General features: G+C 35.7%; 3 protein-coding genes across 5 annotated transcripts in view; 2 read left to right on the top strand and 1 right to left on the bottom strand.

The window, feature by feature from the left end:
* Positions 1-39,502: 39,502 nt before the first annotated feature.
* LOC107084711 (ribonuclease ZC3H12A-like) lies at positions 39,503-48,362 on the top strand. Of its 2 annotated transcripts, none has more exons than XM_015374661.1 (6): positions 39,503-39,592; positions 41,165-41,605; positions 42,748-42,887; positions 44,864-45,098; positions 45,239-45,345; positions 47,061-48,362. In XM_015374661.1, the coding sequence occupies exons 2-6, from the start codon at positions 41,229-41,231 to the stop codon at positions 48,059-48,061; spliced, it is 1,860 nt and encodes a 619-aa protein (XP_015230147.1). In that variant the 5' UTR covers positions 39,503-39,592; positions 41,165-41,228; the 3' UTR covers positions 48,062-48,362. The 2 variants fall into 2 exon arrangements, with proteins under 2 accessions (XP_015230147.1, XP_015230158.1); XM_015374672.1 differs by having other exon boundaries at positions 39,527-39,592; positions 41,169-41,605.
* Positions 48,363-52,823: 4,461 nt separating this feature from the next.
* Positions 52,824-59,931, bottom strand: LOC107084903 (CAP-Gly domain-containing linker protein 4-like). Its single transcript, XM_015374966.1, has 8 exons — positions 59,800-59,931; positions 59,572-59,678; positions 59,400-59,484; positions 58,983-59,167; positions 58,825-58,909; positions 57,120-57,255; positions 53,674-53,913; positions 52,824-53,173 (listed from the first exon to the last, which is right to left on the bottom strand). The coding sequence occupies exons 2-8, from the start codon at positions 59,644-59,646 to the stop codon at positions 53,116-53,118; spliced, it is 864 nt and encodes a 287-aa protein (XP_015230452.1). The 5' UTR covers positions 59,647-59,678; positions 59,800-59,931; the 3' UTR covers positions 52,824-53,115.
* An 8,018-nt stretch (positions 59,932-67,949) lies between these two features.
* The window catches only part of LOC107084636 (mucin-5AC-like), an 8,438-nt gene continuing 4,905 nt past the window's right edge, over positions 67,950-71,482 (top strand). The window contains exons 1-3 of one of the 2 annotated variants that reach the window (XM_015374562.1): positions 67,950-68,425; positions 69,839-69,908; positions 70,774-71,325. In XM_015374562.1, the coding sequence (XP_015230048.1) occupies positions 68,408-68,425; positions 69,839-69,908; positions 70,774-71,325 (640 nt within the window). In that variant the 5' untranslated portion in view covers positions 67,950-68,407. The remainder of the gene's footprint in view (positions 68,426-69,838; positions 69,909-70,773; positions 71,326-71,482) is intronic. The other variant, XM_015374569.1, reaches the window with a different exon arrangement.

The following is a 71,482-nucleotide window of genomic DNA, read 5'->3' on the forward strand; positions in this document are numbered from 1 at the left end:
TCATGTCACAGTCTGTGCATCAAACTTACCATATCAATGCGTCTTTTTTGCACCGTGTTTTTTTTCTCCCAATGTTTACATTTGATCACTGCTGCACTTTAAGAAATAAAAAAAGTCATGAGAGCTATACAAAACGAAATTTTGTTTTGTATACACTCTGTGTAAACAAAATGACAATAAAGTTTGTCCATGTCTAAGTCATTATTAGCACCTTGGCTTTTATAAACACGAGCATATGATAGAAGCTAGTTTCTCTCATTCCCGTTTAAGGATAGCTCACTTCTACCAACACATAAAAAGTAACCTCAGTTTAAGTGCAGCAAACACTAGGACTAAAAATTATATAAATGTGTCAGTATAAAGTATTAGTTAAGCATTGTGCAACATATCCTGGTTAAGGCCAGACAGTCACACGACTATCACGGGTCAACCACTCATAACACAGCACAGAGTTCTTGCAGAGAGCCATAAGCCACTTGACTCCCCACCACAGCATGTAAACGGAGTGGAGCGCCGCTCAATTCCCGCTCCCCGCTCAGGAGGATTTTCACTCATTCATTCCGCTCAAAGTTGAGCCGACGAAATCGCTCCACGCTCAGTCAAATTTTCAGAAGGCACTTTCTGACATTTTTCCTTTATGTAATTGTGCCAGGGCCCTGGGACACACAGCGTTTGATTTAACGATGTGACCAATACATGTGTATTGTCTTATTTAACTGGCTATTAAATTATCGCACTGTTTCCCAGCTGTGAATGTAACACATTGCTCCACTCATGTTGCTCCGCGTTTCCTTTTGAATTATTATTTATTTATTAATTATTTATAATCATTAATTTATTTTACTAAACTACATAAAAAAGGTCACTTTGCATCCCACTGCAAATGAGATAATAGAGTATAATGCATGTATGCAATCCATTTTCAAAAAAAGGCTTTTACCAAAACCATCACACATTTAAACCCACTCTATATTGTTTAGTATAGTCAATTCAAAAACATGTCGAACAAAATCACACTTAAATCATATAAGTGTTATTTTACAAATTTTATAATCCAACATTTTTATTTGATGTTATGAGCGCATCGGAGCCCTTTGAATTGAAAACTGCTCTGCGCGCCGCCATATTTTTTCAGCTCCACCCCACCGCTCGCTCCACGCTCCACACCGCTCTGCACACATGCTCTGCTCCCCGCCCGAGTCGGGGAACATGGGATGATGGATCAAAACATTTCAGAGTAATTTTTTAAGTGTCTTTTTTTTTCTTGTTTTTTTTTTTTTTCTTTAAAAAACACACATACAGTAGATAAAAAAAAACAACTCAGACTTTAGGAGTGCCTTGATTCAATTATAAAAACGGGCTAAAAATAGCTAAAAACTTGTATGGTGGTAACGTTCAGCCAATCTCTGTGGACAATCTGTCCATCCGAGCAGATCTGGTACCTACAACGTAACTGTGATGGAGACTGAAAAAGGGTCTATTATTTCCTATGCAATTAAAGGGAGAGAAGACAAGACAGCTTTGACTGGAAAAATGTTACAGACTTAAGTGTGGTAGAGAAAGATGCACAAGTAGCATAAAAAAACAATAATACTACTAAAGTAGAATTCATTAGAAGATTTTGAGGAAATTCCCAAGACATGTCCTGCATTTACAATTAGTCCATTAAGAACCACTGTATTAAGACTTATCCAAGCAAATGCAACATCACTATGATATGCCAGAAGCATCTGGGCTCAGGGAAACAGACAGGACAGTTTTCCGTTATCAAATGTCATCTTTGTATACATATTCCATAAAAACCAAACTCAGTGTAGAACTTTTATGGAGATGCAGGTTTTTGTATTCGTATTTTAAGCAGAATTTGCTTCCTTCCCAATCTGCTAAAGATGCTATGACCTGGATTAATGATGATGTCACTGAGCTTGAGGGGCCAGAAGGCTTCCCTGAACTAAACCTAAAACAGAATTTTTTGAGTGATATCAAGAGACATATAAGGCAGATACACAGAAGGTCACTTAAAGCAGCAAACGAATCATTAACAACAGCAGAGCAGCTGGCTGATTGTCTTCATTTAAAAGATCCCCCCGAACAAGTAATGAGTAGTCTAACATTTCTGTTTGTTTCCATTTGTCTGCATAATATTCTTATTCAAAAAAATATATATCTTTTTTCATAGCTATGAGCAATATCCATCCAAATTAACAAAATGTAGCATTCTCTGTATACCGGTAATAGATTTATAGCATAAAAAGGGTTTATGTTTTTGAATTACCAAAAGTAATTAACATTTACTTTTTTCCTATAATTTTGAAAATATTTATTAGATAAGTAATTAAGTAAGATACACCAGCTACTCATGACCCCTTTTTCCAATGAGAGAGTATTTGTTTCCCACAGGACAGCTTTATGCCCAGCTTAATGTCCAGGTACATATTGTTCATGTTGTAGGTCACCCTAACCCTTGTTTATTCTGACTTGGACTTCTCCCTTTCCATGGGTTTGATTTAATGCAATGATCTTATCTTCTTCACAAGAGTGCAAATGTCATTCAGAGGTTATTCTTATACAAAGTGAGAAAGGGGGTGGGAAGAAGTTATTTGTCGGTCTACTGAAGTGGGAGGAAGTTACATTTAATTGGATTTTGATGGGGCCCTGTTGTCATGGCACCCAGATCCCAACCTTACACATGAACTTATGTCTGTGTGTATAAAAGTGTGTAAGACAGAGCAACAGCAAGAGCGAGACAAGGAAACCAAGAAATAAAGACATAAATATGAGCAGATGTGGAGCAAGGCGGGGGGTGGGTGAATATCCTGACACTTCAAGGGATCCTCTGAAAGGAGCATTTACTCGTGATGATGTGCTAGCAATTTAAGAAATACTAGTTCTCGGCTATTTGTCACAACGAGCTCCAGCTACAGCTGGTTAAGTGGCCACGGATGCCTTCACCAGCAGCAAGAAAAATTCCAGCCAAGAGGTTTAGTGCAAGTGTAATGAAGGAACACAATGTCCATCTGCATCTCAGTCTGCCTCGATGTGGCATGTGCTCTGTCTTCATTGCTCTCATTGAGTAAATGTATCAAACCTCAGATTAGCAAGATGCACAGTATTTATCTGTTTGATGGACTCAATAACAGCAGAAGTCACAATATTTCATAAAAAGAAACAGGCTGTGGGGAAAAGCAAAAAAAAAATGTTAAAATATTTTTATTCTTGGATGAACAGATAACTTTAGAAATTGGAATTTAAATGTTTGATTATAAGCAATTTCCTAATACTCTGTTCAGATTTAAAATAATCCATGATCGACAATGCAGATCAGGAGCTTAATATTGTAATATGTCTTGTGTGCTTTTATTTTTTCCCCCTGTTTTGTGAGGAATGAAAACACAGTTAACACATTTTAGAAATCCTTAAAAAAATAAATAAAGATTAGTTGTGCTTTTCTGTGGGCTGTACTGTGGCAGAGCTTCTACCACAGTGGTCTTGCTTCAAGAAGGTCCTGGGTTTGACTTCCCAGCCTACAGTTTTTAGACACGGAGTTTGCCTGTTTTCCCCATAAATACTTGAGTTCTCTCCAGGTACTCTAACTTCTTTCCAGAGTCCAATTTCAAAATTACCCTTTGGGTTTGAGAGTGTTTGCAAAGTTGTGTACTTCTATGTTGCTCAACAATGGACGTATGACCTATTGAAGGTCTACAATGCCAGCTACAGCTCACACGGTACGACGAAAGCCTGCAGTTTCGTCATACAGTGTGAGTTCACAGCTCACGATGTCTGTGCAGCACAACGTTCTGATGTGATGTACCTGCTCACACTATACCTCTAAAAATCAAGTTGGACTCCACACTGAGATGGTGCTACTCTGACTCTTCCATCCAGAAGCCAAATGAGTAGAAGGGGGATATGAAGCTCACTAGAGTGAATGTGCTGACTTGGCAATTTGTGCAATTTTTTGCTGACAGCCCTAAAAAGAAAAGGTGGCAACGTATTTGGACAAATACATGGCTGAGCAAACATGGCTACTATGTCTGTCAATATTACAGAAAGAACTCCATTTCACCTGCACCCCCGCCATGCTTCTGTGTTTTCATCTGAGAGGAAGAAGAAGAATCCTTGTTTGCGCATGCCCACTGAGCCCAGGACAGTCCACTGAAAATCAAACATGTTTGATTTTCTCCCGACCTCACGATTCCTGATCGGGAGGAGGTCGTTAGAAGCTGATCACCCCTCGTTACCCCCTGTACAGTCGGCCCGACCGGAAAATTTTCACACGACTGGAAAGTCACACCGAAAAGGTCAAAAAAATCGCACAGTGTAAGCCCGGCTTAAGGAACAACCCAAAAAGGTTCAAACACCAGCTTAAATGTAAATGGTGGAGGACATTTTACATTAACAGGGACTGAACATGTGGAGGCCATGATATATCCTGTGCTTATATGGGAGACAAATGTCTGTTAGGGAAAAAGGCAGAAGGTGTTGAGCTTTTTACAGAGATTTTTTTAATCCTTGCCAGAAGAAGAAAAAATGTCTGTTTTGCCTCCAAGCATTCACACTTCATGCAAAGCTCAGTTGCTAAAACTCATAGAAACTCCCAGCCACTGTTTCTTACATGTCAAATCCAAAAGCAAAAACTTGAGAGAAACACAGTGGCAGAAAGGGCCTTTTTTGGGATGATGACGGGGAGGAAAAATTTACATTACTTGGAAAACATATGATTCAAATGTTCCTATTTTCCTCTCAAAACTACACATTATGTAGCAGATCCCTCTAAAGATTTCCCCACCTGAAAAAAAGGGAGAATTTATAACCTGAAAAAAAGAAGAAATGGGATAATTATCTCTGCTTTTCCTATTTAACAACGATCATCAAAATCATGATTGATCACACTACTGTTTGAAGACTTAGTGCAAGAAAAAAAACGTTTGGATGTGTTGAGAACAAGCAGCTAGAACCCCCAAGGCAAGGCTGGAAGAATAAAACAATGTTGTTGGTTTTTTGTCACAAATTGTTTTGTTCAAACAAAAAGAAGGATTTGTTCTTATAGAAATTGTAGGGGTATTTATGGTCAGATGGGACAAAGATTTTGTTTTTAGCCACAATTACATTAAATGACATGAGGATGTTTGGGGCAATAAAGGCTCTAAAATCTAAGAACACTGTAACCACTTTTGAGCAAGGCAGTGGTAGTATTATGCTGTGTTTTCTCTTCCAGTGGTCCCTGTTTATAACAAAGGAGGAAAGAAGCTCCTGTTAAAACTAGAATTTATTTCAAAATGCTTCTGAAAAATAGAAAGAGGATTAGAGTTACGCACCATCCTTAAAGCAAAAGTCCGGTCAGCAAGGAATAATCAATGGATCATTATCTACTCCTAAAACTATTACTTTTGCTGTGATTTAATGAATTAAGCATTAATCAGTAAAAAAAATTTAAATAATAAATTTTGTTGCATCAATGACTCTGGGAGCAGCCATTTTTACCCAAATATAGTACCACCACCCTCCAGACATCTTCCGCAGGCCAAACGCCATTCTCCCCGCTTTATAAGCAAAATCAATGGGAACTATTATATACGCCTGCAATCAAATACAATTATTTTAGATTTCGAGAGGACTTCACCTATAGCTATAGTTTAAGTGACAATGCCCATGTGCATGGCAGTTAGATGTTGCAATACATTGGGTAAAAGTGAAAAAATAAATAGGTATTTCACCTTTCCGATTCATGATTTCATTCATTCGTTGTTGGATTGCCAACTTGAAGAGGGAGGATTTGCCATCGCCAACTTCTGGCCAGAGAAAAAACGCAATATTTAGCCAACATTTCGAAGAAGAATGTTTTCAAGATGACTTGGATAATAGCACATTGTGACAAACACCAGCTCAGTATTGGGACTTTCTCTACAGCCGATACTGCGCCGTGATGTCACAAACCAGTAGGTAGCAGTAGTGTTCTTTAACAAACATGGATGTCTCCAGTAAAGCACATTCAAATGAAAATTACTCTTAATTAAAACACTTATCATCTATTGAACAGTATGTAATAATTTTATATTTAAAGTACTTTAGAAGTTTGAATTCTGAATATGACTGGTCTTTTTCTTTAAAGGCCAAGTCATTGCCAACACATTGAACAATAAAGATCAAGTCAGACAACCTTTATTACGATTCAGAGGGAGCGTTTCCTGCGCTTCAACCCGAGTTGAATGCGTTGCTGGTTTGGTTTTTAACTTTTTAAACTTTGTTGGAATAAGTTATAAAAATTAAACCCTGCAAAGCTGCCTCTTGTTATTTCATTGGCTTAATCCAAGTCTCTTTGAGAGCTGTTGTTGGGCAAATGGACAAGACAGAAAACAGGGCCAAATAGAACAGATCCAAGGTGAAAGGCCCTTCCATTCCACCGAGCCAAAGCAGTAACATCCATCCTTCCCCCTTTTCACCTGATGCTTAATAAGTGCTCTGCTTGGGTAAGCTAGGTAGAAAAGTTAGTTTTGTTTGTGTTTTTTTTTAAACAAGCTTTGTGATTCAACTGCTTATGGTTTTAAGAGTTTTAACTGGATGCTGGCTACCAGCTCCCAGCTTCCTTTTGCTAAACACGTGGTAGAGGCCACGTTATGAGCTTTAACCTTTCCATTGTTTAAGCTGGACCTGCCCTGACCAGACCCCCGGGGGGCCAGAAAAGCTAACCCATTCTCTTCTAGCCTCATCGCAAATTGTATGCATTCCTGAGTCATTGTTATTTTTTCCAGTTATATTTAATGAAACTGCACTGTTTAGGCTGCATTTAATATCTTTGAATCAGAGTTTATTCAGATTAATCTGCAACTCTTTTAAAACACACTTTCAATGCATAAAGCTTTAAAACTTTAACCTTCCTCATACATTCTTGAACAGACTTTTAAATCCCCTTTTCCCCCTTTTTTTTTGTTTATGTACTTGTGCTTATTTTCAGTAGTGTTTAGTGCCTGCGTAGTTATTAGATATAATAATACTGTGTGATTATTAGTTAATAAAGGTACTATTGTATTTTAACCTCTGGTCTTTTGTGTTTATTTTATCACTCAGGCTGGATTCACTCTTTTTTCAGTGAAATCCGAATGAACAAAGACAGATTTATTTGGTTGGTAATTAATAATTCAGATAGTCATAGTCTAAATGATTAAATTGGTGAAAGACAACTGGAGTCCTTCCTTTTGGGTATGAGACTCAGAACCCTGGTCAGTAAGAAAATTACAGTTATAATCAATCAACTAATAATTAATTAGATTTACCCTTGACTTCAATAACCTATTAATAAACGTTAACTTGTAGTTCTAGTTATTTAATATATCAATAATCTTCTGTTAAACTTGCACATTATCAAAGGTTCAAACACACAAATAACAGCTTTTTAGTCAATGCTAAACAAGGTTGGCAGATCATATCACGTGTTATCTTTAAATGGAAAAGTAATCTTAGTAATGAAACAACTGATTTTATGTAGGCCTTGCCACTATTCATTAAGTCTTATTTTCTTTCCAAGCTTATGCTTTAGATTTTGGGTGACTCCCACATAAGGTAAGTTTATGTATCCAGTCATCCTAAATTGGACCAAAGCAAGCCGACACTGACCATGTATGTAAACACCACTGTTGACATGGAACACTCTAGCTGCAGTTCAACTTTGCACAAGGGAGCTGTAGCCAATCCACTGAACCACATAAGCACACATAGGGAGACACTTGCTTGAGTACTCCATATGGCTTATGTCCCTTTTACGAGTCTGACGTTTGGCATTTTTCTAAAGATTTCACATCATTTTATGTATGTTGCACCACTTCCTAAAAATGTGTCATTTCAAGGTATTATATAAATCAAGCTGATCCAATTTATATCCAAATATAAAACACTTGATTCCATATTTAATTTTAGTAAATCAGTTAACGTGGTTTACATCCAATACAGGGAAATTATATTAATTTAAATATTCCTATTTATTTGCAGTAAAGTCAGATTAAAGAGATTCTTAAAAACATTTAGCAAAAACACTGTCTAATGAAATGAGCAATTTCAAATAATAATATGTGCTGAGAACCATTAAGTGAAAATATTTAATATTTCATTTCATTTTATGTATTGTGTGGAGGAAGACAATAACTGTTTTCTGTCTTCAGCTCAGTGCATTCAACAAGCTACATAAACTGTATTTAGAGGTCAGCACACACAGGAGTTGAACAGGTGGCTCAGTTACGTTAAAGAGATGCAGTTTATACTGTACCTTTATAGGTTCTTTTTTTGTAAAGACTTTTTGCTTCATCTCTACCCCGATTTTATTTTAGCAGATAAATAAGCAATGACATTTCCAAAGTCTTTTTAGCCATATAGATAGCTGCAAAAACAATACCGAACATCTAAAAAAAATCTATGTTATTTTGCCAAAACTTTTTGTCACCTGCCTTGACTCACATATGAGCTCATAACTTACAGACAACCCATTCCTAATCAATATGATGTCTATCCACCCTTTCCACCTTGGGAATATTCTTTTGTAGAAATGTTTGGCCATTCACCGAGAAGCACAGTTTCAAGTTCACACACTGGTGTTGGCCAAGAAGGCTTGGCTCTCAGTCCATACTTATTTATCCCAAGGGTGTTGAATTGGGTTGAGTTCAGGACTCTGTGCAGGCCATTCAAGTTCATCCCCTTGAGACTCTGCCACCCATGTCTTTTTGGACTATCCTTTGTGCTCTGGTGCACAGTCATGGTGGTGAGGACGGGGTCTGCTCCAAGCTGTTCTTGCAAAGTTGGGAACATTATTGTCAAAAATGCCTTGGTATGCTGAAGCATTCAGAGACCTTTTCACTAGAACTAGGGATCCAAGCCCAGGTCCTGAAAAAAACAACCCCCCCCCCCAACACCATAACTCCCTCTACAACAAACTTGTCACCATGCAGTCAGATAAGTTCCGTTCACATGGCAAAAACCAAACCCAGACTCATTCATTAAATTTCCAGATGGAGAATTGTGATTCGTTCCTCCAGAGAACACATCTGCATAGCTCCAGTGTCTAGTGGCAATGTGATTTATACCAATGCATCCAATGCTCTGAATTGCATTGAATTTGTTAATGTATGGCTTGCAGCTGCTCATGTAAACCCATTACATAAAGCTATGTGCCCATCTTGAGCTAATCTTAAGGTGTGTAGCGATTGAATCTGCAACTTCAGCATCTGCTGACCCAACTCCTTCAGTTTACGTGGCCTACAACTTCATAGCTGAGTTGATGTCATTTCTGAATTCTTCCATTTTCTTATGGCTCAGAAGACAGTTGACAGTGGAATTTTTAAGGAGCAAGGAAAATGCACGGTAGGATTTGTTGTATAGGTAGCATCCTATCACAGTTCCACATTTGAATTCACAGAGCTCCTTAGAGCAAACCATTGTTTCAGAAATGCCTGTAAAAACAGTCTGCTGGGCTAAGTGCTTGATTTCATACATGTGTTGCCATGGCAGTGATTACAACACCTGATTCCAATACCTTTATGGGTGAGCAAATACTTTGGCAATATTGTGTATCTTAAAACTAGAAAAGCACTTGGAGAGAACAGACCTTGGCCAAGCAGCAGATTTTGCCCCAAATTGTGATTCACACCGATAATTAAAACTTGTACATGATTTGAATCATTACCAAATTTTCACAAATTGTTCCTTGGCATGAGGTGCACCTCTGCTAAAAAATCCATTAAAACATAACTTTTTAAGTAATCATGCTAACAGACAAACACTCATTAAAATACTAGACAGTCAGAGACTGTAAACCTTTGCCCCCTGTCATAGGGTCATTGATGCCATGCATTCGTCCTTTGCAACATGACATTCATCATTTCAGTTTTTAATACAAGAGAATATAAAGGCATGAAATGCATTATTCATTCAATAACACTGCAATTATATTGTTATGTTTAAATAAAATACATAAAAATTGACAATAGTCAAAAAAGCCAAAGAAAAAAATACACCTTCCAAACAAAATCCAAATCTCTCTCTGATATAAAGTAGGCCTATAAACTATTGATGCAACTCATTCAAAAGCTAATATTTATCCTATTTTATTCTCAACAAATTTCCCAAATCATGGCTAATTGGGAATGCTATCAGTCGAGATGTGCAAGTTTGGAAGTAAAAGGCTTAAACAATTTGAAAACTTGCTTCATAATGGAATTACTTCATGTAGCAAAGACAAAAAAAGTTTCTGAAAGTGTAATCTATTTTAATTTTGCAAGATTCTTTTCCAACTTTAGTTCAAGGGTTTTAGAGCAATCATAGGAAAACATTAAATAAATGGGGTAAACTGAGTCTTATAGCGTTCAATAACACACTGTTACACATTTTATCCTGATAACCTACTGTTTCTCATAACTTTTTCCTTGAATATCTTTTCATGAGGTTGGTAGACATGAAAAATAGATGAAGAGGCATCTCCTTTCTGCATGTCAGCGCCCACATTCCACATCAGTGCAAACGAGAATCTGGAGCATCCAAATTTAGTCAAACAAAATCCAGGGTTAATCACCCAAAATACAGCGCAGAAATTCAAACATCTGTTAGAGACTTGAGAGGGCAATGGTTTGTATGAAAAAAACTATCTCCTTTGTCCTTAAAAATAAAAAAAAATATTTTCCTATCTGCATTAAAAAAACTTTATTTTTTAGTTAGAAAAAAATAATATTGGAGGAGGAATAGTGGCTGTGTCCACAGGGCAGCCTGCCTTGAAACAGCATGACGTGATTTAAAAATCACAACCTATTATTTTTTATAATAGCAGGTTTCTTATTAATCATTTGCTTCAGAGAAAGGAAAATTTATCGCTGATGACTACTACCTGCTGGGTGAAAGGCCAGATTTAAATTTGTTTTAAAGTTTATGTGTAAAGTTGGTGCTTTTTAGCTGTTTGTGGAATTATATAAAAAGATTTTACTAAAGTAAGGAGTTTATTCAGCTAAAGTAAAAAGATACATAAACTTTAATACTGAATTTCCATGGCTAATAACTTACTAGTAAATCCCATGGATGCATGTTAAGCTCCTACTAGTTACCAAAACAACCATTGCTACCGCCAGAAAACTGTAACTCTCATGTTTTTATTATTAGGCAACACAAAGACAAGCAAACAGAATGGAGCAGGCTTTATTTCCCCTGAAGAATTAAAAGAGTATCCTATGTGAAGATCCATGTCCATTCATCTTTAATGTATCGCTCAAGTTGTGCTCCGAAGCCCCGAGGACTGACACTGGAGAACAGACAGAATAGAAGAAGAATGTGACAGGGAAAGAGAGAATTTGGAAGGAGGAAAATAAGGGAACACAGGGGCAGCTTACAGGGGAATAGAAGTATTGGGTGAATGATTGATGAGAAGTCAGAGCTGTTGGGGTGCATTCAGCAAATAATAAAAATGGATTAACGCATCTGTTTTCACTCCCTGCAGATCAGATTGCCATATCTCACACTGAGGGGTCTGGTTTTGGGAATCTTAAAGTCTATTAACTGAACAGTTTTCATCCACTTTGGAGTCCCTGTATCACTTTATCCATTTAAGTCTTTTTTTATGATTTGGACTGAAGTACAGATTTGTCCCACTGCCCAGTTGTCACTGTTCTTTTATCCCATTTTGTCTTCATCCATCTGATTATTGCACAGTTAATTTGTGGGGATTGATCCACTCTGCCCCAAATGTCAGCATTTGTCTCCCAAATGCAAACCCCCCAGTCCCCATGTTTGAACATAAAATGTAATTTTTACCTTCATTCAAACTGCATCGTGATTACCCTTTTCACCCTAATGTCATCATTTTCCCACCCCATCTTGTATTTTTGTGCTAAAGTCAGAGTGACCCCTTTTGGTGGGGAATGCACCTACAGGCAATAATAACACATCTCTCTTCTCTCTGGGGGACATCAAGCGTGAAATCAGTCTGGCATTGGCTACACTGTGACAGACCCTTTGTCTTGGGGCCATATTTGCCCCCTGCTCTCTGTCTTCACTTTGGAAGCAGCACCAGTCAGCAGGTGGGGGTTGGTCCCTTTGCTTCATACATCTCAGCAGTGTTTCCTTCGTTCTCTAAAAAAAAAAATACTCCAGATCTGACAGAGTTGTTAAAAAGGTCAAGATCGTGTAGGTGCCAAACAGGGTTTCTCTATAAATCGCTGTAGTTTGGACGGAAAAGCAGTCAAAATGTGTTGGAAATAAGAACTGACAGTAAAATTAAAGTTGTCCCAAGCCATTTGTATCTATCTGCTTTCTGGTACATATTGTACAGATACTTTTAAGTATAACATAGAATTATATATATATATATATATATATATATATATATATATATATATATATATATATATATATATATATATATATATATATATACTATTAGCTTATTTGTCAAACTGTGTCTGATTAACAAACTGTTTTTTTTTTTGTGAGACAAAACAGCCTGAGCAAATACAAAAAGGTAAAAAAAAATTATATCTTGCTACCCTAAAGCACATTGATGATGCATACAGGAGGTCAGGAAAAAAAGAAAAAAAAACAGGACCACATCTAAAGCACTGCAGGCCATAGTCTCCTCAGTTAAGGTCAGTTTATATGATTCAACAATAAGAAAGATACTGGGTTTAAATGGGCTCAATGGGAGAGTCTTATAAATGGAAAACTACTGCTGACTAACGGAACACTAAGGCATGTTAGGACTTTTGTAAAGGTATTCATAAAGGGACCTGATGGAAGTGGAATTTATTTTTTATGTTTCTGTCAATTTAAGTCTGATTATTGCATTCACACATAGTAACACACTATTTATGTATAAATATATATTAGAATTCCTTCATATACCTTAAAATATATTGTGTATAATAAGTCTTTACTAACACATATCTGTAAATTATGAATATGACATTCAAATAATATATTATTCAATGATAACAAGTTCCATGATTTCTGAAATTAACTAAATAAAAAAGGCAGGGTTTAGATGATGTAGAAAGAAAGTTTAGGGATAATATGAATTTCCATTTCTACCTATCCCTTTGACAAGGACAATATGTTTTTCTTTTAGTGGGTGTGTTGGTTACTTGCATGCCTGTTCTAGAAATATTTATATCCAATCCAAGTCTGGCATAAATCTTAAACAGTAACTTAGAAAAAAAAACATCACACCAATTCTCAACATGGGTTTTAAAGTGGGATGGTCTGTAGTCTCTTCAGGACTTTGTTATCTTCCTAATCATGGAGGAGAATATCTGGCCATCAGTTTGTGGAATTAAACTCAAGTTTACTTGGGTTACAACAGTATGAAAGTACCAAAGCACATGAACAAAACCATTTGTACAACAAATAAAGGCACAAAAAATAAAGAAAAACACAAAGGCTTTGGATAATCCTCAAATATTCTCCATAGTGCCTAAACTTAAATAATTATGTTGGTGCTACTGCTCCAGCAGTTATGATATAGTGCATTAAATAACCAACTATGCTTGAGTCCTTTGAGCTGCTCCTATTATCAGGGGTCACTACAACTTGTTCCCAGACTTGGCAGAGTTTTTATCCCAGAAGGTCCTCCTTGACACAAACGGGATTCAAACCTGGTTCCCTCAAATTACGGTACTGTGAAAAAAATTAAACCACTTATCCATGGGGACTTTGCAATGAATTGAATACAAACTGAAGAAATCTATGAAGGGGAAAAACATCTTAATAGCACTGTTCAATAAAATACTGTATTAAAAAGATAACTTGTTTAAAGAACTTTTCGTTTTACTTAATGAAATGCAGCAAGATCATTTTGTATTAAATTGATATGTTTTGCTAATCTTTAGTAATTCAAATAACCAATATCAATCAATGTCTTAATTTTTCACATATTAAAAAAGGATTGTCTGGAAATGAATCCTTTTACTATCACAGGATGATTTTGTCTTACATTTCAAGGGACAAAGCATGTCCTCTTAGATTAAGTTTAATCTATTATCATACAATTAATCAAATGAAGATTGGTGATACAAAGAATAAATCACAGTAAGTACATTTCATAATACTTTAATAGCTCTGAAATTTAAAGGGAAAAAGTATAGGAGAATTCAAATCAAAGTTAGAAACTCAACGTTTTTCTACCCCAGGGGCATCCAACCAAGGTCAGAATATTACAGGAAAATTAGAAAAAAAAAATTCTCCTGATGAAAATTTTAGCAATTTATAATTTTTTATAAGATATTATCTCTTGACTAAAGCTGTTTCACATTCAAGGTTTTAAAGTTATCAGTAATTCAATAATCATTCTGTTGAAAAGAAAGCAAGCTTACATTCAGGTTTTGACATCTATCTTTTGACTTTCTGCCCTTTCTTGCAGGATGATGATTGGGGGAGCTGGTGCCTACTGTATCTCCAGCCATCACTAGATTAAAGGTGGGATTCAACTCGTCACAGGGCAGCTATGCACTCATACTGTAGCTAATCCATTAACCTAAAATACATCCAGTGAGAATCCATGCATGCACAGGGAGAACATAAAGGCAGTAAGGTCAGAATTTGAACCCAAAACATTCTTGCTGAGAGACAGCAGAGATAGTAACTGTACCAACGTGCAGAGAGTTAATGTTTTAATAAATGTTTTGCTAAATGTTTTTCTCAATCTTACTTCAATGGGTGTTTTGGGTTTTTCCATATAAATCTATGTAAAAGACCTTCAGAAGGTATTGTGAGTCTATTTTTATTCAGACATTTTTGGCAGTAAAACAATTGATTTTTTAGACCATTAAGATTAAGATAATATTTGTGTGATAAGACGCTATTTTAAATTAAATTAAAGCACTTTTATGTAAAATGTTCAACCTACATGTTTATGTACACTAAATTAGTCAAACGCAATGTACATTTAGATGTTTTTTCATTAATATTCTTCACCTTAACCACAACTATATTAAAAAGTGATAACAAAAACCTCTTTGATGCAAGACATCATCTTATCTTTTTGCTTAGAGAAAACGCTCAAATTCTGATTTTTCTTTTACAAAAAGGTTAAAATGTGTAGATGTCTTCTCCTCTAGAAATATGTTCTAAATTGTGTTAAACCTCCAAGTGTATGGAAAGCCAAAAATTTAACTAAATTGGTTCCTTTTTATATCTTGTCAATAGTTTCCAGAGCATCCACAGATTAACTGAAATCATTGTTATTTTTCACCTGGGAAGGATGTAACATAAACAATCAGTCTTTTCCATCAACAATGTCTTGCTCAACTATTTCTCCTTTCAAACTTGGAGTACAGGAAAAAACTACTTAAGTGTTGCCTGTAGCCCCTGTTTACTTCCTGGTTCATGAGCCAATCAAATCGGAATTCCCAGGGTTACCAAAACAGAGCACATGGTGGCTGATATTAGCAAAAGTGTACGAGCCTTCTAACATGAAAATCATCGAGAGAGAGCTCTTGAAATCAGCTGTGCTACCTCCTCATCTTGTTTGACCTCCCAATCAAGGAACTATAATACCCGAGTTTTAAAAACTTAAGTTGACTGAGTTATATCATAAGGGTTATTATCTACCTTTAAAAGTGGATCTCCCACTGATTGAAACGTTTTTGGGTCCAGGAAATCCATTTGTTAAATTTGGTGGACTGGTGCAGAGACTACAGTCTGATCGTAAATGGGCAGATGAAGGGAAGAGGAGGATCATCATTGTTGACTTCAGGAAGGATGGGCTTAACCACTCCATACTGCTCATCAACAGCTCAGCTGTAGAGGTGGTCATCAGCACCATACCCCCACCATGGACTGTTCTCCCTGCTGCCCATTTAATTCAGGTCCAGCATATTCCCCACTGTTGAAAAAAACTCCAAAACATGTCACAAACTCTGCATCAAACTGACCACCTCAATGCGTTTTTTTTTTTTTTGCACCATGTTTTTTCTCCCACAGTATTTACATTTGACCACTGCTGCACTTTAAGAAAATGGAAATTGTCATGAGAGCTGTACAAAACGAAATTTGTGTACACAGAGTGTACACAAAATGACAATAAATGTTTGTTTAAGTCTGTCTCTAAGTCTTCTAGCTACAGTAGATGTAGATAATTCAAATGTAACCACTTAACTATGTGTATCACTATCAGCAACTCTCTACTGAAATTATGTCTTTAACATTGACATTAAGAAAGGCAAGTACATATTTTCCTGCATGTACATATTTTTTAAACCTCTTTTAAAGTTGAAAAGAAAATCAAGCAATGGCTATCACACTGTAATTATTTCCTGGGCAAATATGAAGTCAGAATGGAAAAGCAGTGTCTGGGAAAAACTGTACCTTTCCTGTTTCAATAAGATTTAAGAGATAAAGGAGAAGCTAGGAGCTGCCAAAGAAATGCACTTTACCACTTGATCATTTTCAGGTAGTTCAGAACACCGATTTTGGTACTGTAATTGGCTGGTCTGAAGTACACACCTGCGTTGATCTATTATAAAAGGGAGAATGACTCTACAGTACAGTGGCCATAAAGAGGCCCTTGTTGCTTCCTATCAACATGGTTCTAAGAACATTTCTAAACAATTTAAAGTCTCAAAGCAACAAAGATTTTTCTAAAATGGAAAAGTATATCTTACAGCTGCCCATTATATTTCCAGATATAGTAGATATCCCACAGCTCTTATAGCTGGGTGAGAAGATACAAGGCTTAAAGAGAGTGAAAAAAAGTGTTAGGTGACAGATACCGTACACATGGGCCTTTAGCATTTTAAAAGGTAATGATTATGTCATTTTAGCTGGTAACAAGACTGAAGAGTTTACACCTAGATAGACATTTGAATCAGTGGCTCATAGCAACAGAGAAAATGCAGATAAAATACTAATTTACTCAATATCTGGTTAATAAATGATAAATCAAATGTATTTTTTTTTTACATATGTGATGTGTTGAGCATGTTTGAAGCCACATGACCTGAGAAACTTTTAGTGTTTGACTATGTTACACCAAAGTAGTCTATAAGGAAATGTGAGGCCATCTGTCTTGCACTTGAAGCTAGACCAGACTGGGTCATTAAGCAAGAAATAAACCCAAACAGAATGCCTGGAAGGCATCAAGATGTTGACCATTGATACAGATTTCAGGTCTCACTGTATAGTCAATGTGTTCATACCTTCATAATTGTTAACAAATTTTCAGATTCTTTGACAACAAGTTAAATTGTTTGTCCTACAGCAGAGAACTAGCTATATTAGATGCTACTAAGACTTTTTCCATAAGCAGGTCAATTGTGGAGAGTACTTCTTTTTCCTCACTATAATATTGTGGCATTATCTTTGTTAATAAACCTCGACTGTGGAATTTGCTTTCTCTCTTTAAAAAAAAAAACTGATTTTCAAACCTAGAATTATCTCTGAATAATTGCTATATCTGATGTAAGAAATTACGTATATACGTGTGATGAATGCAAATGTTTAAATGTAGTGTGATATCCCTGAAGTACTTTATTTTCAATTAATTTTTTATCAGCAGAGACACTCAGCCATTCTGACATCCACCAGCTTCCAGAGAAAGTCAATATAATTGTATTTGTCGCCATGTTGTTCTTGGAAGTCAAAACAGTGGGAGGTGACACATCCTAAATCTAGTAAAGCATGCAGCTTTTCGATACAAACAGCAGAGATGGCCTTTGAAAAGTTCAGAACACTAAAGTTTGCTGTCTGCAGTAAGTGAGGCATTACCAGTTCTAAACAAGACAGTTTACACAGTTTGACACTTCACATTGTGGGTAAACTGGATATATGCAAACAGAAACTCTGATTTATCCTCTTCAGTGTGAAAATAAAGCATTAAATTACTGATTTCAGTTTTGTAATGCAAAAGGACATTTACCAATGAACAGAGAGATGAGGACAAGATTCAGATTCTCCTGCTCTTTTATTTTTGAATTAAGTGAATCACTCTTAATAAAAAATATTTTTCCTATGAATTCTCCAAACAGCAAAAAGTAACCTATTATTTACTTCTATGCTGCATCTAGTCAGGCTCTGTTCAGACAATACAATTGGTTATAAACTGTCCTCTTCAACATTCTCAATTATCTTTCCTTTATTACAAATTCCATTTAACTAAAATTAAATTTGGCTCTAGAAAGTGAGACTGACTTTCAAATAACACAATGAGATTTTGATTTAGTGAGATCTGAGCGTTTTGAACACTAATTGTTGAAATGTGTCAGAGTAGCTTGTTTAATTACGCCAGACTAGGAATTCATTAAGGTTTGGACTCAAAATAGTGCAGTAGGTGATTCACGTCTGCAAGGCTCAGCTACGCAAATGCAGCCGGATCTTTATTTATTTTTGCAGAAGTCAAAGCGATGACCCCCAGGGAAGGTAATTACGGTGGAATCAACATTTCATTCTGTGCATGATGAGCATGTCAAGACAATTATGCTCTTAAAAAAATGGAAGAGGGACTCGACATAGAAAAAAAATGCTGATAACCAGAGCTGCTTTCGGTCTGAATGGTGAATTATAACAAGCAGGTTTGAGCATTCACAGGCAGCTGATCCACCGGCTGCTGCTTACATGAGATAATTAGGTCCAGTGTAGTCACTAGAGGAGGAAAGCTGGTAGAGTGGGAGTGCGCAGATTCAATCAGCTTGTATATTTTACCGTATTGTTAAGCACTTGAGCTTTTAAGCAGCATTGTCACTTGGGAACTAACAGCATTTTCTACCCATCTTTTCTAGATTTGTCAGGCACATATTCATTCCCACTGATTTATGTGTCAGGTCAAAGTCCATATAGGCAATAATGTATTCCATCAATTCTACTATACTCCAGAAGCAGAGAGGCTATGAGGAGCTTTCTTACCTCCCGCAAAGCCTGAACTGGGTCAAGGCTGAGAACCTTGAGGCCATTTCTTTTTGCATAAGTACTCCTTTTATGTCATGCCAGTTATATAGCAGATAGTGAACACAGTTAATTTTTCTATGTAAACTAGTGCTCAATTTTCTTTTAGTTTGAAAGGCTATTAGGATTCTATTTTTTTTTTTTAAAGAGTCACAATAATGTGCAGAACCATATCTGGTTAAAGTCTCTTATGAAAGTAAGATGCAATATTGGTTTATTGTGTTTTAAAAGGTAAAATATATGTGTTTGAAGAATGTGTTTATTAGTTTTGGGGCCTAAATTGTAGGAGTTAAAGATTATATAATAGATCATCAGTGTCATACTCATTGGGTCTAAAGCAGACCCATCTACAGACGACAATAAACTGGTATTTACAATCACACATTTGTTGTTTTTTTGTTTGTTTGTTTTTTCTTGTGCATTTTCTGCTCAAAGTTTTTGTTATGGCAGCTCACTAGAACTATTAAGCTTTTTTTGATTAATTTTAAAAAATCTCATGGAAAATTCAACCTGGAAGACTTTTAATCGGTCTAACCTGGAACAGCTGCTGATGTCCCTCACCTAAGCCTCAACCAACTGAAGACAGACTGCACCCTGAAGCCAATCATTTCTAATAAGGCACTCATTGAGAGGAATTTCCAGCTTCCCCATTCAGTGCTTCAGCCGAACTTTGACCCATCTCGACCACAGCTCCTCATAGTCCACTCTTAGGCTACTGTAAGTTCACACTGCAGGCCTTAATGCTCAATTTTTTTTGCGTTGCTGCTCACATTTCTAAATATATGCGATTTGTATGTGATCTCCTGTGTGAACTGCATTCATACAGCAAGAGTGTTCAATTGTTATGGAAATAAACATGGATGGCAGTGCTGGAGTGCATGTACCAATATTTCCCAACCTTAAACTTAATCTTTTCAAGATGGTCAAAAAAAAGACTGCTCTCCACATTATCATGCGCCATGGTTGTTGTTTTTATTCCCGCTTCTGCATAGCAAGCCACAGAAAAGGGACCTTTGTTGAGTAGTGAGGACATTAAGGTCGGATAAATGCGACCTGGACGTTCAGACACAGGTTGCATTTGAAAAGATCAGACACGATCGGATTCAGAACCACATAGCAAAGTGGGCTGGGTAACACTGGAAAAAATCGGATCTGTGTTGTTCGGACGGCCATGAACAGATCAGATACAGGTCGCATATGGGCAAAAAAAATCGGATTTGGGTTCCTTCAGGCTGCAGTGTAAACATAGCCTTAGACCCTTTCATTCTCTGGCTCCACCACCAGTGTCTGGGCTCCAGGGGGAATATTACTCTAATCCTCTCCCTAAATAATGCATCCAGTGTCATGACGACTTACAGCATAATTTCTTCTGCCGGGGTCCGAGCGCGAAACAATTTATTTTCATTAATGTCAATGAAATCTTTCTTATTGCTTCTTTTCTCCATGTGAATCTCTCCAGGTTGAAATTACCATACAGCCTATGTATGAATCTACTTTTTATGTATTCAGTCTGTTTTCATTTTATTATAATCTGTTTTAGACTAAGGTTTAAACTTACTACATGTTTCAACATTTGTTTGTTTTCGAGATAAGATAAAAGAAAAAAAAAAAAATTTGGTTTGTACATACAGTAACACTTTGTTATTGATATTAAAAGTGTATCAAAAACTTTTTTTTTTGTCTACATACTCAGTCTACATACTTAGTTAATAAAAACTTTAAATAAATAATCAGACGATTATCTATTTAAGGTTTTTAAGTCTTTATCCAATTAAGGTTTAACTAATCAGTGTTTCTAAAGCTATTGTATCAAATGTTAGAAGACAGCTTCATTGATTATATAGATTTATTATTATTCATATGATTTAATTATGATTGCTGCTGCATATCATCAAAAGAGTTTTAAACTCATACTTCATGTTACTATACATCAGAAATTTACTCATGATAAGATCCACTGCCATATAAATTACTGCACAATCCCATTAGAATATTGTTTCAAAGCAGAAAAAATATATATATTAATTGATTAAACTAGTGTCTATTATGCAGACAAATACATTTTCCTTCATAAAGAGATGTATTTTTTTATAGATATATTTTTGAAAGTTTAAAGCATTATCTTAGTGTATGTTTCTTTCATATTTTAAAAATAAATAATCTATTATTAATATTTTTAAGTTGGATCATTTAACAAAAAATTAGATGGAATGTAACATATTTGACACCCCATTTCAATCTTCAAACAACTATGTGTTTTTATCGATGCATTTCACAGTCTAACATTAAATGTTTAGTGCAACACTTTTCCAGCAGATAGATTTTACTGACATTTTATTTTACCTAAAAATAATGACCATTACACAAAGACTTTCTGTGGCTATCTTAATAATAAAGCCTTAAGCTTAATTTTTGAAACCAATCTCAAAATGTTTACAGAGGTTAAAAAACAATCAATCACAGCAACAAAATATCTAACTCCCATAAACCTATTATTTTGCTTGTTTCATTGGTATTGAAACAGAAATACACATGCAGTATAATTGAACAACCAAATTATGGTAGCCATTGGGAAATGACTTATTTTATGCGGGCTGTTCTCATTTCACGCCTGATGGAGTCTCACCTTTAACCAGGAGGTGCATGTCTTTCATTGCGATTTCTGGCACAGTATTCTAATAAAGGTATAATAGAAGCATTCTCCCTTTTTAATTGGACATTGTTAGACTGACATATCAATCCTGCTGGAGAAATGTCCCTTCCATGTATTCTGTAATTGAAACAGTCCCCAGCTCCTGCTCACTTTTCTGCAGTACAAAATATTGAGACTATTAATCTGTAGCAAATCCCTTCTGCTCATAAAGTTTCCAATAGCTGACACCGAGCATTACTGTATATCATCATTTACATCATATGTATGTGAGTGCAAAAGTTTGATGTGTCTTATAAATGTATGAATAAGCCTTGATTTTTCTTTCTTTTTTTTAAAGAACATGGAAATATTGTTTGTTTTGAATAGAAAAGGGAAAAAAATGTTATATGGTTTCTAATATTCTTTCCATATGATAATTCTAATAGTTTGAAGATCCACAATTAGCAGTATCGGATGCTTCAGGTGATTTGTATGTGTCTGGTGTATGTCTCTACCAGTTTTATTTGTCTAGAGGCATAAAGTTTTATATAAATTCTTTTCATAAAATCTCATTCTCAGTCAGATTGGGTTTTTGTTTGAGATTTATTCAAGTTTGATCAGCTTTTCTGTCACTGCTAAAGAAGTAAGTTTTCTGTTGCAAGTAGCATTTTACAATGCAGGCAAAGAAGTTCAGTTCAAGTTTTATCTGTCCAGGGTACCAGCATGTGTACATTGTCAACAATTAAAAAAAAAATTACAAATTTTCCATTATGGCCACAGAGGAGTAGAAGTAAAGTTTGGTTGAACTGGATTTTATTTGGGGATAAAATAGTAAAATATTACATACACAACTCTGGACTTTATTCAGAGAGAACCTCACTTTCCTTTGCAATTAAGCACTATCTTTGGATGCTATTATAAAATGTCCCTGCAAATTATATAAAGATTTGTGGTTTTTATGTGGCAATTATTTCAAAAGTACAAGAGAGTTAATACTTTTACGAAAAGCTGCTCTGTCTGACACGTTCTTATGTTGAAAATAACACATTATCTTGCAGCTCTCTCAATATTCTCATCATTTATTTTAGTAGCTCTATCGCTTTTAGTGATTTATCTTCCCTCATAATATTTGTTTTCTGCAATTTTACATTCCAAAAGCTCTGATTCCCATTAGCGTTTTTCGCAATTATACATAAATTCCATTAAAGTTCTTGGCAATGAAATGACAAGAAATGATTACCCTATTAAGCCCCGGAGTGAAAACACAACATAATGTGCATACTATTGTATGGTAATAACTTTTATTGGAGGATAAAAAAAAACATTGAATTACTACCTGTGTCTAACCACTCAAAAGATTCTGTTTTAGCTATTCTCGTCGTGTGGCAGACAAGCAGACTGAAGCAGAGCAAATAAAAACTGGCAGCTTCTGGATGAATGACTGCATGTTTGGGTCATGATAAGAAAGAATTACATTTTTACACACCACTGAAAAGAGGAAAGCATGGCCTAGTGTGGATTTAAAAGCTCTGTATACTGTTGGAAAACAACCCAGCGCAGAATAAGTATCATTCTCTTTAAATGCTTAAAACCTTGTCCTTAGAGGATGATTTAAGTAATTTGGACCTCATCAGAATCGCACACTATGGCCCCCAAAGTAGACATACTGAAGAAGCATGATTGTAGTGTGCAGGGGAGGAGGTAAGGTGGTATGAGTCTTTTGGGGAGCACTATGAATGGCGCTATTACACAGGCTTGTGTTATTTCCAGAGAAGTTCATTTATCACAACAAGTGGAGCAATGCTTGTTTTTAAAAATACTTCCACCGTCCCCTTTATGTGTGGTAAAATACACCAACTTAATCTCCATGCTGTATTCTTATCTGTCTATCCACCAATCAAGGTCTGTCTCAGTACCAAACTGTCATGTTTATATTTTTTGTTCTTCTTTGAAACAATAGGTCGATAAGATAGCACATCAGAGAGAGAAGCTGTATGACACTGGTTCAGAGAAAAGTGAAATATAAAACAAGAAATAGAAAAAAATTGTTCATTCTTTATGCATAATCAAAGCCTATTTACTGTGTTTAGATCTGTGTTTAGATGTTATAACCAACAGATGATGATATCCTGTAAGCATTTTATGTGCTCGATCAACGCTGTCATGTGAAATTGTATAGGGAAAAGAAAAGGTTGCATAGTTTAAAGATTCATCCTAACCCAATAAAACTTGATGTTCGAGCATACGTTTCTGTGAATGAATGAATGAATGAATGAATGAATGAATGAATGAATGAATGAATGAATGAATGAATGAATGAACAGAACTTTATTGATCTCACGATGGAGAAATTCACTTATGACTTGGTTCTTATAAACAAACAGAAGGTGCACAAGGGAGGAAAAGGTGCATGAAGTATATACAGTGCATCCAGATATATATAGTGGATGTTAAAAAAAATAATTACTCTAATTTTTTCATCTGCAAAAACAAAAAAAGGCTAAAATTTATATAACTGAAATAAATAAAGCATAAGTAATGGGATTAGGGGTTTGAGTGTCCTTTTAGCTTTGTCTTTATCATACCAAATTTCGTAAGTGTTTTACGGTTGTGAGGTATCGCCAATATATCCATTGTATTCAACTGCTAGCCAAAGCTGGAATACTGCAACATGACAGTGTCCTTGCCAGAAAAAATATAAAACAATGCCTTCTTTTTCTTTTTACATGTATATATTTTTTTACATTTGAGCTATAATTTTCAATAATAGTAAGACACAATCTTGGGAATGAGGTTATTTTGCTCAATCGTTTCATTTCCATTATAAAGGCCTATATACAGCTTTTCATTTGAAAAAAAATGAAGTAGCAATTGCCTTCCTTCTTCTACACAATTATGCAATACTTTTTCCGTCACAGAACATCACAAGACATTTGTCACCACATTTCTGAAGCTTGTGGTTGTGAAATGAGAAAGTGTGGAAAAGTTTTACAAATTCTTTGTGAGGAAAGTTTTTTCAAATCACATCAGAAGAAAAGCATATCAGTCAGCTTCTAGATGTGCCTTTGTTTATATTTTATATCAGAAACAATAAATATTGGAAGGAAACATCAAAATACCACATCTTCCATTTCCCTATGTTCTTTACACTGCTTTGCTTATTTTTTCAAGTTTGTTTCTTGTTGTTCGAATTAACGGTTTGCCATATACTGACATTTGAAAAATAAATTGATTAGTCGTTGAGCTTATAACCAGCCATTTTTCATATGTTCTGCATTTAAACATTTAAAAATCAACCTGCTACCATAACAGTGTTCAGTGTGCAGTCATTATTTTAGTTAATGTTTCTTGTGTCTGTTGGCGATTTCCTTTGCTTTCTTTGCTCTATGAAAACTATAACAAGCCAACAAAATGAATGTCATAAACATAATATTTGATTAGTGAACGCTATGAGAAACTACCATGTAGGACAAAACATGGGCACGAAGGCCTGTACTGTCTGTTATTGTTTCATTTGGTGGCTTGGCTCCTCAGAACCTACTCCCACTGAGTGCAAATCAGAAAATCTAACAGCTAATGGCAACAGTTTTGTTCCATTCTGTTGTTAGTGACAGCAAAACTGATGCCCACACATACAGAGTGTAGCACAAACGCTGTCAGCACCCTCCTAATGACCCTTTGGGTATAAGTGGCCAAAAAGAGAGAGAAATCCCCACAATAGCTCTTATTTCTGTCTCCAACACCCCTTAAAGCGCTTTAGCCTTTACCAACATGACATAACTGACACTTTTGGTGTTTATCTTGCAGCAATCAAATTCTGAGTCACATTTATTATTGTATGGAACAATACTGACTTTGTACTAGAAAGATGTATGATGCAGCACTGCGCTGTTAGTAGATGTAAAGAGGAAATTTTCGTGAGGCAAATCAGCAGACATACGGTTTTTCAGATTATTTTTAACAACCAAAATAATAATAAAAATCTTCTATAGAAATTTGTAGAACATTGAATTATTTATTTTTTTCTTTGGAATTAATAAATTATTTGGTTTTTTAAATAAAAACTAAGATTAAAATAACAGATTCTATAAGTTTTGTTTGTGTAAAGTATGACCAAGGATCAGAAGTTAGTGTTGGAAGGGCATAATAAAACATAATGAATAAGAGTGGAGCACTTACAAGAAGGCACAGTGAAACACTAATGATACAGACAGTGTCAGAGGCACAACAATAAAGAATGCGATTGAAGCATTCAGTTTAAGGCAATTGAGTAAATTAGTTTGTTTACTGAGAAGAATACATTGTAGGCAGATGTGTTGCAATCAGATATGTAAAGCAGCTGAGACCAAGAAAATATATAGAACACAAATTAAATCAACAGATGATCTAAGAAAAAGAAGATCAAACAACAAAAAACACAAGGCTTTTCTTTTAAACTAATACAGAAAGAACAGATAGAACAAATAGCCAACCACATAGACACTGGTATGGGCAGGGTGGAATAGCCAAGTAACCTGAAATATTATTTTTTTTTTGGACTGTGGAAGAAAGCAAAAGCACCCAAAAAAAAATGCAGCCAGAAAACATTAAGATTCTATGAAGAAAAGTTTCTAACCATACTTGAACCTTGGGCCCTCTTTTTTGTAAGGCATCAATTTAAAAAAAAACCTGCACCATTCTATCTTTGTGTCAGCCACATCACTGTCCCCACCAAGAGTGAAATGCTTACCTAATAGTAAATCCTGGATTACCAGTGAACTGAAGGAACTGCTAAACTAAAACAAAGGGACAGTTTGAAAGGGATACACGGTATTAATGAGGAGTATACAGAGGCAACTGTGGGTCAAGAAGAGAGAACGCTAGGAAGAAAACAGGAAGAAGCTATAAAGCAACCTCTAACAGAACTATATCAGATATATGTGCTGAGGGATGAAAGAGATCACAGGCTTCAAGCAGAAAATGAATAAGACAGATGGAAGTTTGGACAGAACCAAATAATTGAATATCTTCTTCGATATTCAATTTTGGATATAAAAGTCCAGTGGATATAAAAAATATCCACTGTACTTGGTTTCCAAGATTTGAAGACGTTTTGCCACCTCTCCAGGAAGCTTTCTCAATTCAAATGTCTGGATCCGCAGTGAGTTTGAGACTTATATAGACAAGGCCTTGTATTGCTTGGAAACATGCAAATGGTAATCGATGAGTGGGTCGTTTGGTTCCAACGAAACGTCTTCAAATCTTGGAAACCAAGTCCAGTGGATATTTTTTTGAACGTTTAGGGAATGACTATCACCTGGATGACTGAGAATCTTCATCAGCATCTTCTTCGATAGCTTTATTTCAGGAACAAGCTCAGCATCCATCTCTTCTGCCCACAAATGGACATACCCCCCCTTCTATGACCTGAAGCTTCTCTGTCACACCTCAAGTGTTTCATGTTCGACCTCTGCCGTAGACCCTGCTGCTTCTATGCATTTGTTCTAAACCAAATCAGGATATGGTTCTTCTTCCTCCACCTTTCACCTGTCTGTCTCTTAAAGTTAAGTAACATCTGGAGTGACTGAATGGCAGTAAGTCACCAGGTCTAGGTGTGTCATCCCCCAAATCTGAAAGCCTGGGTAGAGCACTTCTTTTGGATTCTACTGCACCTCTTTAAACTTAGCCTGTCTCAGGGGATGGATCTAGTGTTGTGAAGGACCTCTGAACTTGTTGCAGTGCCAAAGAAAACTCAGTCAACAGTCATCACTGATCATAGACCTATTACCCTGACATCCCACACCAAGAAGGTCCAAGAAAGACTACAGTTGGTTCACCAGAAAGCAGCAGTCAGGACCTCTTTTCTGTAATTTACACAAGGCAGATATCACTGTTAGAATCATGTTCTTTGATTTATCCATTGCATTTAAGACGATTGAGCTTGACTTACTTTATCAGAGACTCCAGAAGACCCAGGTGGAAATATGAGCAATTGGCTGGATCAAAGACTTCCCAACACACAGATCACAGTTTCTTAGACTGAATAGTCAATTCTCTGATCAAGAAGTCAGTAGCACAGTAGCACCACAGGGGATGGTATTCTCACCATTCCTTTTTACTACGTACACCTGAGTTCCAGTACAAGGCAGTGTCCTGTCATCTCAGATAATCAGAAATACTTGGATGAATCTGCAGTTGTTGAGTGGATCAGAGATGGACAAGAAACCGACTAAAGGCAGCTGGTGAATGGCTTTGTGGCATTGTGTGGAAACGATAATTTTGACGTCATTTACGGCCAAAAGATGTATACATTTGGTTGAAAAGTGAAAGGTAAAAAGCCATGATTTTCAGATCATTAAAAACCCAGTTTAGAACGTCTCTCCAACATCTATTATTGGAATTAAGTGGGACAAAATCAGACCAACCAAACATAGCCCAATTTTCAACAACTATCTGAAAATTACGGCTGAACCTCATCCTTTCCTTTAATTGCCCAACACCATGTGTGACCTAATCTGGTTCCTTAAACCTTCTTCTGAAAAGTACTTGACACGTTTCCACACTAGTCCTAATAAAAAACACATTACTTCAGCCCTTGGGTGTCGCCTCTTCTTGGAATTTTCTTGGAAACCTATCTTCTCATCAGTCAAGAAGATCCCAAGGGGATGCGTTTAATGCAGTACTGTACTTGTGATGTATAGTGACAATAAAAAAATTTAAAAAAAATGCCGGACCTACAATTCCAACCTTTGGACATCTGAAAGACCACTGCTTAATCCACTGTCTGAAAATAGAAAGAGTATGGCACCAGCTAACTCATGACTGCCCACTTAAAAGTACCATTAGTGAGATATATGTAGCTCAGGTTGGATTTGATCCTCTATTTGCTGTGCAAAGCCCAAATCTGACCTTCATTGCTAAAGAAAGGCCATTGCTTGAACAAAACTTGTTGCCCAAGTCATGTAGGGGAGGAAGGTTTGCTGGTTAGATAAGAACAAAACTAAGCTATCCTAATCTTGCTTGCAAATTGGATCTTGCGGTATTGTGAGAACACAAACACACAAGAATCCATCCTTTACCACTCCAGCTTAAATTTTTCAGAGTTTGATCAAAAATTGGTTGGCCATTCCTGATGCAGTATTAAAGGTCGGACATACAGTATAGCTGTGACAAAAGCAAGAGCTGCTGAGCCAACGGCCAAAGCAAAATAAACATGGCAGTGCAGGAGGATGCTCACAGCTGCGAAAATGACATCTGTTTGTTAGAAGTAATGATTTCATCTTTGAAAGAGGAACAGCAAGAATGTAGACAACTAAGTTACTGTGGTTTCTAACAGAGTTTAATGTTATTTAATTTGTTACCATGACTAAACAAAATCAAAGTTTTTGCCCTTATCTGCCCGAATAGATTCATGCGACAATGCTACATAGGATCAATCCAGCTTGCCAGGATAAAGTTATCTGGCCTACATGCTAAACCATATGTGTGAAAATATCATCCCTACTGTGAAGTGTAATAGTGGGACCAACATGGTGGATTTGTTCATTCCACAACAGTTTCTCCCCCACTGCCATTAGACTGCTGAATGTTTTGTAGAATGGGTTATTGTATTGTATTTCATTATTATATTTTATCATTATTCATATATATATATATATTTTTATTGTTAGAACTGTAAATTTACAGTCATTTTTACTATTTTTCAAGGCTGCACTTTTAAAAGATGAAATTGTCCAATGAGCTGTTTCCAAGCGAAATTTATTTTTGTTTTACACTTGTGTAAACAAAATGACAATTAAAATCTGTCTATAGTCTAAAAGTCTAAAGTCTCAGAATTGACAGGGAAGCTGGTCAATGTTGAAGGAAAATGAATGGAGCTATATAGAGGACGACCGTGGAAGAGAACATGTCAGCTAAAGAAGCTGCAAAAGATTTAAGATGGGGAATTCACCTTCACCAGGACAAGGACAATAAAACACACAGCCAGAGCTAAGGAGGAACTACTGACCATTATATTAGAATTATAAAGCATTCTTATATGTTTAAATAACCCAGCGAAACTCAACAGCACAGAAATATATGACACTTTTCATCTGCTTAAACTGAGCTTGAGCTAGTTTGCAAATAAAAATGGGCAGGAAAAAAATCCCTTGCTCGATGGTAGCCACATAACAAAAGGCAAACAACCGTAGCTGTAATGAAAAATCGTTCTACAACATATTTTTCCAGAAGTGATGAATAAAGTATCAGTTCTTGTGAAATATTTGGAAAGGTATGTATCCTTCCCTTCTAACAAGAGGCATTGTTGGAAACCCTCATGAGAAGGACAACACAGCTTCCACGTCTTTTTGTGGCTCTGCAGAAATGTCTGAAAAAATAACCATAATGTGTTTTTGCCTGCTTCAGAGTCTCGTTTAGAATTTGGAAGATCTGTATCATGTAAAATCAGGCTACTGGTTGCATCATTACTTCTTTAAAAGGGTTATAAACCTACTCCATTCTTTTTTATTTGTTATCAAGATAAACAAAACCAAATAATGAATTATATGCTTGACAGCTCTACCTACTCTGCCTGCAGTCTCAGATGGTTCTTCCTTTTAGAATACGATGCAGTGCTCAACCAAAATACAGATTAGGGCTGTTTGTGACATTTCAACCTGCTTCACTGATTTAGATTTTGTTTGTTTTTTTCGCAAATATTTAGTCATCCTCTATGTGAAGCACAGGTAGCTATAATTTAATACATTTTCATTTAATAAAAAAAGGTTAAAATACCAGAAACAAGGTCAAGTTCCATAACACTATATAAATTATATTTTGGTCTGGTTCAATCTGTGAGGGAATTTTTTCTTTAATAGCCGCTACAAAAGCCTCAATAAGTCCTGCAGATTGTGCAGAGGTAAACACAGAGAACACCCCAATGCCGCAGAGCTGCACTCACAAAGCTCAGCACTATCTCCAGCATTCAGCATATCCACCAATCCAAATCAAGTTAATGTTACCAGTACCACAATTCTGAGCATTGTCAGCAAGAACAGGAGCCCCGAGGTGAATAAACATCAAAGCAATCACTCAGAGAATGAAAGAATAGAGTAGCTGTCACACCATGTAACTGCGTTACCATTTTTATTCAGCACAAAGAGAAAATTCTCATAAATAAAACCCTTACATGCTCCGTTGCTGTTTATTTTGCCTCTGCAACAGTGATAAAGCAAACATCATGATGCAGTGTGTTGTCTCTTCTCCCACAGGCCACAGCCTATTTGATTGATAAAGACTGGTTGGAGTCAAAAGCTGGGACTGGAGAAACAACAGAACTGCATACCCGACAACGCTCTAAGCAAATAGGCATCGGGTTAATCCATCTTCAGCAGCAACAGTGGCACACTGTGGAAGAGTGCGAGACCGTTACGATTTTCAATTTTGATGCAGTTATTCTTCAGCGTTGCTCAATAGCAAAGATTTTGATTCACCGCAACATGAGTGGAGCACTTCAGCAGAAACTCAAGTTTTTTTTTTTTCTACATCCCAGCAGAGAGTGCATTAATCATAGCAGTCTCACCCTCCTAAGTGAAGACAGAGAGCAACAGCTGGGGGAGAGGAGCTCGACTTTAAGCAGTACAGACTGCAGGAGGTTCAGCCATCACTTCTTGTTGTGGATTCTGACATCAATAGTAATGAATACCTTGGAGCGTTGCCTGACTGCCTGAGCATGAATTGCTAGAACACTGGAAAGGTTTTTTTTTTTTTGTTTGTGCATCTTTGTGTGCTGGAGTCCTGCACCTTTGTTTGCCTGTGTGTCTACATGCATCAGTGCATGCACATGCATTTTGGGGAGGGCAGGTATGAGTAATACTCAGAGAATCACACAGGAGTAAATGGCCTTGAATGACAAGAACAATTAATCAGAACATTTGCCGGTGCTCCTGGATGAGGTTTCATGCTGAGGTTACACCTGCACAGCCCCAAGTTGCTCTGGAATCCAGAACACATATCCAAAATAATCTTTAAATGATCTATAGTTGCCTGTGGCTCATTTATCTCAAAGGGTAAAATGGGACTTTGCATTGCTTTTAGGGTTTGGCTATAAAACGCATATTTTCATTAGGGAAACCTGCTTACAATCCCTCCCTTGAGCATTTTAGGTTTATTTTGGATTTTCTGACAACACGGATTAAAATAGAAACATGCCTTAACTGATTTATACCACAAGGAGGCAGGATAAGCAAACTACAAATGTTATAGTTTACAGCTGAGACTCACACATGAAGATGTGACCACCTTTTGATTGATAGAATCTGTCATCTGGCCAAATAAGAGAGAGAATATTAGAGCACATAAAAGATTTTAGCAATTGCAAGATTCATAATTAAAAAAATCTAATAATCATACATGTTCAGATTTTACCACAAGTTATCCATTGAATTTGATCTAATATTCTTTAAACCATTCCATTACAGATGTTTGTAAATGTTGGTCATAACCCTGCTGAAAGGTAAACCAGTATACCAGTACCAAGTTTTTAATATCATTCTCTCCATCTTCCCATCAATGATTTCCAACTTCTGGACTTTAAGAATGATTTAAGGAAATAATCCTTAAATCATGATGCTACTGCCGTAGGGTTATAGTGTTAGTTTTCTGATACACACTGTTTTGAAAAATCCCTTCTCTTTACATGCTGTGCACTTTGCTTAAAGGTAAACAGCATTAAGGACTTTTTATGGTTTTCTTTCATTAATAGCCTTTTGTATTAGTGGCTTAAATGTGGAAATAGAAACTTTCAAAGTTATTATTATATATTAAGTTATTATTTTATAATCTAATTATAAAACTTTTCCACAACTCTGTCCCTGACCACTCTGACGAATTTCTTGGTCCTTTGTTGTGTTATTTGCACTAGTGCTGAAAAAATTAATCGGATTAATTGTGATTAATCAATTATTGAAATAATTGACAGCAAATTTAGTAAACAATTAATCGAACTGGAGTATAGAGACTCTAAAATGTGCCTTTAGGTGACAGAGCAACCCACCTTGAGCAGCAATTAGTTATACCAAAATTTTAAACAAAAATATTTAAATATTTTGCATTTAGGACAAGATATCTTTTTAGACGGTCAATATGCTCTACCAGAAGTCCTCAAGAGGAAAAGCTTTATTTTCACTTGGTTTAATTTTGTTAAAATTCTTCTATAAGGAACAGTTTGCTACCCAATTATTAATCGATTCATCTAGAAAAAATAATCAACAGATTAATCGATTTGCAAAATAATCGTTAGTTGCAGCCTTAATTTGCACTCTGATGTTCAACAAACATCTGAGGTGTTCACATAACAACTGTACTTCTGACATTGCACTCCAAACTCGAGGAGCAATAATAATAGGATTTTACTTGATTTCTTTTAAGGGTCTCAAGATTAAATTGGGTGACTACAAAAACATAACAAACTTATTAGCTTTTTACCTTTAATGAAGAAAAATACAAAAACAAAATACTGTATATCCTCTCACATTTATTCCACATGCATGTATTACTTCTCAAGAGATAAATATCCCCAAAGACTTCATCCTCTTTGAATGCAACTATTTAGAGCCACAGTTCTAGTTATCTGTGGTTTATAATACACCTTTCTGCTTATTGAGTTATTTTATTTTTGTTACTTTGTTTTTTCATACTGCTATGATAAGAGCCAGCAGTATAAAACATACCTAAATTAACTTAATACACCTTTTTTGTTAAGTCTATCATACTGAATTCGCAGAATTGAATGATAATCTAAGTCAGTAATTAATCTCTGACCAACTGCGTGGTTAAGTCATGTCTGGAATTTGAATAAAAAAATTTAATTATTCCTGAGTTTCTATCCTCATCTTACCAGGTGTCCATGAAGTATTTTCTACACTATGACTGTCTGCTTTCATGCCACCCAGGGATTTAGTTGTCACTAATCAAAGCAAATCTAATTAATCACAGAGTCAAAACCTTTCCTTCTCACTTCCATTGCTCTTTTTTCTAATTTACCTTCAGAACTGTAGTTACTAAGTCAGAAGAAAAGCCTTGCTTTTTCTGCACTTACACAGAGTTGCAGGAGGTCTTTGCTTGCAGTTCTATGTAGGAAAGTAATATGCTGTCTTTGGTAATAAATGAGTAAGATGAATGTGGGGGATATGTTCATTTGAAAGCCCTTGTCACTGAGAGTTTGTCGTCCGGCAGCACAAAGGGTATAACCGTCCTGCCTGATTTACTTTAAATTCCAACTGCGGCTAAATTGAAAAGCGTGACTCACTCTGACACTATTGGTGCAAGATGGATTACTTTAGTTAAAGGCTGCCTTTCTTTACTTAAGATCTTTTTAAGAAATCATACAAAAATTAATTTTTATGACAGATGGCTGACCTGGGCAGGAGTTAAAAGGAAAAGCAAAGGGACTCCAGCACCGACGAACTACAAAGCAGCTTCTTTATATCACCATGGCGCTATCCCAGCCGCATCCAAAAAGCTCTCAGCAGCACAATGGGCCTGGCTGAATATTTGATCAACGGTCTCAGGTTTAACAAGCCTTGCCAAACAACACCTGCCTGGGAGGAAAAGATATGCATTTGAGCAGGGCACTGCTTCCCCAAAGATGTTAAGGAAAAGTGTTTAATGTTCACAAAGCCCAGTCTGTGCTGAGCTCATCCAATTTTAGCCTCTTGGATTCTGAGCAAGGTTCAAGATTTGCATTTCGGGACAATAGTTTGATGAAAGCCAATAATGCCTTCCAATGTAATCTGGACATAAATTACAAAACAATGCACTCAACCAAATGTCGCTGTGATCTAAGCAGTCCTTTCAGAGATTGAATTGAATAAATGGCAAATAGGTTTCCTTCCCATCAAATGTCACATAGCAGATGTTTCTTCATACTATAATGCTTTTGGAGGATTTCCCACATGTAAAGTCACATGCAATAAATTTCTTCTAAAGAGAGTATTTATGCGTTTTTTTCTTATGCTTTTGGCTGGATCATTTTGTTAATACATTTAAGGTTAGCATGAACCTTTTTATCAATGTCTCTCAGTGGTTATGATTAGGTTAAGCCTAAGCAGAGTTTAAGTCGGTGTTGTTTTTCCTTTATAGGTGATGGAAACACGTCTGTCTAAATGTGCGTTTGTGTAAGCTCCAATTCGTAGTTGCTGTCTGCAGCTCATTGCCCCGTGGTAATATCAGACCCTGCAGACACCTGGGACCAGCGGTTTGAGGCCCCAGGGAAGGCAACAGCCTGGCAACTGGCCCTGATTACTTTCTCCACTCTCCGGAACTCAACTCAGTGTGTGCCATTAACCAGCTCCACGGCCTGTGAGTTCAACTCGACCATGCCATTAAATCTGCACACAATGGGTGGTTTACAGAACATACACACACTCATTTAAAGAGCAGAGAACTTCACGATTTATCTAGCAGCCTTTGATATTCTTAGCTGCAAGCACAGCAAGCCAGAGTGGTTTATTATTTTAAAAGTGACAGCATATAGATTGTAGAGCAATTCCATGAAGCAAGGCTGACATCTAGTGCCCGTTTCATGCAATAAATGATTAAAAGGGTAATTTATTATAGAAAATAGAATAGAAAAACTTTACTGCATCAGCTATACTTTGGTGCATTTTTCACATCACTATTAATATCTGTACAACAGTCACTTTAACTTCTACAACATTTATCATGTCATTTGTATACATCATAGTGGCATTTTTTTCTTTCCAATCCTTTCAATAAATTAAAAATGCTTTTGAAAATACATCAATTTCTCTCATAAAACTTTACATAGCATTAGCTTATGTCATGTGAGTCAAAATTAATTATACCCTAAATACTCATTCCATTTAAAACTAATAGTCATTGTGGGACAATAAAGGGATTTCATTGCTTGAGTCTTTAGATACAAAAATGTTAAAATTGTTGGCAGAATGACAGGGGTCTAACTGGATGCCATCTGAACAAACATGTCAGTGTTTAAAGTAATAGTGAGTTTTCACCACTAACACAGTGGTGGTATATCTCCCTCCCTGCTCACCGCTCCTAAAACCCTTAAAGGAGTTCTTCTCCTCTCAGAGGTGTACGGCCCATGATCTACATTTAAATACCCAAATGGCCCTGCTAGGGGCCATAGATGCAGCATCTGATGACATCACAGCACTTTCCTTGACGCCAGAGGTGGGCAGCAACTAGTTATACTTAAACAGTTTTGAAAATTAGCTCTTTAAGTAGTAATTGGTCCGTTCTGTACCTCTTACTTTTACTTGAGTAAAGTTCATGTAAAGTATTCCTACTCCAATAAAAATTTCTGGCAGAGGGATTAAGCTATTCAAGGATCAGCGGAATATGCAGCAAAAAGTCAATATTAGTGGAAGTTCTTTACCCTGCTCTAGTCATAATTTTGGTGTTAAAAAAAACATAAATTAGAAAAAGTATTTCTTCTATGGGAACTTATTTTGTAATTATGTCATTTGTTTGTATTTGTTTGTATTTTTGTCTTTAAAATACAAGATACTGAACAAGGAGTCAGTCTGACTGCATCATTTAGTACTCTGTAATTACATAGCTTTCTTACCATATAGTTTTTGACTCTTATTGAGTAATTTCTTGGATGACTACCTTTTATTTTGCTTAAGTAAACAAAATGTTGAAATACTGCTACTCTAACTCGAGTACAATTTTTGGATGCTCTATCCACCTCTACTCCTACTATTGCCACAGTGCGATAAATTATATTATATGTTATGAAAATAAAACCATCTGTCAGAAAGGAACATCTGGATGTGCATGACTGATTTACAGCACTATGTACTGTATGTTGTAAGTTAATCTCTAATATGTACTGCAATATTGTTTACAGTTGTATACAGCCTTACCGAAGGTAGTTACAGTTTATCTTGAACATTTACACTCATTGTTTGAAAATGTGCCTTATATTCTGATAACTCTACACACAATCAAACACATGCAATCAATCCTTCTGCAAAATCCAACTTTACTTTCAACACAATCAGATTGCTATTTTGTTTGCAAATGAGAAACACAAACCTTCAAATTAATAAAATTTTTGAAGAACCATTTACAGTTTTCTCAGTTTTTTTACACACAAAAACTGGTACTTGAGGCACAATGACTAGAATATGTAGGTGTTATAAACTATCCTATTGAACGAATTCAGCTGAACACAACGATAACCCCTGCTATTCTCTTTAGATACAGTACTAAAACATAATTTTCTCAAAAAGCTTCAGGCATTTTCCATGCATTAAGTGCAATTACAATGAGCAAGATGTCATGTGTTCAAGGAGCAACTTTTTTTTGCAACTTTTCACATGGCTCATAATATTAGTAAACAACTTCCACAGATTTCTGCAGTTTGAACAGAAAAGGGCCGCATGTCAGACCTTCTGTTTTCATGCAATGGAAGCAAATATAGAAAGGCTAAAAAAAGCATAGTTTAATTGTTTTTTTTTATTATTATTACTGTTACACCATCTACAGTAAATGTCATTTTTTTATGTGTTTCACCATGTTTAACCTTGTGTAAGTATGATTACATTATGATTACATATCAAAGACTTTACAGTTTACAAGATATTCTGTGTAGTTTTCTCCAAGTTAAGGATAACAACATAATGTAAATGTTTTTACAACACATTTATGTTCAATCAGCAGCAAGCATAGCAGTGAAGAAAAAAATTTTTTTATTAAATTTATCATTGCCTTTTACACTGAGCTCATCAGTGTTTTATTTGTTTCTATAAATGTTTATTCATTTGATGGCTTATGTGAGACATTTGCAAGCAAAGTTTTATTTAGAATTATTTGATTTTGCAGGACAATTGATGGGTTTTGAAGACTGTGGGTTTTTTATTGTGTGTAGAGTTTTAAGAACATGAGGAATATTTTCTGAGAATGGGGTTGAAATTAGAGAAAAACTCAATGTAAAACACTATGATGAATAAAAAATCACAACTTATGACCTTTGTTTCTCTTCTGTGTTACACTTCCTGATATATACATAAGTATATATTATATTTCCCTGCAAAAAATATACATCCAACCATCACTAACACAGTGTTACTCATAAAATAGAAGTTTTGTGGCAGCCTAGAGGTTAGGGCATAGAGCTTGGAATCCAGAGGTTCTTAGTTTGAGCCCCACTCCCAGGATTGCCACTCTGGGTCCCTGAGCAAGACCCTTAAATTGCATAATGACAGCCTACTGCTTCCCAAGGGGACACACTAAAACTATGCTGTATCTTTTCATGCATTCCAATGTTTGCCTCCATTGCACAAAAACAGAAAGTTTGACCCTTGGCCCCTTTTCTGTTCAAGCTCTGATGCTAACTGTAAAAACATTGTAAAACACAATCATGAGGACAGATTTTATTGAAAGTTTCATATGTAAGGAAACCTATTTGAATGCATCGAGTCACCGACTTGCAGGATTTGCTCCATCAGGGGAAAATCATGCAAGTTTATTGTCTTCATGGAATACGAAATAAATATTATTTAATATGATAAATCTAAACCATTTAGCAAAAGATAAATGTTAAAAGGGGCAATATCTTTATATTTAAAGCTTTTATACTTCCCGTTCTTCTGAGAAATATTTGTATTCTTATCCTAAAATACTTTGTATAATGACTCATTTTATTCTTAACTCTGCCTTTGGGTTGTTGTTTTTTTGTCTTTTCGTCTCTCGACCACTAGGTGGTACAATTTATCCATTTAAGACATTATTTAACAGGACAGACACTTTTATTTCACAAGTTGAGATAACTTTTACAAAATGTTGCTTAGAAATATTAGGTGGATTCATTCGATTTAATTTGGTCAATTCACAACATAAAATCATTTTAAAATTAAATGCAGTAAATCAAGCAAATTGGGTTTTATCTGCCTACCCCTTTAAAAGATTTAGCAGTCTAATAAAGAAAGATTATCTGTCTGTGGACAAAGATATACATTTACATGTAGATTTACATGTAAATACATACACTGATTGTTTAGATACTTAATAGGTATAATAACTAACACCAATGGCGTAACGACACAACAATAGGCAAGTGAGCAACATTATCTGAGTGGTCCCCATATGAAGTACAACACCCACTCTTGATTACCCATAATTCCAAGTCATGTTATTAAAAAAAAATACTCAAATATATCCTTCTTTGAAGATATTTATTGCGGTTTGAAACATATTATATGAGTGTATTTTTCACCAACTGTCTAATAAACCATAGTAAATAAAAGTACCACTGTCTGCTTTGCTATTGGTGTCGTATTTAAATGGCTCACCATCCTGTTGAAGTCTTGCATGTGTTGGCGTATAAATAGGGACCGATATACATATGTAATTTCAGGTGGAATTAAGATACATTTTTCGCACCATTACATTGCATAGGGAGCCTGGGTGTCAGTAACAGGGCCCCGAAGATGTCGGGGGCCCCTAAGCAACTGCAGTCTCTGCTTACCAATAGTTACGCCATTGACTAACACTGTTCAATAGTTTAACATGTTCAGGCTCCACCGAAGCACAAAAAAGCATATGACTTGAAGTCATCAATTCATTCCATATTTTCACACCAAAAACTGAAAAACATCTAGATTTTATGTTTCTACCTTTAGATTTTTAGATTTCATTTATCATAATGATTTAGCAAATGTTCCAGTTAAAACTCTGATTTTTTATTTATTTATTAATTTTTTTTTATTCATGCATGTAGCCAACTTAACTTGCAGAAGCAGAGTTCATTTCTGTTTCCCTGTTTATCAACAGGAAAAAACGTAAAAATCCAGGAAAATAAACCTGGAAAAATAAACTTCCCAGACTAAACATTCCAGTGTAACTGATACATAGGAACAAGGGTTTTTTTCTTCCTTTCTTATATGCAAATATCTACTTCCTGACTCAGCGTGCCTTAACTTCTAAGTGAAGGTGGGGAGGGAGGTGGGCGGAGCCATACACAGTGTCAAACTTGACTATACTCCAACACACACAGCAGGATCCAGGTAAAATTCCTAAATGGAGCACGAAGACACAAAACAAACAGGACAGGTAAGGAACTGTTTTCCTATTCTCTATGATCATTCAGCTGTAGCCTCTGTCTAGTATATGCTGAAAACCTCCTTATGTTGCTTTGTCGTCACCTGTGTTTTGCAAAGTCACACACCCAATGTGACCCTTTGAAAGGAGAGCTTTGTTACACAAAATCTAAAAAGCATATTTAGTGCTAAATATTGACTTTTCCTTCTAACATGTTAGATTTTCATGTTGATGTTCCCATTTTGTCAAAGGGGCATTGTAACTGAATAGCCCGCTGCTTGGTGAATGAGCAAAACTATCCTGTTTATCAAATCAGAAGGCAAATATTAACACGTGTAACAGAAAATGAACTTCTGTTTACATTCAGGACCAGGTCGCCTTTGTACACTTATCCATTTTTCAAAGTTGCTAAAATCTCTAAACATATATTTTTTTATTAAATTAAACAATCCAGATGTTATAGAAAATAGCAAAATATAACTGTAAGAACTCCAAGCTTTATTTTGCTAAATCTATTACTGACAATTTACTTAACAGGATTGGTTTAGGATTTGACAAAACATTCTGACTTTATACCTTGAAATGTGGGTTCAAGCAGCTGTTATCTAACAATAGCCCATCAAGAGGCATGTTAAAAAAAAATATGCTTTTAATTACTATAAAAACTATTAAGTGAAGGCTAGCAGGCATTTAAACCTATTTTAGTTAAAATATTTTTCATTCTTATTAAGTATAAAAACTAGAACTGCACAATATAAGGATAATATGGTGATTCTAGTGCTGGAACTATAGGCTATTGGTTGCAAATATTTAACATTTCCTGTATATATTTCTTCTTTTCCATTATCAAATCAGCCTCCCTTTTCTCAGGCAGCTTTTAAATTGCAGCCAGTAGATAATACTAATCAAGAATATGCATCAAGGGCAGGTACGATCCATTCAGGTGGTTGAATATATCATAATGTAAAATCTCAGTGCAATACAATGGAGATTATGTATAATGTGTAGTGTTTTAGAAATTGAAAGCTAAAAGACCAATGCTGTCTGAAGCGAACACATATTATCTTTATTGTCAGTTTATACTTGAAATAAATCTGATTAGTTATGTTTCACAATGGCTGCAATAAATGTTGAGACTTAATGTCAACCTTCCTCTTAACTAAAGATACTGGATCAAGATTTTATCCTAATGCCTGTTTTAAGAAACCCATCTTCTGGCATTATGAACCCTAATTTGCATAACAGAAATAAAACACATTATATATTTAAATTTCATGTTTCAATCTAATGGATTTATTAATTATAAATAGGTTTATTGTTGTGATTTTACCTAAAATGAATGGTTAGCAGTTTATCATTTGAGAAGTATTGTGTGATCTTAGAATTTCTATTTTTTTATTTTGCTTTAGGGTTCTTTTGGAGTGGGAGAGGGTTATTATTACAAGGTATCCTGGAGTTTTATTGAACAATTAAATCTAAATCATTCCAGAGTATCTAACAGTATTTACTTCATTGTGTTAATTTTAAGGCTCAGAGTTGATTATTAACCAACAGATGGAGTTCTTAATTAATCTATCTTTTCAGTCAGTTAAAGAATATCACACTGAAGGAGCTGTAATTCATCTTGTATCCTGCTAAAACGGGCCCCATGGAGTTCAGGATGGACCAGCTGCTCCCCGGTGAATTTTTCGACTCAGATCTCCAGGAACAAGAAAATGAGGATCTCCAGCTTAGAGTGGACTTCTTCAGGAAACTGGGGTACTCCACAGCAGAGGTGAAAGCTGCTTTGAGAAAGCTGGGCCTAAGTACAGACACCAATGCAGTGCTTGGGGAGCTCGTAAGAAACAGAACCACCAAGACATCACCCTGTGCTTCAGACAATGATGAGACGCATCCGAAAGACCCCCTGCTGCCTCCAAGCTGGGACACTGGGACCTACAAAATCCCACCACAACTCAGTGACAAAAAGACTGAAGATTCAGAGCTGAGGCCGATTGTTATTGATGGCAGCAATGTTGCCCTGAGGTAATATAAATGATATTATCTTAGAGTAAATCTTCACAAGTGGTTTTATTAGGTGCATCTTGCCAGTCTGCGGTTGGACCTACGTTTGCACTCAGAACTTAATAAATTTTTGGTGGCTCAGAATCAACAAGCTGTCAGAAACATTCCTTAGAAATTTTGGTTCAAACTGACACCAAAGCATCACGTAATTGCTGAAAATTTGTCAACCTGTTCTAACAAATTAAAAATGCTCTTAATTAGGCAGAGTTATTTCATTACAGTAGATTCCTTTTTTTACATTCAAGATACTAGTTTTATATTGTCGGAGCTTTGTGACAGTGTGAGTTACCTGCTCAAATGTTGGGTACACAATGGTCAAAAGGAGATAAACGTGGTCAGTAATACTTGGTTAGGCTGTGGCATTTATACAATGTTCAGTTTATGCTAAAGTGCCTAAAGGTTGGGGCAAAATGAAATGTAAACATTCAGCTAGGTGTTTTCGTTCACATAGCTGTCCCTTTTTTTTCCTAAAAAAAATCCAAAACAATTCTTTAGTCAACAGAAAGATTTCTGAATGAAAATCCTACAAGATCCAAAGTTTCTGGAATACTCAGATAGATGTCTCTCGCATTAGTCAATTTAATCCCCTATTTATTTCTTTATGACATTATGTTTGAACTTTAAAATACCTATATAAAGTGGTCGGTGAGTTTAGACAATTTACTAAAATCCTAATCCATCGTAAGCATGATACTTTAATGTCATTTGTAGTGCCTTGTGTAATAACTGTGAGACCATCCTTGCAAGAAATCTATTTAGATATTTTGCAAGTGGAGTAAAAAAAAAAAACACCCAGCTCTGAGCTAATTACATAGATTTGCAGAGTTTTAAGTTACTTGACTCTAAATGTGAGTTAAACTGCCTGAGCTTGTTTTGCCAACAAGCCACAGCTATAACATGCAAATTCAGGAGCCTCACCCTTCTACAGATTTGAAGCACAAATGTAGCACACAATTTCCTTCAGTGGCGTCATTTAAAGGCATGTGGTGCTGGAACAGATACACTAAACCTTAACTACTTCCTTTAAGATTTTTTCCACTGAAATTCCTTTAACTGATGCCCCCTTCCCACACAAACCCTCTCTGTTTTTTTTTCTTTTACAGTCATGGAAACAAGGAAGTGTTCTCATGTCGGGGCATAGAGTTGGCAGTGGATTTCTTCCTGGACAGAGGACATGATAATATTACTGTGTTTGTTCCCTCTTGGCGCAAAGAGCTGCCCCGAGCTGATGCCCCTATAACAGGTTAGAAGCTGGTTTCTGTAAGAGGAACCAGAAGAAGTTAAACATTTTCTAACAAATAAAAGTTTTTAAATGAGCCAAAAGTCTAGTTTCTGCAGCCCATGTTAGTCGGTGTGGCTGGATTAAACAAAAAAAGATACTACGTATTTCTACTGCACATCCTATAACCTAAATGTAAGATTGGTGTATGGATAACATTCATCTTTCTACTGAAATAAAAATAAAAACATATTTAAAAGATTTATATTTAAAAAAAAAAAATAAAAGTGCATTTCTTTTCTTTTAATAAAACAATAAATTTGAACTTTACTGTAGCCGTGGCAGTAACAACTCAACATGTTCAAACAAGAGTTTTTTTTTTGCTTGCTGGGATCATGTGAGATATGCTGTAAGACAAAGAAAAGGTCAGGGCATTGTCTTCCCTCTTTGGTTTTGATTTCAAGTTTTATTCAAGACAAGAAGAGAACAGCGAGTAGGTGCTTCATAAAGTAAAAAAGAAATGAGAAGCAAACGGTAGCTGTCATTAAAAACGGTTCTTTCTATCTAACTGTTTAACTATGGCTTTCACCACAGTGTGTTTCTTTACTGTGGCTGTGGACATTGCATAATTCTTTATCAGTGAGTCAGTGATTCATGTTTACATCATCCTTGAGTTATTTTGGGGAAAAAAATAGACACAGCTTAGTATAGATAAAACAGAAAATAGGATTTGATGATAAGAACAGGTTTGGTTACTTGTAAGGAATGATTTTAAAATACATTGTTTTACACATTCATATACATCTTTAAATCTCTTAATATTGCCTCATTAAACTCTTTGGGTCTCATTATATAACAGATTGATTTTATATCACTGAGTTCCATGAAGCTGAACCAGCCTTTTAATGTTATTGCTTCTTCTTAAGGCTCTCGTGTTTTCACTATCTGTTAATCCTTGGGTGGAGTAACCAAAGGTTTATTTCAGAGTGTGCATAAGGAAGTAAAAAAAGGGCCACAACCACCCCTGGGAAAGTCCCATCAGGAACCTTTGTATGTTTTTTTTTTTTTTTTCCGTTTTGTTTTTTTCCCACACCTACTGTAGTTTGTTTGCATAGTACCAACAACCATCCACTGCAATAAGTCAAATGAAAACAATCACTCAGGACAACAAAAGCACCTGTATGAAAAATATGCTCCTGACTAAACATCAATGGTTTAGTTTCTTTGTTTGTTTCTTATGAACATGGGTCATTTCAGATTCTGTATCTCTATTACTTTTTAATTTGCCTACCTTACGTGTCAAGAAGTAAGATATATTATAAAAGTCATAGCAGCTCTATTTTGTTCGGTTTATTTAATAGTGACTATAAAATATCATATTTCATTTGATTTCTATAAATCACGGCACCTTTGAGAAGTGCTTACTACATTTTCTTAAGGCTATATCTACCGTATATCTTTTGTTGTATCCTATTTTAGGTATAGAACATAATGTGGGCTATTATATTATATTAACTAGTAATATGTGTTGCAGCATTTAATTTACTTAACTCCTACTTTTATGAAAATTTTGAAGACAGTTTACCCTAAATCACTAATCTTTTAAGGTTAATTTGTCATAACTAAAGTACGCTTTTAAATGCATTACAGCATACAGTTTTATTCTATACATGCAGTGTGGGTTTTTAAAGCATTCTTTACAGCAAACTTCAATAAATCAAAAACAGCATTTAGTCGAAAAGTTAGAATATAATACAATCAAAGCATGGTCAAAATGATGCTATTTGCTCTACATTTTCTGCTTCTCAAGAAACTGGTCAACTGTCCATCTAGGAGTAGGACTTAATCTTCTTAATGCTTGCAAAAATCGTATATAGTTTGTTTCCAACTTACAAAAAGACTTTCAGCCCAAATAATTGCTGCATATTTGAGTCTGTATCTATAAATTAGAACATTTATTTATCTACATTTGGCTGACTTGTTTCATTTGCTCATTTCAGATCAACACATTCTGCTAGAGCTTGAAAAACAGAAAATACTGGCCTTCACTCCGTCACGCCGCGTTGGTGGCAAGCGAGTGGTTTGTTACGATGACCGCTTCATTGTCAAATTGGCGTATGAGTCAGATGGAGTGATTGTGTCCAACGACACCTACCGTGATCTTCAAGGAGAAAAACCTGAGTGGAAGAAATGCATCGAGGAGAGGCTCCTCATGTACTCATTTGTGAATGATAAGTAAGGAGAACATGCTGCATCTTGTTTCCAGTAATACTGTCAAATGAGCTGCTGCTTTTGTTAGAGACTTACCACCTGAGTTTGTAGAGTTGGTGAAGAACCTTCAACTTTCTGATTTTTTTTTTTTGTTCTTTTTTTAGGTTCATGCCTCCAGATGATCCTTTGGGTCGACATGGACCTAACCTGGACAACTTTCTTAGAAAAAAGCCCCTGCCTGTGGAGCAAAAGAAAGTACCCTGTCCTTATGGTAAGGGATGTTTAGTACACAGAGATTAGAAATTTAAGACATAAGGTTATTCTGTCGTGAATTGGTTGATTCACACATTTATTTATAATTAGATCACAGCTGAGTAATGAGGTATTGGCTTCCATTCTGCAATAACAAACAATACGTAAATTTAGAGAGTGCACTGATGCAGAAAAAACTCATTCAGATTTGTTTTTTGGGCTGTTTGAGTCGATGAAATCACAAAAAGGTGCAGCTGAGCTGATTAGCTGGCATTAGAACACAACATTATGGTAGACGAAACAATTTCTGTCAGATTTAATGCAGATTCAGAATAACAGCCTCTTGCATTAAATTTGTAGTGGCTTACTCTATGTGTTTGGCTACCTAAGCCATGTTGGACATTGTCGTGGAAGCCAGAGCTTATGGTGACAGTTGTCCTGCGTGTACAGCATGTATATAAGGCGTGGCTTTCAGCTCCTTCTGGAGGGGAGGGGGATTGAGTGCTTGGAAATAAAAGGTAAAAGTTTTCAAAACCTTCCCTTCCTCTGCTGGTTTAAGAAAAATAACAGACTACAGCTTTGAATAAGTTTCTAGTAACTGGTACTGTTTGTACTGTTTGCACTCAGTGCTTATACCTGTGCTAACCTGTACAACTTCTGTACTTTTGATGGCTGAGTAATGAAATGTCTTTGTTTCCTTTGATGTTGCCGGGAATTTTTACTGTAATATCTTACAGTTCTGCAGGGAATTCAGTCATGTCCTGATAATTGCTTTATTTAAAAGTACAGATTGGTCTATGCAGTTTACCCATTTATAGCTTAAAGGTATTGTGGAGGATCTTTTTAATACAACCGCCTCTGCAATAAAAAAAAATATGCATGTGTAAGAGCATGCACGAGCATACACGACCTGTTTAAAATGTGTTTTTCTCATAGCTCATACAAGCTTACTGTGTGCACATACAGTGGTGACTATATAGTGGATTTTATAGCAAAATCAGTTAACCGACTGTTTGGACAGATGATCACTACTTTTTGCTCCGTTGGTCACGTCACTCCTCTTCCATGCCATGCCTGCGCCATCCTTGGTATTAGTTGTCGCTGTAGGGTAGCAACAGCCTATGGCGACAGATGGCTTTTGTGACAGCAAATCCCATAGTGCTTTGTGAGGAGAACTCTCTGTGCAAAGCATTCTAGGATATATCTGCCTCTTCTAAGGGCTTTTTTTTTTTTCAATCTCATATACTTTGTAGACACTTTTTCTCTTACAACCCTTGGCCATTTTCAAAAAACCGTGGTGAGAAAGGTGAGCTTCAATGACTGTCTGAAACCATTGCTCACCACAAATAAAAGTGTACAAGAGCACAAGAAGATAGCTAACGGAAGGAGCACATAGGGCAGCCTTAAGTAAACATATCACCAGAATGATTGACAATTTGGAGGACCACTTATTTAGATGATCCATCCAGAAATAAAAGATCGTCCTCTATACTTTTAATTAGTAGGACCCAGTACATTCAAATACAAGTACATTTTTAAGGAGTATTTTAGAAACCATAAATAAAACACAAATTAACATATTTATTAAGCTTATTTATATCTACTGTAAGTAAGATTGATTTCACAAGTTTCTTTAACTTTAACTACAACTTTATCTGGTTCTGCAGATAGAACTTTCTTGCACAGAAATGTGTTGTCAATTAGATAATTAGGTTATATATTTATATCTTTCAGATAAAAAGTGCACTTATGGCATCAAGTGTAAGTACTACCATCCTAAGCGGGCAAATCACTCCTACCTGTCCCTGGCTGATGAACTTAGAGAGAAAGCTCAGATTTCTTCTGGAAAAGAGGAGAGAAAGGCAAGATCATCAGTCAACTATCTTCAAACTGACCCTGAGCCTTCTCATCTTAGACAAACCTATCAAAAGATTCGGGATCAAAAGAGTTCCTCTGTTTCTGATCACATTCTTGAAAACAAACCACTGCATTGGGAAGACTTAAGAAAAAGCCCCAACCAAATGCTGTCTTCAGTAAATGGGGGGAAGTGTCAGAAAGAATATCTTGGGCTGCACTTCATGCCAAATCATTATCATCCAAACATATCTCAGGAATATTTAGATTCTGGGTTTGGCTCCTTTGAGAGCCATTACTCTGACATGCATCCATCCCTCAGCTGTACCCACACACTTGGACCTCAGCATCAGAGCCCCTTTGTGGCATCCCAGCATGCCTCACTTCATGTGGAAAAGAAAAGCTATCACTGTGGAGGATGTTGTTCCCATCCTCAACACCAGAGCAACATTGAATGCAGTCAGCCTCTCTACAACACTTACCATCCAAATATGTTCCAACACTGTGTACATCAGCAAAGGAGTCTACCCGCTCATTTCCATAACAGTGGAGCACCCTCCCTCCATCATAATTACTGGTCAGATCCCTTTCTGTGTGCCCCCCAAGCCAGAGCATCATGCCCCATCCCGTCTTTGTCCTATCCTTCATGTTGCCACAACGCCTGCTGCTCCTACAAGAATCCTCAATACCAAACCTGGGGCCAACAACAACCACCACCTTCTGCTGCATTCAGTCAACAGAGATCAGAGATGCGCAAGAAGCTGCATGCCATCTTCAACCCTCTCCAAGTGGATCAGGTCATGGAGATGTTTCCACACCTGATGGATGCAGAAAAGCTGGCTGCAGAGATCCTGAACATGAAAGCGCAGGGGATGATCTGATGGGTTCTCTTCAACCTGAAATCTCAAGAATAATTGGGATAATCTCATTAAGAACCTCAAATCTTAATGCTGTATAGAACCACATTAATGTTGTTTTATAACAGCAGTTCAGATCATGAGTGTCAATTCTTGCTATTAATGCATATTTCTAACCGGGCTCATTTAAGTGTGTGAAGACAGAACAGGTTAACTGATTACTGTCATTGTTTTTGTGTTTTTTTCGAGAAACAGTATTTCTCAAAAAAAAAGCAAATAATACAAGGCCCAACTACACCATTGTTGAGTGCTAAAATTAGGATTATATATACAGTAAGGTTCAATGTAAGTTATTGCATTCACATCTGATGAATGCTATTGTTAAATTGCACTGTACTGTAATGTTTATGTAAATAAAAATAAAAAAAACAGCTTAGGAGGACCAGTCATGATGTAAGGACTACAACACTAGAGCTACCATCAAATTCAGCGGATTAATAATGGACTATTTCACTGCATTTAAACATATTTACTATATATCAAATTATGAGTTTCCTAGATCAATATTATTCAATTGAGCAGATCTTCAGTGCTTAAAACCTTTTACTTTGCTTTACTCTGTTTGTGTAAATATTAAGACTTACTCTTATTCTCTCTCTCTCTTTCTTTATATATATATATATATATATATATATATATATATATATATATATATATATAGTTGTCTTCGGTATTGTATCTCCAAACTTCTGTTTGAGAGGTCATTATTTTTGTTAAATATGATGTTCTTATTTAAGGTTTAACTCTGTAAATTGTACTTATATTACAAACACAGGATGGACCAATCTGTATTTACAGGTATAAATCAGTCACAGTTTTTGTCAGGCAACTCATTGGCAAGCTATTACGACAATTTGCAGTGCTCTCTACTATGGCAGTGAAATATGTGCCCAAATTGTTTAGAAACATTAGCTAGTGCATAGTTATGTGTACAACATTTCCGTTCAGTGTAACCCTGCCATTCATATTTGGGATGAAATGTGCCTCTAGATATACTGTACTGCATTACAGGACTTTTGAGAGTTGATGCATATTGTGTCCAATGCTATTTTAGGTTATCAAGCTGCACAACATGTTTTTATTCTTCTGGTTTCATTTTTGTTCTCTGGATCAGTCTGCTCATTCAGTATTATCTTTGATCTAACCACAGTTCTAATCTGACAAGGAAACTGAACTGAGATAACTAATAAAAGCACTACATCCAAATTAGAGGAATGTACAAAGTGTGACCTCTCCCTTTTACTGTAAATGTTTGTTTCCATGAAACATGCTGGTAAAAGTAAATTATATAAGAGTTTAAGTTACTTTTTAATGAAAATGGAAATAGAAATTGGAAATGAGTTCTCTTTAGCACAAATCTGAGTTATGATTGTTACTGTTGTGGAGAAAACCTGATAGAGGACAGCCCTCTACAGATCTGACTTTTCAGCTTTCTCCAAGCTCCTTGTCCCTTTGAGGACTTACTTTAAGCTACAACAGTCTTGTACCCCTTGCAGTATAACTATTATTTTTCAAAGTATGAATTCTTTAATCACCTTAAAGTATTATGCTCTAAGTTTGTCTGGAATATGTGAAACTATAGCTTGTCATTTTATAATATAAATGTTGAAATTTGTATGGTTTTCAAATAAACCAAGATTGGTTTTCTTTTAATACAATTTAAAGTATTAAACTCTGAAAGTGTGTCTTGTCCTTTTTTTCTGCCAAATTCCTTGAATATTGTGAATGTGAAACCATTTCAGTCTGAAGTCAGTGCTATTGCTATTTTATCCACAAGGTGGTTCTCATTTTTATCATACTCTTGATCTTGTTTAAAGAAAAAGGCAAAAAAAACAAAAGCATACTTTTATAAATTGCCTGGCTAGAATGATGTATTGAACCATTTGCTGTTCAAAATGTGCACCTGATTGACTGATCAGACCAAACTGATGCCTATTTTTAATCGATTTTGTTCGTAAACTGCACTGCGACAGACTGCATGTCCAGGCAGGGTGTACCCTGCCTCTCGCCCATACACTGCCACAGATAGGCAACGGCCCTACCACAACCCTGACAGAATAAGCAGGAGAAGACGGATGGATTGCACTATCACACAGTATATTTACACACTTAGTTTAACATAGATGGTCAATTGCTAAATATTTATTTCTTGAAAGTTAACGCACATGATGGTACACTTGTATTATCATCATTGAGTCCATTCTCTCCGCCTTCATCACTACCTGATTTGCTGATGCCACCATCAGGAACAAGCGCAGGGTGCAGCATATGATTTGCCCTGTAGACACTGAAGCTGGCTTCAGTCTTCCTTCTCTTCAGAAACTGTATGGTTCCAGGACCCTGAGGCAAGCATGTAAGATTATAGCTTAACCCTCCCACCCTGGACACAAACTCTTTCAGATTATGTTCAGCCATCAGGACCAAAACCTCCTGACGCAAATCAGTTCAAACTGGCACCATTTGGCTAAATACATTTTAATAGTAGATAGAAAAGCATTTAAATCCTTCTAACTCAACATAATTTGAACATGAGCTAGCATGTCTACCATGCTAGAAGAGATTTAAAGGAATGGATTGGATTATTTTTTAATCTGGTAAAATCTTACCAAATTTCCTCTCAGCTTTAGGAAACAGATACTAGCTTTGTTCAGAACAGGATGTCTCTGTTATCTTAAAGCAACTCCAAACTGGAAAAAAAAAATCTGTATTGCTTCATGCAAATTCTGTTTCATGCAAATTTTAACTCTGAGAAATGAACATGTTATCCAATGAGAGTAACAGTCTGACGTACAAGGGTTCAATGATGAAGTTTGGCGCTATGACCAAGTACAATAAACAGGTTTTCTTTGACATCAATATTAATAATATTGCATGCGCTAACTATATGTTGGTTTAACAGTAAAATCTTGGTATTAAAACCAAAATTTGATACCCTTCTTTTAGAGTTGTGGCTTTTTGCAGCAACCCTTTGATCTTCTACCATAGTGTTCATCAATGCTTCCTGCCCAACATATAAGCAAGATACACTAAATGCTCAGATTAAATCTCCCCCATAGCACTAGTGTTGAAATAGTAGCACACTTAAGCAAAACTAAACAATAAATGCTGTGTGTATTATACAAGTATCAATATTTTTATGTATGTGTCCATTTCTTTTTTTTTTTTTTTCCTGTCGTGTTCTGCATTATTGCAACAGAACTGGAATCTGAGTGCCATGCTCTGCCCAACACTTTCGCTTTGTCAAGGGAGGCTTGTCAGAATGAACCTGCCCCCCCATCCCACCCCCCTTGATCATCCAATTGCTACTGGATTATTATTTATTCAAGATTTATTATTATTAAAGAACTAGTCATGCCAGACATTACTGGTTAACAGGGGAAGAGAAAGAAAAAAGATATGAAAGAAAGTAAAGAAAAAATTTAAATCAACTGCTGTATCTGTAGAACACAAAATGTCTGCAAACCCAAGGGAAAACCTGTAGAAGCAACTGCAAACAGACACTAGGAAGAGTCACATGCAACCAAAAAAAAAAAAAACATGCATTTCTGAAAACTTTGAGCCTGTGTTTAACATGGAGTATGCAAAGCATGAGGTAATAATTGGACCGTTTAAATGCCTTTGTCTTAGAGTGATCAGTTTGTGCGTTCCTTGTTGCTCTTTATTAATGTAGATTTATTTTAATTTTAACTGCGATAGGCATTGCGTTTTTTTGTTTTTTTTTATTCCAGAATCACTTACTGACTGCTTAATTAGGGTACAACATAAATGTAAACAGTTAATATTTATTTATTTATTTTGTCATTTTGAACAGTATTTTAATAGTGTGACTTTTTTAAGACATTTAGTTGGGTTTAGAATACCTTTTAATAACACAACAATATCATGTAATTGAATACTGATATTTTCAAGCTTCCTGCCTGCTTTTCAACAGTGAGCTGCTGGTGTGCTCCCCTGGAGACACATACCACCAGGATGACTTTGTTCTCTGGAGGAAACCCTGTGTTTATTTGACCGAAATTCCTTATTATCACGTCAATCTGACAAGTTATCAGGCTGATCTTATCATCGAAACTGACAGAGCAACAAAGCTAAAAGTCCTTTAAATGATTTGCTGTATTCAAATGATTCTGTCTATGGTATTCTGAGAAATGCTTCAATATGCAAATACCTTTGGTACAAATCCTTTGGTACAACCTGTTCTCTTGAACAATTACTTCCTTTGTGGTAATTTCGTTGCATATTCTGAGGCCCTTTTCTGTTACAATTTTTCACTTCTGACAGCGTCATATCTGTTTTGGCTATTTCAGAGATTTGAAATATGCACATCTCCATTTCCAGTGTAAAATCTTACTGGTGTAACAGCACTGCCCGGAGGTGAATAATGTACTCATATCATTTTAATACAAGTTCATTGGCAACAATGAAGTTTTAATGTCATAGTCACAATGGTTCATGAAGAGAGAATAATGTACTTACGTATTTGATTAATAAATGGTAACCTGTCAGCTTGTCACAGTTTTCCAGCATCAACTGACAATGAAGCTTCGTTTCTCTTTGTTTTCATACAAAATACAGTAATTAAAAAAAAAATAAGCTGGGTTTAATACATTTAAAGTTGCTTCATAGTTAAACATAAAGAGATTAATGTGTGTAGAAAAAAAAACAGAACAGTTACTTTGTGAATGGTAACTTTATTTTTTATTTCAGCCCTAACATATTGCCTTAAAATCATATACCTCTAAAGAACTTTTGCTTTACACAATTATTTCATTTCTCCTGGTCCTGATTTTGCAGCAGGAAGGTTCTAGGTTTGATTCCTGGCCCGGGGTCTTTCTGCATGGAGTTTGCATGTTCTCCCTGTACTTGCGTGGGTTCTCTTCTGGTATTCCGGCTTCCTCCCACAGTCCAAAAACATCATGGTTAGGTGAATTGGCTGAACTTTATATGACATTTACTACCATGTCTGCATAACCGGGTTATGACTAATGTCTAATGCTGACGCTGATAGTGACATTCTTTCATTCCCAGGCCATCAGCAGCTTGTGGAATGGTACAAAGGCACCATGTCCTGGTTTGCTGCCAAGAAATGGAAATAAAATTTAGATTCTAGACAGGATGTTTACATAAAAGAAAAAATGCATGCATGTCATATATAGGCTACACCTTCACAGTTTTTTTTATTATTTCAACAAATATCTTTTTTCAAATCAGACAAGAATATGAATCATCTTTTTACTGATGTGATCTGAAGCATGTAAGCATCCTTAAAAATTTGGTGTGGGAAGTTAGTTGCTTTATTTTTTGTGGTTTTACTTAAGTCATATTTCTATTCAAAGATCTACAGGTATGTGAATAAATCATATACAATGAGTTAACAACTTAAGATAAATTAAACAGAGACACATTTATCTAAAAGGTGGTCATTTACTTAGAAAGTTGTGGCATAGTATAAATAGACTATATGAGAAACCTCTAGGGAAAATGAGATTTTAAGGGCCAAATTTACATTCTTGACATAAAATTGTAGAAAATCCATTAGGTGGTTAATGTTTTGGAGGCAAATTAAAATGAGTTACCATTCAAAGTAGGCCTGTCCATTGTGACTGCCATCACACAGTGATGCATCGTGACTCTGCAGCTCCACACCAAGGTGGAACTCTGCTTCCCCCTGCAGGTGCCCCAAGAAACGAATAGTTCCTGTGCTTATCCGGCCAGATGGCAGCATGATCCTAACCCGGTGACCCAGCTGCAAGTCCATGGGCGAGTGTGGGACAAAAACTCTATGAGGGCCGTGAGATGATTTCCAGGATCGCACACTTCAGAAAGAAAGAAATAAGTTAGCACTACAGTCAAGATAGAGGGGTTCTTTTTTTATTTACTTCCTTTTTTTTTCTAAGTTATAGTTTGATTAATTCATGATTTCCTCTTTTTTTTTTCTTTAAGAAAGACAGGGCTTAGAAAATGCTACTGCATTAACTGTAATAAAATTTTTGGAAACTTTGTTAAGGGAAATAGTTTTTCTATGTTGTATCCACAATTTGTTTGCCGGAAAAAAACAGCAGTTGCTTTTGTTGTCTTAGGACAAAATCTAAAAGGCACATGTTAAATTTAAGTTCTAAAACTTAAAACAATCCCTTAGACAATATGTAAATTCTATTGTTTTATTACAGCAAGTAAAGTAACATCTTCCTAGAATCAGATTGGATATATTTGTATTCTTCATGACAAAGATTCAACAAGGGGTCATAAACATTTATCTGATATTTTGATCTAGATGCTAGAATTGCTGCCCATTTGTCAGCTAGACATCAAGGTTCCCTAACTCCCTTTCCACCTCATCCCAAACGTGTTCTGTTGGGCTGAGGTCTGCTGAGTGTTGATCTCAATAGAATCCTGTGTATTATTTTCATGTGAAAAAAATTGTGATAGATTATTTGAGCATTTTATAAAGATGATAAGGAATTAAATGGGTATGGTGTGGTGAAAAGGAATGTACATCCTTTAAAACAATATTAAGACCTAATGAGGTGTTTCAACGATTCTCAGCTAGTATTAGTTGAAAATGAATCAAGTAAAAAAAAAGTTTTTAATTAACAAACTTTGGTGAAATTGCTACCATGTGATTGTGAGAGTCCCTTTTTTTCTGCTTCCAGGCAATTTAAGAAGTGTACCTAAGGTCCATTTTTGACAAGGGCATAACCTTTTAAAGGTTTAGAGAAAATATACATGGTTAACTGGTGTTAATTGAACTAAAATCATTCATAAATAGAATAAGTCCTGATAACATTAGTTTACTTTAAAAATATAAACCAAAATGGATGTGATGTAGATGAATTCAAACATGCCAACATAAGTTGTTAAAGTTCATGGATTTCTGTTTTTACCACAAACATCTTAGAAGGTTGGTGGTAACTACGCATGAGTCCAAGTTCCATTCTCATTTATTGGCAAGTGCAAATACTTTATCAGCACAGTTACTGGTATATTTTAAATGCATGGCAGCCATATTGGATTTTTGGCTCTAGGTTGTAGACAAAAAATGTCCATGAGCCATTTCCACAAACCTGCTCAAGGCAGGATTAGGAAAACATTTTGCCTTTTCTCTGTTTTATGAAAGGACTGATGGGAGAAAGCTTCTCTATGGCGAATCCCTGAATCACCAAGTGAAGTAGACACAGGCCCACATCTATGACTTGTTTGAGGGCAAGCCAGCTTTGCAGGAGAGTGTTTTGCAGGGATTATGTGTGGCTTGGCCAACCAGCAAGCACCAAAATTGCATAAGTAAAAAGAAGACTTAGAAATAATTTCCAACAAGAAAGCTGAGAAGGTAAGATATCGATTTTAAATGTGAAGCATCTGCTTGGCCAAAAGCAGGGTTGCTTCACCGTGTGAATATTACTTATGCAGATTTGGTTATTGCTGCATACTGCCTTAGGGAGCTCAGAGGCTGCTCGTCAGATTTTATAATGGGAATGTTTTGTGAAAGAACCTTGTCTTTTCCAGTCATAACTGTCTCTGCAGTGGATCTTTCTGTCTATTAACCCAACTTCAAACTTGGTTATTAGCACAAAATAAAAATGTAAAGCACAATTTAATCATATCCTTTAGCAAAATATGCTGTTTAAATGGATAAGAGCCTAAGGTATTTCCCCAGGGAAAAAATACACACACAAAAATAAAGAAAAACAATCAACTGGAAAAAATAAGTAGGCCTATATATTATATATGGTTTTTTTTTTGGTTGTTTTAACATGCCTTTCAATAGCTACATTCAACCATTTCTGATATTTAGTACTTGTATCATATTGCCGCCATTTGGGCAAAGTGAGATGGTGCAATTTGAATTGGAGCAAATGCAACCTTGGGGTTTTGGGACAATAAAAAGATAAAATTTGCCAATAGATGTATTTACCTACCTTAAATTGCTTGGATATTATGTGGGAAAATATAAATAATTCAAAGATGTCTTTTCTCGTTGGTGGTTGAATAACCCAGTAGTAAAGTTAAAAAAATTTCACAGCTTTCTTCCTCCATTGCATCTACAGTAATAGGTAAACAGTCACAGTTGGGGTTCTAAACTTTTATATTCACAGATGTATAAAAATAGTTCTAGATTTAAAAAAGCCTTTCCTATAATTTATTCATTACTTTTATTACAGTTGTTTTATTAATTAAATCACAAGGCTCTTTCAAAAGTGTTCCCATAATTAACTTTAAGACAATTTACAGTAATCAATGTCAGTTCCCGACAGGTTTATTTGGTGGACGGCTTTTTCTTTTTATGTTCAGGTAAAATTAGTTATTTTGGAAACAGGTGTTGATTCATTTGTTTTTTGTTAAAATTGTCTGAAATTGTCTTACTAAATTCCCTTTCATTCATTCAAACTGATAAGGGGGGCATGGATAAATGAATGAATGAATGAATGAATGAATGAATGAATGAATGAATGAATGAATGGATTTTCATTTATACCTTTACACAGAAAAGCGTGAATGAATGAATAACAGCCTTGTTAAAGAAACAAACCATGAGGATTATTTTCCTCATTAGTAAAAAAAAAATGTGATTTATGAAGTGGCTTCACTGTATTAACAATAATAATAATAATAATAACAATAATTTTACATAACCATTATATATTCCCAGATCTGAATTGTAGGTCTTCTTGCTGAAACAGTTTATTCATCCTTTCCTCATAAATTTTTTTCTGGCATTCAATGTACTGATGTTTGGCAGTACTTAAGAGATTTTCTTACACTAAAACTTGCAAAACATATCTGTTCTTTTTTTTTATTTTATGTTTACATGCATTTTTAGGCAGGGAAAAGAATCAATGGGGGAACCTGAAAATGCTCGTATTTTACTTCTTTATTCATTATATAAACTTCTTATAAATTTAAGTAATGCTATTCTAAATAGAGGAAAATAAATTAAATTAACTTAATATTTGCAACACATGCAGTTTGATTACCAAGGTTTTTTTTTTACTTACATGCTGACCTACCCATTTAATGACTGTACCTTGAGGCTGAAGATAAAGAGGAAGTAGATCTTGAGCTCAGTGCAGTTGATAAGGATTCCTGGCTCCCTGACGAACTGCATAAGTGGCTTTCGCTTCTTGATGACACTTTGGATCTTTTACGTTGAGAAAAACCACCTGTTCATCAGATACAGCTGTGGATATCTTTGCCAAATCATAATCTTCTCAGTTGTACAATACCTTTCAAAATTATTCTCCCCCCTTCAACTTTTTGACCTTGAGGAACATTACAAGCTTCAAACATAAAGATATAAAATTTAATTTTTTTTGTTAAGAATCAAAAAGTGGGATACAGTCATGAAGTCGAACAAAATTTATTGGATATTTTAAACTTTAACAAATAAAAAAATTGAAAAAATTGAAAAATTGAGTGATCTATATTATTCAGCTCCCTTGAGTTAATACTTTGTAGCGCCACCTTTTTGCACAAAATACAGCTGCAAGTCACATTTCAGTCTCACATTGAGAGACTGAAATGTTTGCCCATTCTTCCAGAAAAACAGCTTAAGCTCAGTGAGGTTGGATGGAGAAGGCTTAAGAACAGCAATTTTCAGTTCTTTCCCCACATTCTCTTTTGGATTCAGGTCTGAAAAATGACTTGACCATTCTAACATTAGTGCTGATCCATTCCATTGTAGATTTTGCTTCATGCTTTGGATCATTGTCTTGTTGGAAGATAAATCTTCCTCCAAGCCTCAGGTCTTTCAGACTTAAAAAGGTTTTCTTCCACAATGGTTCTGTATTTGTCCCCATCCGTCTTCCCATTAATTTCAACAGTCTTCCTTGTCTTTGCTGAAGAAAAGTAGGCCCAAACCAGGATGCTGCCACCCCCATGTTTGACAGTTGGGATGATGTGTTCATTGTGATGAGCTGTGATGCTTTTATGCCAAAAATAACATTTTGCATTGTTGCCAAAATGTTTGATTTTGGTTACTTACTACCAGACCACCATCTTCCACATGTTTGTGTCTCCCAGGTGGCTAGTGGCTAACTTTAAACAAGATTTTGGGGGACATCATTAAGAAATGGCTTCCTTCCATAAATGCCTGATTTATGCAGTAAAAAACTGGTTGTTGTCCTATGGGCAGAGTCTCCTACTTCAGCTGTAGATCTCTTCAGTTCATCCAGAGTGATCATGGGTCTCTTGGCTGCATCTCTGATCAGTCTTCTTTGATCTGAAGCTTCAGTATTATTGCTTCCACAGGGATGTTTAAAGCTTGGGAAATATTTTTGTACCCAAATCCAGCTTTAAACTCCTCCACAATTGTATCTCAGGCCTGCCTGGTGTGTTCCTTGTTCTTCATGATGCTCTCTGCTCTTTAAACAGACCTAAGAGACTATCACAGAGCAGCTGCATTTGTACAGCGACTTGATTACAGATAGATTCTATTTATCATCATCAACTCATTTAGGTCAACATTTGATCATTAAGTGATCCTCAGTGAGTCTGGACAGAGTTTGCTCTGCTGCACTGAAAGTAAAAGGGCCCAACAACTTTGCATGCCACCCTCTTTATTTTTTATTGTTAAAAAAGTTTCAAATATATGATAGTGTACCATCTGTTCTTGATTCTTCACATAAAACTTTAATTTTATGTTTGAAGCCTGAAATGTGGCAAAAGGTCAAAACGTTCAAGGGGACCGAATGTTTTCGCAAGGCTCTGTATATATGATTGCTCTGATTTACTTGACTGCTCATCCAGATTGTCCCCGTAGTCTCTCTGCTCCTCATAAGTTCCCACCTTTAGCAGTATATCAGCCTCAGAGAAAACCTGGGTGAAACAAGGTTAATCTGAGTCATCGCCACACACTCAACAGGAACAGCAAACATTCTAGCTAGCGCACCTGATTACGCAGCTCTTCATGTTGTCTTTGCAGCTCTGAAAATCTCTTCTCCCAGGACGCTCTCTCACAGGCGATCTTGGTTTTAATCGAAAGGATATCTCTCTCAGTTTTGGTCACTCGTTTGTGGAGCGCGTTAACGCGGTCCGGGCTCCCTGGGATGGCAGCTGTCACTTTGCTTCCACAGGCTGTTACATGACATTAAATAATATCACATAGTAGTTCTATTTGCCTGAAATACATATGAGTTTTACAGATTAAAGGTGATTTTTTTTTAGCAAAATAAAAACTTTAAAGTTTATTTTTAAAGTTTATTTTAGAACCCCATTTGGGTTTTAAACCTTGTTTAGCATTTTAAAATATATAACATTAACATTTGTACTTCTAAGTTAGTCAAAAGTGTTTGGTTTCTATTCTTACCGACATGTCTTGTCACCTGTCTGCTTTTCTCCTCTGTGATGCACTTTTGTCTTGGTAGGAATTTGATTGCATTGTAAGGACATATCTGCATAATAAATGAATACCACTCATTACACAGGAGTCCTAACAAGCTATACTCAAGTGAATTAAAAAACATGAACATCAGACTCACCCACAGAAACCTGCAGGTGCAGAGGATCCCCTTGTATGTCCATGTAAATAATGTCTGTAGGATGTATGCTGTCATTGTTTAACATGGTCCTCTCAAGTCATGCTATTCTAATAAAACAAGGAACAAAACAACTATTTGTACTTGTTGTTTATACCACAACGATAACTAGAAACTGTTGATTTTATGATACTCACAAATTTACATTTTCTAAATGTGTGTAATACTGACCTTTTCCAGAGTCTTCTCTGTAATTTAGAAAACAGTCCAGAGTGAATTAACAGGTAAATACCCCCTTTTTTGATCAGTTCTGTTGAATGTTAATGTGATCCATAAGGCTCGCTAACCTGTTGCTATGCACCCGGTTTGCGTGAGCAGCACTTGACGACTGCTGGGTAGGTAAATCTTGCCTAATCTTCTTAGCAATTATACAGTCCGGTTGCAGCCTGGCTTCTTAATTTGGTCTGCTGAGCCTTGTGTATATAAACAATGAAAAGAAACCATGCAGTGCAACTAGAGTCTGTGTCCATCTGCTTTGTCTGGTCTTGGAAATATAGAGCATCGAGCTGTAGATGCAAAACTTGTTTTGTTTCTTTTTTTACAGCCTGAAAATGTTAATGATCTAATACAGTATAAATAATGACACTGCATTGATTACAAGTTGATCTGTCCAGAATGTCATATCGTGAAAAATTCATGTTTATTTAGCGTGATTTAAATGAGATTTTTTATAAACATTTACAATACATATATATTTCCATAGCTTAAAAAAAAAACTAGAAAAACTACATGTTTGAAAATGATTGAAAAGAAGTTTGCAATTTTCTATACTCCCACCTCTTTACACATTCAGTCAATTTTTGTTGTAAAGCAATACAGATAACCCATATATATAAATGTATTGAAATATGAACTAACACGGATATACATATTCACTGTTACATATCAGCATATATATTTTCATGATATCACTATTAAGAAGAATATTTTTATAAATTTTTTTTATATATTCATTGTTCCAAAAAGTCAATCCACAGCTTGATACACAACGGCTTGCACATGCTGCTGTAAGCCTATCAGCCCTGCGCATGCCTTCGCCATGACCAATCATCATCTAAGACTCTGCTTTAAATGACTGTGTTCAGCCAGCAGTTTTCTGCTCTATCGAGCTGCAACCCTCCTCCACCATTTTCACTATTTTCATCTGGCTCCCCTTCTCCTGCAGCCTCCGTTCCACTACCATTGTCAGTCCCCTGGTGGGATATCTAATATCCTAATTCAGCTGCTTTATCATAACATGTTAATTATGTAATCTTATGTCTTCCACTGAGGCCTGAGTGAAAAAGCTAATATTTCTCATTTTAATAAAACTCTCTAATTGTTGCTTGTGTTCTGTGTGAGTCTTCCCAGGTTGAATTGGTAGTAGGTCGTGTTAGGCCAGTAGATTATCTGTCATTTTCTTTCTAACCCAATCCTGAAGTTTGTTTAACGGTAAAGAAATTATTAGTAATTTTCAATCCATCTAATAACTCATACTTCCAGAAATTTTGTTTGTGTATTTTTGATTATTAGTTTGACATTAGGTTCTGTTTTATGCCTTTCAAAACGTATGATCTTTGTTTTTCTGATAGTTTATTTCTATCAAACCATAGATTTTTTTTTTCTCATCTTTATTTTAATGAGTTCCTACATTTTATAGAAAATTATCTGAAAGCAAAAAACATTGGTGTCAACAAACAAGAAAAATGTGGTTTTGATACTTTATAGATATTATTGATGTAAATAATTTATTATAAATGATTTCATCCCTAATATTGAACTTGGTGATCCACAATGATTTGTATCTATTTGTTTCCCCGAGCTGTTTTTGTTCATGAAGTACCAATTAAGCCAGCTCAACCCAAGCACTCTTCCATCATATTTTTCAACTTTTACCAAAAATTATTTGTATCAAAAAGGAAAAAATGACTTTTTAATAAGAAGAACACAAAAAGTGCTATTCTATTATTATCTATGCCATCTGTAATTTCTTCTGTTGGTGCAAGAGAAGTTGCGCTGTTTGAGCTGAATCCATATTGACTCCGGGTAACTAAATAATGTATTTCAATAAATTTGTCAAACTGTCAGTTAATACTTCTTCCAGTATTTTTGCATAATGAGAAAAAAAAAGAAATTGACCTGTTATCTGTAAAACAGTCTGCAGTTTCAAAAAGTACAACCATATAGTAAATTTCTATTTTGTATTGATTGATTGATTGATTGATTGAATGATAGACTGATAGAATGGTTGATTGATTGATTGATTGATTGATTGATTGATTGATTGATTGATTGATTGATTGATTGATTGATTGATTGATTGATTGACTTTATTTTTCTTACAGTGGAGAAATTTACTTGATACATCAGCTCACATAGTCAAAGCAGAAGAATGTCAAAGAAAAGGAATGTGCCAAAGGAAGAAAAGGTGCATGGGATATATACAGTATACAGTGCGTCCACATATGACAGCTTTTTTTTTTTTTTTCTTTTTTTGAGGAGCTGCACATTTGCCTCAGTATGAGGTATGCTCCTGATCAAAAGGACTGATAGCTAATGTGGTTTTATGGTTTTTCCATTTCTTTAAATACCCTTTTGACAGTAGCACGATCAGAATTCATTTTACTTGGCTTTGTTGTTGCTGAACATATAATTTCTTAAACTATTGGTTAAAAAAATACAGAAAAAACAAAACAGCTGTGTTTAATACTCAATAACTAAAAAAAAGGAGGGTGTAGATCAGAGAGGGTATTTCAATTTTCTTTGTTAGTAATTTCTATATGGGGATATAATAACGTTTTTCATTTCTGTTTTGTTTAGTTACCAAGCGTCACGTATATAACTAGTATAGTTTGTCAAGATATTATTATAATATGTTTAAGTTTTGTATCTACTTTCAATTTCAGAATCACAGATTCTCTGTGCAATAACCTCTTCCTCTATATTTGACACCCAGTGCAATACATATAAATATACATATAAATATCCATCTATATAAATACCTATGTAAACACTAGTTAATCTAAGAAGCTAAATTATTACATGCTAACATTTTTACATGTCTGTACATTTGCCTCAAATTTGAAAATTTAAGGTGACAACATTAGAACAGAATTTAAAACTATTTTTTTTTTTTGGGGGGGGGGGGTGCACTTGTTTCAATAAAACATAATCAGAGTGTACTGTACTCATATATCTAACAAATTCTAGGCACTCTCAACAAACTCAATACCTTTGCTGTTTTGTTTTATATATTTTTCTGAATAATATCTTGTTTTATTTCTTTTTTTTTTTTTTTTTAGAAAAGTCCTTAAATGACCTTTCCACAATATTTAAATGATTTAAGTCACCTTTGGTACACAACCAAGTAAGCTCAGGAATAGCTTAATTCTAATTTAGCCTTTTTGACCAGTGATCCTTATAACATACGGTATATTTGTTTACATTTCTTCAATTTACTGTGGAAACTTTGGTTGGGTCATTGATGAATGTCTGTTTATGTTTGAATCAATGTGTCACAGGGCTCATTCTTTGCAAATATAAAAGATGACCTTTTTTCCTGTCTTTAGACAACAAAGGTTCCCTTTGGTTTCAGACCAAAAGCCCTGCATTCAGTGTAATGTGAGCCTAATGGCTACGTATGCATGGTTAAATACTGAGCATGAATAGGTGTAGGATTTATGAAATTTAAGCTTTCATTGATGGACAAAGAAAAGCACTCACCTTATGCATGCAAAAGCGTGCTGTCCTCATGTATGCATACAATCAAGCACAAATTATGACCAAACAAGCAAACACCAACACCTGTTCATGGCTTTGCAAAATGACAATATGGGCAAAGCTTATCACAGGTACTGTGGCTGTGAGTTTGACTGCATAGCTTCTGGCAATCACATGATGATGTGATATAATTACTGGTAGTATGTTCAGAGAAATTCCTTATAGCTCTTCACGATTACTTTATATGTGCATAATTCTTGATAATTTTTCATGATGATTGATTTTAAAGAAAGACGGTGTGTACAACAATAATAAGAATAGCTCAGGAACTGCCTTGGAGCGATACACAAAAATATCATGTGCGTTTGGCATGAAAGGAAGTTAATCACTGTAGCGTTGATAACAGTAAAACCAAACGTATTTGAGGTGAATTTCACTGTTGAATTTACAAGTAAAGAGTCTAAAGTTAAAAACATCTTTATTAAGTAGTTGATCTCGCACAATAAAACCATTCCTCTTGTGTTTGTCATAGACTGCAGGAAACATAGAAGAACTATAGGAGTTTAGAAATCTGGCAGCTTTGCAAAGGGTTTAGACCTCTGGATTTAGTGAAGGTAATTCTCTCGAGTTCTATCACATCTTACATATTGGGGAAGCAAGTGTTAAATTGTACATCTGTGTAGGTTCCCAGTCATCAAGGTCATGGTCAAGCTTGAAAAAGTTCAGTCTAGTGAACTGGAAGTTAAGTTTTCTAGAAGATGTTTTGCCTCTATATTATATTAATTTCTACAGTATATTAATCTCAGTGCTCCCCACCACTAGTTAGAGCTAAAGGAACCTCCTGGATGAGAAAATATCTTCTAGAAAACTTCACATCCAGTTACCTAAACTGAACTAAAGTGGCATGGTTGTTCGGCTGTCAGAAGGCCTAGTGTTTCAGTTGGTATTTAAAAAAGGTTGAATCTACTGAAATTTGAAAACACATTTTTCCCCATTGTGAAATTATAATCTCTGAGAAGGTTAATTCAAAGGGTCACAGTAATGTGGGGGGAAAAAGGTATTTTTGATGTCAGAGGTCATGATCTTTGACATCTGCAGAGAAGGAGAGATGATGGCTTGATTAGCTTCAATAATTACTAGTTAAAATACCATCTCTAAGCACACATGCAACCTTTAATCAGATGAACAAAAGCAACATGTCACAGCAGGTGTTCCTGCCTTCAGCAAAAAACAAGACGGTGAGATGACAGCTGCTACTAGCTTCCATTAAATCAGACAAAAGCAGATTGGAAAAACGGTGACTGGTTCAGATGGGGGTTTAAACTCCAACATTCAGATGTTTGATTTAGGAATAGAATGAAACAACAGATCCATGCTAACATTTGTTCCAGAACATGACCATCCCTTCATAACCGCAGTGAGCACATCCTCTAATGCAGTGTTTCCAAACCATTTTTGACTTGTGTACATTGATGATTGTCCTAACATGAAACATGAAACATACAATAACTGATTATAAAAGAAAAACTGTTTAACTCAAACTTTCCATCTAAAATAAAAAAAAAACAGAAATATGTTCCCTGGAAGTTATTTGGAATTGAAATGAATACAAAATTAAATCATGTTTTAAGCCTGTATTTATAAAATTGGAGCTCCTCAGTTACTCCCTTAAAATCACAAGGTGAACAAATCAAGGTGAACTCAAACTTATAGGAAAACTTACTTTTTGGTTCATAAAAGCTTGTTTAATTTTTCAATTGGGTCCTTGGAAAGCAAAACAGATCATAGCCCTATTCTATTTTACTACCTAAAAAGTTAAATATTTTCATGTACCCCCAGCAAAGCACTTGCGTACCTTTAGGGGTATGCATACCACCATTTCAGAATCACTGCTCTAGTACCCCTAACCAGTAAGAGAGTGCATAAGTTACCAGATCATAACCCAACAGAACAACTTTGTGAAGTTATAGAAATGAGAGATTTGACAAAACTTTTTAGGATGACATGTACAAGTCTATAAACCAGATCTTTTAGGACAGGCATCCCCAAACTCGGTCCTCTAGGCCCGCTGTCCTGCAGGTTTTAGAGGTTTCCCTGCTTTAGCACAGCCGATTATAATGATTGCAATTGAGCAAAAGCTTTCAATTAAAATCAGCTGTGCTGGAGCAAGGAAACCTCTAAAACCTGCAGGACAGCGGCCCTCGAGGACCGAGTTTGGGGATGCCTGTTTTAGGAGGTAATCCCAAAGGATGTAACAGTCGCATCACTCTGTATCTTTCCAGGTGGATGACAAGGACAGGCCAATTAACGTCTTTTAAATGCTCTTCTTACAGCAGTCCTGAAATGTACAGCAGTCCTGAAATGCATTACAATTAAATGGCAGCAATGAGAGTTGCCTTCTTACACCTCATGGGTCCAAATAATAAATGAATTACACCAAATTGAAAAGATAGCATGCTTATTAAGACTTCAAAAATCCTCTTTTAGCCAACCCTGGGACCCAGTGGAAGATCTACTCAGCTAAACAAATTCTTCATCTTAGGCTTTTGGATTATGATAGTTATACCTCCCAACCAAGGAGGCCTCTTGTGTTGGTTTATGTGGTGATGTGTCCCATGTTTAACATCTCAATGTCCCATTGAGATGTTAAAAATAAGGTATAATCTCACATTGTTAAAACTGATAGTTATTGCTGTTGTATAGTTGTATAATTGCTTTGATTCAAAAATCAATAAATATGTAAGATCTGGAAAAAAGAAAGGAGAGATTTATATCATGTGTGCAGCACACATATCTGCTGCAGTTGTAATCATATTAATATGGAGCAAAATTGTAGGCTAGAGCTGTTAAAGTATTGCTTAAACACAAACAATGAATGCAGTTCTAAAGAGTAAAAGGTGCAAGCAAAAAAACTATGTACAAAACATTGTGAACTGAAAAAAAAATGCAAACGTTTTTGGCATTTGCTTAATTATATTTAGTTACTTTAACACAACTGGTTCATGTCAGCAGGGTAAGACATAAGTAAGTAAATATGATTAAATGAATGCCAAAAGCGGTTGCTTTATTTTCTTCAGTGTGTATACTGTTAAAGTGTTTATGTCAAACTTTAAAACAGATCCCTGCCACACCCAACTGTTGTTCAGAGTTTTTCCAGCTTTATTACAACTGATAATAAGTGGCCTACTGTAAAAAAGGTTTTATTTTTCCTGGCCTTTTTTGTACCTTACAAGCATAATAAACAAGTTATTTTGGAGGTCTTTGTTAGTCCAACACTTCTGAGCAAGTTAACACAATGCTCCCTGGTTTCCTTTATTGTAAACAGCTCTGTATTAATGCAGGAACTAAAACTCTTAAGAGGCAATTTGAATGTTTTGTGGGTAACATAAACAGCTGCTTTTCTCTAACATTTCCAGGAAGCTTGTAAAAAAAAACCTGGATAAGCATAATCAGAGATAATTAAATGTTAATACTTCCCTGTTCTCTAGATAAAGAAGAGAATAAAAAAACTTCTCAAGCAGAGTCTTTGTTAATTTAGTTAAGAAGTGCTGCTTTGTTTCAATTTAACTCTTTAGATAAATGCAGCTTCTAATGATCCAACTGCATTGTTAAAAATATTTTGAAGAAATGCCTGACTAAAGAGGATTTTTGTAATGTTATTTTGTGCACCTAGTTCATAATTTACTACAAAAATGTTTTATAGCCTGAAATGTTTGTATAGAAAATAGCCTAACTGGCATTCATGTGATGCTTCTATTATATCATAGCACATAAAGTTTAATAAATGCTATTTAGGTTTATTTTAATTGGAGTTTCACAAGTAAACCAGTGCACAAATGATCCCATAATTCCACTTTTTAAGAGAGGGAAAATCCTACACTGTCAAAAATCAGACAATCATTAAGTTTTTGCTGTTATAAAACAAGTTTGGCCATATAAATGTTGCTTTATTACTATTTTTAGACTGTTACGTTAGCACCTTCTTGGCTGAAATTAGACCTGTATGGGTTCAAGATATATCACAAATTAAAAAAACATTTTCTCTCAGTTCTAGATTTTCAAATTCAATTAAATATTTTTGTATGATCATTAAAATTTGCAAAACTCCTGTTAAAAGAACTCCTGAAACCCTCAAATTGATTTTACACTTCTTACAAGGACTGCATATTTTTTATATGTGTGTTACAGAAGCCTAAAAATAAAACTATGATTAGAATTCAGACCAAGTTCCAAAATTAAATTAAAATTTCTGGAATAATTCGTCAACCCTTTGCTCTTTTTATGGAATAACTTCTCTATCGTGTATCGCAAAGTTTTGATGAAAGGAGGAAGCACTTCTGTCATCTGAACCAGACAAGTTCTTCTAGTGTTGTGCCCAAGAATTCTATGTTCTTTAGGCCACAAAGAGGTATTTGTTGTGAACAGGGGCTTTATGGTTCACAGGGAGAGAGGGGTCTAATTTCACATTGTGTTCGACAGAAACCAGTAGACTCCCTATACAATCACGCCGCAGGGCTCTGAAATCTCACCTGAACTCTCATGGACTTGCAAAGACCTAATCCACTGAGTTATTTTTGTAAAACTTTAATTGCTAGCTACAGGGCGTCAGAGTACGGTAATCATAGCAACCTAACACTGTAAACGACTGTTATGCTATCGTCTTTTATGATGCCTTTTCTTGAAAAAGTAGTTGGAAGTTTTGATGAGAGATAGAGAGCAATTCCTGCTTTGTAAAGGATTTACTTTTTGCATCCGCTCTAAAGAAGTGTTTAAATGAGGCATTTAAAGTCAGCTCTAATATTAACCAGATTAGGGTCATAATCTGAACTATAGTTAAAAGAAAATTATCTATATTTTTGAGTACTTTGGAAATCCCCCCCCTACCAGCGCTCATTGCAGCATCATCTTAAGACCCTCCCAGCAACAGCAGCAGGCCTCCAGTCCCCTCCTCTGACATGGTGCAGGTGAGAGTTTCCACTTGTTACGCTATTCAAATGGGCGGAGGAGGAGGTAACAGAGAGAAACAGGGCACTCCAGAGAGAGAAAGCTCATTTTGTTCGACTTACGTTGAGATAAAAGCATGATTTTTAAACCACAGGTAAGTGGATTTTATTCATTGTTGTCTATAGAATGTTAAAGTATATTTTGTTCTAGTTAAATAATGATGGTTAGGCCAAAAGAAAACAATAAAGTGAATTTCGAGAAAGTGGCGAGATCATGTAACAGGAAAAAGGATGATTTGGCAAGCATCTGTTATTTATCTATATTTTTGTAAACGGGTCAGAAATAACATGATTAATATATTTAAATACCTTTGTACCAATCATGTTTCTTTACCTGTGAAATATCTTATACAAGCTTCTGCTGCACAGATGTGTGAGATGTGTTTAAAACTAGCTTTCAAAACTAGCTGATGTCAATGATGAGATTTCCAAAGTTATAAAATGTAAAAAGGTTCAAGTGTCAGAGTTGGGTCTTGTTCATTTTGCTCTGAGTTAAGCAACTGTAGACTCACTGATGTTGTTTCTTTCACCACAATAAAATTTGACTTTCTTGTATAATTTTCTCAGCAAATGTTACATCAACATTTTAGAGATATATTAACTTCTTACTTTCTTTTTTAAATTTAATTAAGTGTGCCAAGAATTTTAAATATATTATCAATTTTTGTTGTAAAATGACGAGTTTCACAACAGTTTAAGACATTTAAACTTGAACTTCCTTTCAAACACAATGTTTTGGGATTCCTTGTTGAGGTGGAAGCTGAAGTGACCAATGTTGTCATCGGTTTCCAGGGTGTAGCACCCACAGGAGCTCAAGCTGGGATCCAGGGGAGAAAGGAACAAAACAAGCCATATAGAAGCAGTCCTATAGGGATTGATCAAGGAACAAACACATTTTAATTGCGCTCAATGATAAACCAAACCAAACTGAGACACTTAAGGTATAATTGCATGACCCAATGCTGCACTAATTTTTGCAGAAGTTTCTTAATGGAGAGGGCAGACGTGCAGTTAACAACATAGAAGACGTACAATGGTCTGAACATGTATTGTTTTCAGATTTTTTTTAAAAGATCATCATCAATATGCTTCATTTTAACCCTAATCTTATAAAATATTAGTGAGGTGAATTATTTAAAGATCATGTTTAGAAATGTATTATGCTAACAATTATGAGATTGTTTACTTCAGAATAAAAAGAGGATTGTTAACAGAGACGATTGCACATCAAAAGAACAGACCAGGTGGCTTACAATGAATGAGAAGGGCTGTTATTCAGAAAGATTTACAGAAAGATCGGTAAACAGTCTGGATTGAAGCCACACTCTCACCTGTCACACAAACCTTTTGTCATCACCTTATTGCGCTGATTATTGTTTAGATAATTCCACTGACAGACATTCTCATTTGTCATGTGACTTTCGTTGACATTTTAACAGCAATAACTAATGACTGGTTTCACTATAGAAGTTCAATATGATATATATATATATATAAATGTTTTATAGGTTGGGCCCAGAGCTGTCTCTGCTTCATCCAGTCGCATTATGTCTCCAGTCTGTTTTATGAAGGACACAGGTATGAGTCTATTCCTGTTTATGTGAGACCTCCGGTAAATATGCTCCATTCTTCCGTCTAAAATCACTCATTCATGTCCAATGCATTTGTTTGTAAATTCAATCCATAGGTTTTCTGAATACTTAAAAAGTACAGAAAGGTATTCCTATTGCCTTCTCCTAAAAAGGGAGAGAAAGTCTAAGAAATTTAAATAAATTCCTTAAAGAATCAGAGAGGGGGAAGTAAGTAAATTGGTTGATTTAATTATGGGTAAAAGAAAAAGTGAGATGACACGGGTAAATAAATATTGTACCATAGCCTGAAAAATATCTCACATCATGATGCCCCTAACTCCCTACTGTACGGATGATGTGACATTTTTAAAGTACCATGCAGCTCCACTTCTCCTTAAAACATTTCATTTGACCATGTTACATTCACCTATCATCTCCTTAGTTATTCTACATGTCAGCAGCTGCTTAAATATTAAACTCTGATGAAGAGGAGGGCTATTATTACACCTAAAGCCTTTTTAGAAGTGCATGAAAGCTTTTTATTAGCATTTGATAAAGTCAATGGTAATCACTTTGTCAAGAATTGTAAAACAATTTATCTTTACCTTAATAGGTGTGCTCAGACCCTATAGAAGGCTTACTTCAACGGTGGGGAGGCAACTAGTACACCTTTGGATCGTAAAAGCTTTGCAAAAAGTTTAATATAAAATTCTATTAAACCTTGGGTATCCATTGTTCTAGGAAACATGCTATTTTTTTTTTACATAAAAACTACTGGCTGAGCTAGTTTCAATCTTCTTTTGACCCTAACACACATTCCCAACTTTGGTTTTCTCTTCCACAACGTTTTTTTTTTTTGTTTTTTTGTGCAGGTATTTTATGCCTGTTCCTATCAGGACTCCTGCTGCTTCCAGCATTTGTGTCTGGGGTCACAACAGAAATGAGCACCACTTCTTCTGCCACTGATTCAGTGTCAGAAGCCTCTATCACCACTATGCTCCAAGTTTCAACCATGGAACAAACCACAACCGAAGCAAATCCCCAAATCTCTTCTTCCACTGTGTCCAAAACAGCAAAAGACACCTCCACCCAGTCCAGTACTATGGTTTCTGGCAGTTCAACAGTCAACCCTACCCAGAGCATCATGTCCACCACTTATGGAGGTACCGCAACATCCACTGCAGCCCCGTCTCCCACAACTACCTTAAGCTCTAAAGGCCAAACATCAGTCAGCACTCTCTCTGCTTCACCCACCTTGGCTTCATCCAGCACCCACTCTGCCTCACCCACCTTGGCTCCATCCAGCACCCACTCTGCCTCACCCACCTCCGGAGGCTCCTCACCATTCAGCACCCACTCCCCTCCAACCACCTCCGGAGGCTCAGCATTGCACAGCACCCTCTCTGTCTCAAGCACCTTACAAGGCACAGTATCCACCTGCTCCCAAATGCAGAGGTTTTGTAGGCTAAGCTAAATGCAGGTAGACAAGCAGGGCACCAACCTTCCTCATCTTATAAGTAAACTCCTATTAAGTTCATTAGCCCACTTTCTTTTTAACAGTAAACAATTTCCAAGTAGAAC

This window comes from Cyprinodon variegatus, unplaced genomic scaffold (assembly GCF_000732505.1).
Source record: "Cyprinodon variegatus isolate N-32 unplaced genomic scaffold, C_variegatus-1.0 Scaffold6, whole genome shotgun sequence".
In the NCBI taxonomy this organism is placed as follows: Eukaryota; Metazoa; Chordata; class Actinopteri; order Cyprinodontiformes; family Cyprinodontidae; genus Cyprinodon; species Cyprinodon variegatus.

Bases quoted from the DNA above. Each gene is read 5' to 3' on its own strand.
- LOC107084711 (XM_015374661.1), top strand. From the start codon at position 41,229: ATGGAGTTCAGGATGGACCAGCTGCTCCCCGGTGAATTTTTCGACTCA. The intron at 41,606-42,747 runs GTAATATAAATG...TTTCTTTTACAG, and splicing joins GGCAGCAATGTTGCCCTGAG to TCATGGAAACAAGGAAGTGT. The intron at 42,888-44,863 runs GTTAGAAGCTGG...TGCTCATTTCAG, and splicing joins AGCTGATGCCCCTATAACAG to ATCAACACATTCTGCTAGAG.
- LOC107084903 (XM_015374966.1), bottom strand. From the start codon at position 59,646: ATGACAGCATACATCCTACAGACATTATTTACATGGACATACAAGGGG. The intron at 58,910-58,982 runs GTGCGCTAGCTA...TGTTTCACCCAG, and splicing joins ATGAAGAGCTGCGTAATCAG to GTTTTCTCTGAGGCTGATAT. The intron at 53,914-57,119 runs GTACAGTCATTA...TTCTTTCTGAAG, and splicing joins TCTTTATCTTCAGCCTCAAG to TGTGCGATCCTGGAAATCAT.